Source organism: Panulirus ornatus, chromosome 23 (genome assembly GCF_036320965.1).
Source record: "Panulirus ornatus isolate Po-2019 chromosome 23, ASM3632096v1, whole genome shotgun sequence".
NCBI classification, from domain to species: Eukaryota; Metazoa; Arthropoda; class Malacostraca; order Decapoda; family Palinuridae; genus Panulirus; species Panulirus ornatus.
Genome location: NC_092246.1, coordinates 7,797,509 through 7,862,418, shown reverse-complemented (window position 1 = coordinate 7,862,418; position 64,910 = coordinate 7,797,509). Strand labels below are relative to the sequence as shown.

Sequence of the window (64,910 nt, the reverse complement as noted above, 5' to 3'; positions counted from 1 at the left end):
TGTTGGTGGCAGGCACTGAATATTTGATTGGAGAGTAACGTAACTTCAGAACAGGTAGATGATGAGTGGACCAGGTGTATAGTTGCTTTGAAGAATTTGGTGGAATACTTGAGATGTAGATAATGTAGTGAAGGTGGCATGTATGGATCTGATGAGAGCACATGGTGAGGAGGAGTTGGTAGGCAGCCACGAACAAGGGAGCTGTATATTACTGATACTGACCGTCTGGGTAGCAGGAGAGTTTGGTGACGGCTGCATAAAGAGCCAGCACTTCAGTGGTTGTCAAGCTGTACTCCTCCGATCCAGGTAGCAGTGTTTTCTTTCTGAATCATCCACAAATGGACTGTTGGTATTCTGTCCGCAAACACAATCTCCCCTTCTCGCACACAGCACTTGACAACTCGCACAACTCATTGTTCGCAACTCTGGGCTTCCTGCGATGAGCGTCATGCGGTTGCACGGCCTTTAGGCAAAATGGTAAAAGCAGTAGATAGAAGTTGTAGGTAGGAGCATTAAGCGAGAGTAATAGACAGATGCATTCGGTAGAAATGCCTAGTAGAAAGTAACATTAGGTAGGAGCCTCTGGAAACACTGCACTAGCATTGGCCTTTGCCAGTGGCCTGTTGAGGGTGAGGCACTAAAGGCTAATAGGTGGCACTGGAGTTCACTGGTTATGGAGACTTTTGCCATGACCACCCCCGAGGGAAAACGCATCAGAGATATAGATGAATAAACAGATAACAGAACATGTCAAGGTCGACAGAAAGGCCTTGGGGACGGTACAAAGAATCAATGGTTTACTGAGTGAGGAGTTCTTGTATGGAGAGGAAAGCAAGTACAAAGAGAGGAGGGTACATGAGCTTTCGATGATGGTGGGTTAGCGTCAAAGGTTGTGTTCTGTCTCCAATGGTGTATAGTTTGCTCAGGGTCAGGGTGACGAGGGAGGCGAGCCAAAGAATTTGAGGGCGAGGGGCATGTCTGCGGTGTGGTGTGTGGGTGGAGGGAGGGAAAAAGTGGGTACTGAGGAGTTCTAGGGGCTTGGACGTAAATCAGCTTCTATTTGCAGCTGGTGACAGAGTTTGGGTTGGTGTGTGAGAAGAAAATGTTAATAGTATGTGTGAAGAAAACTGAGGTAATGAGGTGCAGCAGGAGGATGATTAGAGAGCAGCCTGAGTAGGAAGGAAAAGGAGTGTTGTAGGTACTTGAGAGAAGACATTGCACTGAATGAGACCATAGGGGCCAAAATGAGTCATGGGGTGGGAGAGGGGCTATAGTTCTGGATACAATAAGGCATATGTGGAAGGTAACTTCACTGTCTACCTGGGCAAAGACAGGTGTTGCTTGGATATGAGTCTTGGGCGTTGAATGCATAAGAAAGGAAGACGGAGGATGTATTGGAAATTAAATGTCTGAGGATGTTATGTGGTGCAAAGTGGGTTGATTATGCACTGTGTAACACAGTTTGTTCTTGGGTAGTAAGTGTTATTTCCTAATTCCCTATGGGTAAAGAAAAAAAAAGAGAAAAAGGCTAATATTCCCTTCAAACTTTGATTTTGTCACCCGGACAGATATTCAGAAATTTACCTATTTCCAACTGGACAACAGATGAATTTGCACATTTTCATTCACATAAAGTCAGTGAATAAAAATCAACATGCATTTACAGTAATGTTAAACAAAAGTGATCACAAAACATTTAGAAGCAAGTAGTTTTTCACGTTTTATGATTATACTGTAAATCACTTTCCTGAATCAGACCCCAAATATAATCTGCCATCATGTTCTTGTTATATGTTCCTTGGTAACAGCGTTCAAAGTCCAGTATATCCTGGTAGAAGCATTCGCCTTGCTCCTCTGAATGCGCTTCCATGTTCTTGAATTTATCAAGATGATTGTTAAGGATATGGACTTTGATGGACATCCGGCCGCCCATTTTGCTGTAGTTCTTCACCACAGTCTCAACCAGCTCCACGTAGCTTTCAGCCTTGTAATTGCCCAGGAAGCCCTGTACCACTGCGACAAAGCTGTACCAAGCTGCTTTCTCCTTCTTAGTGAGCTTCTTAAGGAATTCTTTGCACTCCAGGGTCTTCTTTGTCTGTGGTCCTGCGAAGACATCAGCTTTGACCTTTGCCTCAGACAGCTTAAGGAAGAAGACTTGAAGGCACTTAAAGGCTGCAGACTCATTATCTAGAGCTATGACAAATTGTTTCATAAGGCCTAATTTTATGTGCAGTGGTGGCATCACCACTTTCTGGGTGTGGTAGTGCGGTGTCCCTGCTGTCCTAAAGGCAAAGATAGCAGGGAAACTAAGTAGAACCACCTTGGAAATCCATCTGAAATGCTACCATTTTGAAGTCTCCAATGACCTCCCAACTGTAGTCATCATACTGCAATGCGTCTAGCAAGGTTTTGACATTTGTATTCTTCTTTGAGGTGCACCGAGTGAGCCAGGGGAAGAGATGGGTACTTGTTCCCGTTATGGAGCAGTACGGCTATGAGGCTCCTGAATGAGCTGTCAGTAAAGAGGTGCCACTCGTTCGGATTACAGTCGATTCCAATTGCCTCAAACGCACTGGTTACAATGTGGCAGAAACAGAGCCCATCTTGACGGGTGAAGGAACTGGAAGAACCTAAGTGACACTTCCTCTGATCTGCCATTTGCTCACTTTCATCCATTGAGTTCCACAGCTTGAGGCTACATGTCAAAAGCTCAGCGTTGGACTTTGTGAGACCAAGATCTCTGATCAAGTCCTTGAAGTATTTTTAATTGTAGTAGCATGGGTTTCTCTCCTCAGCTGCAACTCTGGAATTGTAATCTGGATCTACAACGTCTTCCTCCCCCTCTGACTTGCTGGTCTTTTCTGACGATGGCTGCTCTCTCTCTGGAGGAGTGGGTACAGGGAGCTTAAGGCCGTGTGGCACCGGGGATATGGATGATGGATGGTTCAGATATGTGATAGCAGGTGCAGTCTTGCCAGTCCAACGTTTGGAAGGTCCACCATGCAGAAGTAGCAATTGCTTGAGTGGTCAGTGGGTTCCCGCCAAATTCTTGGGATAGTGAGCTTCATGGCTCTCTATCCCCTCTCTACCATCCTGCAAAAGAACAATATAAAATTGTGAGCATGAAAAAATCATATATTTGTTTATAAATCTATTTCACTCATGACTAATGTGTAAGAGATTCTCTCAACATATTCCATATGATATTTTTTTCAATAACATTGAAAATAAAAAAGATTAGAATTTTTCTAAATCTTAAAAATTCTAAATGTTGTAAAATACCGCCATCCAAATGAGCAACAATTGTCTATCTCACCCTCCAGAGTAGTTTTTTGCATTGATCGCAGGTGAAAAGAGGAGCCCAGGGGTACACAGGCATGTCGAACTATGCCTAGTAGGCCTGGCACATCTTAGCTGATGCTGCTTGGGTGTACGGTACTTTTTCGCTCTTGTTTTGATAAATTAGCCGCATACATACCAAAATGCGTCTGCCAGATGCTTGCAGCCTCTAGATGTCATCTCAGAAAAATGTATGTATATGTAACCACTTAGGCAACTAGATCCAAATTGAACTGGTTGGCTTAAGGCCCTTATATTTCTACTCTTATCTATGCTACTGGAAAATTTTAACTACTATTTATGTTACTGGAAACTTTTAACTATTTATGTTACTGGAAACTTTTACATCAGCTACTAGGCAATGAGTGTCTCAGGAATGTTCTGAAAAATAGGTTTCAAAATATCAGTCTTGATCACAAAAGCAAAGTTTCAAGGGAATAATTCTATACTTTCTAAACATAATCAATTAGAAAATAAGACTTATAAGTAAAAATTTGTTACAGTATTATGTAAAGAATAGCAGAGGAAGAAAGAGGTGCGATCTGATTGAGATAGCCTAGATGTGATCAAGTGAATCAAAAGGATGAGGAAAGGATGATTAAGATGATGTACATGTTAGAGGTGGATGGAAGAGAAGGGAAGAGGGACATCATGAAGATGGAAGGTTGGACTGAAAGAGATTTTAGGACACTGGAGCCTGTACACTGAGGAGTGAGAGACGCATGTGTGGAAAAGAACAAATTGGATTGATGTGGTATATGGTGGCCAATGTGTTGGCAGATGGATGAACCAGGGGATACGAAGCAGTCAAGGTAAACCTTGAACTGATCAGCATGGTTTGGCTATAGATGGCGGGCTCTTGTTTCAGTACATCATACAGCACAGAGGAACAGCTTGTGCAAATGAGGTCTCACTCACCTGCTCCAGACACGATCTTGCTATGGAAGTAGAAGCAGGACATCGTAAAGTTCAAGGGTTGGGGCCCTATGAGCACAGAACTATCTCCCATACTGTATAACTAGGTCATTAACCATACCATTTCAGAACCAACTCCCAAGCTGGAATAAAAAAATCTCCCATCTATCTCACAGTGTAGCAACCTATTCTCATATATCCCACTCCTTTAACAAACTAAACATTTGTAAACATATTCAAACTAAAAAAGAAACTAATTCACGAAGTTTTGTCTCTTTTTCTTAAATCTCATTAAGGAAGAAATAAATTTGTCTGCTCAATGGATATAGTTTTTCCAAAAGGTTTATTCATCTAAATATGACAAACAAATATCTTTTATTCATTTTCATTATTTTCACCTGGTGTGATACCAATCCTTTTACTAGCCATCAATGCAGGTTGCACCATAACAAACCTCACACTCCCCCCAAGACCATCTCATGATGATAACCCCCACAGAACCAGAACCCTGTGCTTGGTACATGACCAAAAATGTTCACATAACTTGTCATTACCTTCTTCCTGCAACATTTTGAAGATGATCCTCTTTTGAATATCTTGCACACAAGTATAAATACTCTCCAGAATATATGAACCCATTAAATCATGTTTCTACAAGTACTATATAATCAAAGGAAGGGTTTTGAAAAATTCCTTATGATATGTGCATCCGGCAATATTGTAGAAGTATGGTGAAATACAGTTAATTTATGTATTAACTTGAAAAAAAGTAATAGGAAGTATTCTCCAACCTCACACTAAAAGTAAACACTGGAGAAGCCACCAACATTGAGTGCAGCATGCAGAGCACTGCTTAAGCTCTGCCTACTAGGCTTGCTGATTGGCTTAGGTATTGCTTACTCCGCTTACTGACTAGCTTAGGCAATGCCTACTTGCCTCACTGATGAGCATTGCACCCATAGCAACCCTGACAATACAAGAGCCTAGTTAGGCCTTACAATACATAATCCAATTCACTATGAAAAACCTGCATAATCAGCTGGCGAAAAGGTGAAATTTTGTACAAAGCAATCTGCATCATCGGGGTGACATTTGCCCAACAATCCAGAACGTGAAAAATGAACATGTTCCATGAGTGCATATCACAATCACATTTTGGATACGATTTCTACATTATCACTGTCTGGAGAACTGGTGCCATTCTCAACTATTCGTTCTGTTATCTCAGAGTTGAATGCTGGATTGTCTTGCCCTGATTGTTTAACCTGACCATCAGGGGCTGCTGGAGGAGGGGCACCTCTACCACTATCTGGGAAGAAGAAAATACCTTTTGAGTTTTGTCAATGAACACAACAGGAATAGTATTAGAAAAAAATAACAAACAGAAAACTTAAAATTGAAATATAGTAAAACACCTATGAAACCAAAACATAAAATGAGCACCATGTGATAGCAATGCCTTCTGGAAAGATGGAAGGAGCAGTAGATGAAAGTAGTTAGTAGGGACATTAAGGCAGGGACGTTGGACAGAAGTTGGTAGGAACATCTGTCACGAGCATTGGGTAGTAGTCAGTAGGAACATTAGGTAGAAGCCTCTGCAAGCACTGTGCTAGACTTGTCTTATGCCGGAGGCCTGTTGAGGGTGAGGCACTAAAGGTTAAGAAGCGACACTGGAGTTCACTGGTTATGGAGACTATTGCCGTCCTCCCCAAGGGAGTTTGAAGGCATACACTGGAATCACTAAAACATTTCAATACCTTAATGAGGATCACTACCAGCATAAATGATGATAATAATGCAGACAGAAGACTTAACACGATCAACAAGCCACAAAACATCATTTCTAAGACTAGTCATCCGAAACATAGATGCAGTATAACAAATAGAGAACTCATCACAAAGATCAGACAGAAACATCTTGATAAGTCTACTAAAGAGGCAACATAACGAAAATATTACACAAGCATGAAGATTCATCACCATAATCACCAGAACTTGGCATAAATGTAAGTGGACTTGCCTCTCATACCACCATCTGCATGTTCAACTATCCTTATCAACAACAAAATGGTTTGGTTAAATAATTTACCATTACTATCATCAAGACACGACAACAGCAAACGAAAACTCACCACCAGAATTGCTAAGGCAACTTATATCAGCAGGATAAGCAAAACACAACACTACCCATACTTCTTACCAGGACGTCCAAGAAGTATCTTCTCGAGGCCGATGATGGGCGCCTCCACAGTGAGTGAGACCAGCACCGCGATGCCAAAAGATATGATCAGTCCAGCCACAGTCTCTATTATCTGATAATGGATAACTTCATTTGTCTATAATTTCCTTTAAACTGATCAAAATATTATATGCTTATATATAAGTACGTATTCTTTCTCCCCATCCCCAAGAATAAAATATATATGTATATATATATATATATATATATATATATATATATATATATATATATATATATATATATATATATATATATGTGTGGAAGAAGAAAGTTAAGAGTAAATGTGAATAAGAGCAAGGTTGTTAGGTACAGTAGGGTTGAGGGTCAAGTCAATTGGGAGGTGAGTTTGAATGGAGAAAAACTGGAGGAAGTGAAGTGTTTTAGATATCTGGGAGTGGATCTGTCAGCGGATGGAACCATGGAAGCGGAAGTGGATCATAGGGTGGGGGAGGGGGCGAAAATTTTGGGAGCCTTGAAAAATGTGTGGAAGTCGAGAACATTATCCCGGAAAGCAAAAATGGGTATGTTTGAAGGAATAGTGGTTCCAACAATGTTGTATGGTTGCGAGGCGTGGGCTATGGATAGAGTTGTGCACAGGAGGATGGATGTGCTGGAAATGAGATGTTTGAGGACAATGTGTGGTGTGAGGTGGTTTGATCGAGTAAGTAACGTAAGGGTAAGAGAGATGTGTGGAAATAAAAAGAGCGTGGTTGAGAGAGCAGAAGAGGGTGTTTTGAAATGGTTTGGGCACATGGAGAGAATGAGTGAGGAAAGATTGACCAAGAGGATATATGTGTCGGAGGTGGAGGGAACGAGGAGAAGAGGGAGACCAAATTGGAGGTGGAAAGATGGAGTGAAAAGGATTTTGTGTGATCGGGGCCTGAACATGCAGGAGGGTGAAAGGAGGGCAAGGAATAGAGTGAATTGGAGCGATGTGGTATACAGGGGTTGACGTGCTGTCAGTGGATTGAATCAAGGCATGTGAAGCGTCCGGGGTAAACCATGGAAAGCTGTGTAGGTATGTATATTTGCGTGTGTGGACGTGTGTATGTACATGTGTATGGGGGGGTTGGGCCATTTCTTTCGTCTGTTTCCTTGCGCTACCTCGCAAACGCGGGAGACAGCGACGAGGTATAAAAAAAAAAAAAAAAAATATATATATATATATATATCAGCTGGTGGCTGATTCATGTGAGAAACTGCAGAAGCTGGTGACTGAGTTTGGTAGTGTGTGAAAGAAGAAAATTAAGAGTAAATGTGAATAAGAGCAAGGTTATTAGGTACAGTAGGGTTGAGGGTCAAGTCAATTGGGAGGTAAGTTTGAATGGAGAAAAACTGGAGGAAGTAAAGTGTTTTAGATATCTGGGAGTGGATCTGGCAGCGGATGGAACCATGGAAGCGGAAGTGAATCATAGGGTGGGGGAGGGGGCGAAAATCCTGGGAGCCTTGAAGAATGTGTGGAAGTCGAGAACATTATCTCAGAAAGTAAAAATGGGTATGTTTGAAGGAATAGTGGTTCCAACAATGTTGTATGGTTGCGAGGCGTGGGCTATGGATAGAGTTGTGCGCAGGAGGGTGGATGTGCTGGAAATGAGATGTTTGAGGACAATGTGTGGTGTGAGGTGGTTTGATCGAGTAAGTTACGTAAGGGTAAGAGAGATGTGTGGAAATAAAAAGAGCGTGGTTGAGAGAGCAGATGAGGGTGTTTTGAAATGGTTTAGGCACATGGAGAGAATGAGTGAGGAAAGATTGACCAAGAGGATATATGTGTCAGAGGTGGAGGGAACGAGGAGAAGTGGGAGACCAAATTGGAGATAGGGGAGAAAGAATACTTCCCACGTATTCCCTGCATGTCGTAGAAGGCGACTAAAAGGGGAAGGAGCGGGGGGCTGGAAATCCTCCCCTCTCATTATTTTTTTTTAATTTTCCAAAAGAAGGAACAGAGAAGGGGGCCAGGTGAGGAAATTCCCTCAAAGGCCCAGTTCTCTGTTCTTAACGCTACCTCGCTAACGCGGGAAATGGCGAATAGTTTGAAAGAAAAAGAAAATAAGTACGTATCTGTAATATCCAAGCATGAAAGGCAAGCAAGTACGAAACATTCACAGTTTGTCAGTTTGTTACTTATGTAACCCCATAACTCCTTTTAATGACCCTCCCCACTGCACTTAGGAATGGGAGCTGGTGGACATATTGCACATTAAATGCCTGAGGACAATACCTGATGTGGTGTTATGAATGACAGGGAAAGTAACATGCACAATATGACATAGAATATAGCCCAGGGAACGCAGAAACAGTCTCATCAAGTGGAGAAAATAAGCAAATGGGATCTATGTATTAAAAGTGGAGGGAGAAGGTTGGAATACCTACACAAATGATCACTTACAAGACTATGCTAAAACAGCAAGGCTAGTGCATTGTGCTCACTGCACATCTAACATGATAAATAATTTAGCATTCCTCATTACTGCCACCTGCATGACATAGTTATTCATTCTGCTGGATTCATGGGCTGATGTCAACCACCTGCCATGTCTCTTACAAAATTTCTGTATGTGTTCTAGGCATGTTTCTTGTTCCTCCTTGGAATACATCTAACATTTGCCCCAGCTTTCTAGCTAGGCTTTCAATTTGTGTCATACATTTTCAGTATGCTTTCAGATTGAATATGTCTTACTTCATACCTTCAATTTGTCGTCATTCGTGGATTATTGTACATCTTTCTCTTCTCTTTAGATTATATACTTTCATTTTTTCAGCTTTTTATATGGTAGTTCATCTGTCCTGTCCCTCAATTTTGCTTGTGATCTGCTTCTGCATTCTCTCTCTAATGTGTTTCTTTCTGTTTGTCCAAGTGGTTACCATATGGCACAGCAGTATCCAATTTTGCTTATGTATACATCAAACATTTTCATGAGTAATTTTCTATCTTGTGTACTTAAACTTCTCTAAGCTACACCTCTCATTAAATGGCATAAAAGTGCTATCTTAATGTATCATCTGAATTCTACTTTCTCATATATGACACCCAAATCTTTTTCTGTTGTCTAACTTCCTATTGCTTTCTGTTGAGTTTTTCTAGTGTCAATGAAGTAATCTTACGAGTTTCATATCTACTTTGCTAAAAATAAAAAATAATCAGAATGTATGATTAGTTTGCATAATGAAGAACAGTTAGTTGTGTATTAATATAAATACTTAAATACTTGGGAAAGCTTAAGATGAAAGGAAAGTCATGCAAGGGTGCACGAAATCCCTTGTAAAAAAATGAAGTAGAGTTAGAAACATGCAAGTAGCAGTACACGTCCAAATACTTATGTACCGATAGGAATGAAGCCAAAATTAAGAATAGTAGATATGGATAACTTGTTTAGTATGGATGGAATTAAAATGAATGATATAATGAGGAATGAAGATATGAGCTTTAATCAGTTGTCTTACTACACTTATCCATCTTTGTTATAGTTATCTCTTCTCCTCATACCTTTTGCTGTACTGCTAAACATCTTGATATTTAGAAATACAGTCCATATGGCCATATCCTAAAAAACTTTCATCCATGCATTTTTCTAACGACTTCCTCACACCACATAACCAAGGGTGATGCTGCTTCATCTCATTAAACTGGTAGTGGAGTAATGACAACAAACAGAATATGAAACAAATTCAATTTCCATTTACTTTTTATCTAGGGATAATTATCAACTTCAGCGCACCTCTCCCCTCTGATTCAAAACCTAAAGGCTCTTAACAGTTCTGTAAACAATAATTGTATCAGTTTATCAAATGATTGTTAGGAAATGAATGTCTTAAAAGTGATGTGAACACCCTCTAATTCCTTTTTTTTCTTTAATAAATCTCATTCACAATCCTCAGATTTTATGGTCTTGAGCATTCTACATTAATGACATAATAAACCTGGATGGAATAACGTTATACTTTACCTTGTTAAGATGTGTGTAGTAAAAAGGGCTCCTGGCACAGTAAGCCAGAGCAAATTGCAATGGGAAGGCCACCAGGTATATGTCATACGTCAAACGACTGATAGGCTGCCACACAGGGTGGGAGAGGAACTCGTCCACCAGACCTGGCGTAAAGACCCAAGGACGACTTTATATAATGATATGGCAAGATGAAAATGTTCCTCAAGCATAATATACGCAATATGAGATGATCAATATTCTTCCATGATAAATGATTTACGCAATATGAGATGATGAATATTCTTCCACACTGTATACTGGGATGGTAAACCTTCTTCCATAATGCTCATTGGGATGATAAATATTCTTCTGTACTGTACACTGGGATGGTAAAAATTCTTCCACGCTGTACATTGGGATGATATTCCTCCATAATAGACGCAATCTAAGATGATAAATATTCTTCCATAATATACCCAATATGAAATGATAATTATTCTTCCACACTGTATATTGGGATGATAAATATTCTTCCATAATATACACAATATGAAATGGTAAATATTCTTCCATAATATATACAATATAAGATGATAAATATTCTTCCATACTATACATTGGAATGATAAATATTCTTCTACAATATATGCAATATGAGATGATTAATATTCTTCCATATTGTACACTGGGATGATAAATATTCTTCCATACTGTACACTGAGATGGTAAATATTCTTTCATACTGTACAGTGGGATGGTAAATATTCTTCAATTTTATACACAATATGAGATGATAGATATTCTTCCATAATATACACAATATGAGATGATAAATATCCTTCCATATTGTACATTGGAAGGATAAATATTCATCCATAATATATGCAATATGGGATGATAAATATTCTTCTATACTGTACACTGGGATGATAAATATTCTTCCATAATATACACAATATGAAATGGTAAATATTCTTCCATAATATACACAATATAAGATGATAAATATTCTTCTGTATATACTATACATTGGAATGATAAATATTCTAAAATATATGCAATATGAGATGATAAATATTCTTCCATACTGTACACTGGGATGATAAATATTCTCCCATACTGTACACTGAGATGATGAATATTCTTCCATAATATACGCAATGAGATGATAAATATTCTTCCACACTGTACATTGGGATGATTAACATTCGTCCATACTGTACATTGGGATGATAAACATTCTTCCACAATGTACACTGGGATGATAAATATTCTTCCATACCGTACAATGTGATGGTAAATATTCTTCCACACAGTACATTTTCTTCATGACAATAAATCCCGAACTGACTGAGCCGGGCCTCACCTCCATAGCCATTATGACAGGCGTAAACAACCCAAGCTACGGCAGCACCCCAAGCAGTCCGCTGCAGCCCTCCATACACCACTTGGGTAACCACGTCGTACTGGGCTTTTGGAGGCACGGTATTATAACTCCATATGCCATACACAACCAGGAACCCCGTAGTTACAGCCACAGTCCAGCCTGCCACCACTTGCCACTAAACAGAGCAGCAAACAAAGCCTGGTTGTATTAAGCTGATACATACATAAAATGTAAAATACAACAGCATTACATTGTGAGGTTGAAACCCAGGGACTAAGAAGTACATATTTTTTCCTTTGCTTTCAAACTAGTTCGCCATTTCCAGAGTTAGCAAAGTAGTGACAGTATCAAAGAAAGGCCTTATTGTTCACACCCACTCTCAAGCTGTCACGTACAATGCAATGAAACCACAGTCCCATATTCACAACCGGGCCCCACAGACCTTTCCCCTCAGCAGCTTCACATGCCCTGGTTCAGCTCATTGATAGCAAATCAACCCCTGTATACCACTTTATTCCATTTCACTCTATCCTTTGCATGCCTTTCACCTGCCTGTATTTTCAAGTTCTATCCACTCAAAATATTTTTCACTCCATCCTTCTATTTCCAGTTTGGTTTTTTCCTTATCCCTTTCACCTCTGCTGCTGAGACACATCCTCTTTGTCAACCTCTCCTCACTTTTTCTCCATACACTCAAACATTTCAGCAAATCCTCCTCAGCTCTCTCAACCACACTCTTCTTTACCGTGCCTCTCTCTTATCCTTTTATTACTTACTTCATTAAATCACTTCATACCACATGTTGTCCTCAATCATTTCATTTATAACATACCAACCCTCCTCCACAGATCCTCATTTCTGGCTCATGCCTCACATCCATACAACGTTGTTGGGAGTATAATCCCATCAAACATACCCATTTCTGTCCTCCCAGATAATGGCCTCTCTTTCAACACATTCCTCAGTGCCTCCAGAACCTTTGCCCCCTCACCCAACCTATGAATCTCTTCCAATTCCATGGTTCTGTTTGGGGCCATATCCATTCCCAGGTATGTGGCACGCTTCACTTCCAAATTTTCCCCATTCAAACTCACATCCAAACTAACCTATTCCTCTGTCTTGTTGAACCTAATAACCTTGCTTTTATTCTCATTAACTTCAGCTTCCTCCTTTCACACACTCTCCAAGCTCTTACCATACATAGCGTAGGATACAGTGTGTGTGTGTGTGTGTGTGTGTGTGTGTGTGTGTGTGTGTGTGTGTGTGTGTGTACATATGACCAAAGGACTTGGTACATATATAGAAGGTTAAGAGACAGGACAATGCAAGTGTAAGACTCTCTCGCTGCAACACACAAATAGTAATCACCAACTTCTACAGTTTCTCAATCAAATCTGCCACCAGCACCGTGTCATCAGCAAAATATTGACTCACTTTCCAGGCCCTCTCACATCCTACAGACTGCATACTCACCCGTCTGTCTAAGACCCTTGCATTTACCTCCCTCGCCACCTCATCCATAAACTTATCAAACAGCTATGGTGACATCACGCAATAGGCCAACCTTTACCCGGAACCACTCACTTTCCTCTCCTCCTACTTGCTTAACCTTGTTAAAAACTTCTCACTGCTTCTAGTATCTTCCCTCTCATACCATATATCATAAGGCTGTCCAGAACATATTTCTATGAACACAAACAAACAAACAAACAAACAAAACACACACACACACACACACACACACACACACATATATAGGGGTGTGTGATGTCTCCATGGTTGTTTAATTTGTTTATGGATGGGGTTGTTAGGGAGGTGAATGCAAGAGTTTTGGAAAGAGGGGCAAGTATGAAGTCTGTTGGGGATGAGAGAGCTTGGGAAGTGAGTCAGTTGTTGTTCGCTGATGATACAGCGCTGGTGGCTGATTCATGTGAGAAACTGCAGAAGCTGGTGACTGAGTTTGGTAAAGTGTGTGGAAGAAGAAAGTTAAGAGTAAATGTGAATAAGAGCAAGGTTATTAGGTACAGTAGGGTTGAGGGTCAAGTCAATTGGGAGGTGAGTTTGAATGGAGAAAAACTGGAGGAAGTGAAGTGTTTTAGATATCTGGGAGTGGATCTGGCAGCGGATGGAACCATGGAAGCGGAAGTGGATCATAGGGTGGGGGAGGGGGCGAAAATTTTGGGAGCCTTGAAGAATGTGTGGAAGTCGAGAACATTATCTCGGAAAGCAAAAATGGGTATGTTTGAAGGAATAGTGGTTCCAACAATGTTGTATGGTTGCGAGGCGTGGGCTATGGATAGAGTTGTGCGCAGGAGGATGGATGTGCTGGAAATGAGATGTTTGAGGACAATGTGTGGTGTGAGGTGGTTTGATCGAGTAAGTAACGTAAGGGTAAGAGAGATGTGTGGAAATAAAAAGAGCGTGGTTGAGAGAGCAGAAGAGGGTGTTTTGAAATGGTTTGGGCACATGGAGAGAATGAGATAGGAAATATTGACCAAGAGGATATATGTGTCGGAGGTGGAGGGAACGAGGAGAAGAGGGAGACCAAATTGGAGGTGGAAAGATGGAGTGAAAAAGATTTTGTGTGATCGGGGCCTGAACATGCAGGAGGGTGAAAGGAGGGCAAGGAATAGAGTGAATTGGAGCGATGTGGTATACCGGGGTTGACGTGCTGTCAGTGGATTGAATCAGGGCATGTGAAGCGTCTGGGGTAAACCATGGAAAGCTGTGTAGGTATGTATATTTGCGTGTGTGGACGTATGTATATACATGTGTATGGGGGTGGGTTGGGCCATTTCTTTCGTCTGTTTCCTTGCGCTACCTCGCAAACGCGGGAGACAGACAAAAAAAAAAAAAAAAAAAAAAAAAAAAAAAATATATATATATATATATATATATATATATATATATATATATATAAGAGTGAGTGCTCAAATTACAGAGGTATAAGTTTGTTGAGTATTCCTGGTAAATTATATGGGAGGGTATTGATTGGGAGGGTGAAGGCATGTACAGAGCATCAGATTGGGGAAGAGCAGTGTGGTTTCAGAAGTGGTAGAGGAATGTGTGGATCAGGTGTTTGCTTTAAAGAATGTATGTGAAATACTTAGAAAAGCAAATGGATTTGTATGTAGCATTCATGGATCTGGAGAGGGCATATGATAGAGTTGATGGAGATGCTCTGTGGAAGGTATTAAGAATATATGGTGTGGGAGGCAAGTTGTTAGAAGCAGTGAAAAGTTTTTATCGAGGATGTAAGGCATGTGTACGTGTAGGAAGAGAGGAAAGTGATTGGTTCTCAGTGAATGTAGGTTTGCGGCAGGGGTGTGTGATGTCTCCATGGTTGTTTAATTTGTTTATGGATGGGGTTGTTAGGGAGGTAAATGCAAGAGTTTTGGAAAGAGGGGCAAGTATGAAGTCTGTTGGGGATGAGAGAGCTTGGGAAGTGAGTCAGTTGTTGTTCGCTGATGATACAGCGCTGGTGGCTGATTCATGTGAGAAACTGCAGAAGCTGGTGACTGAGTTTGGTAAAGTGTGTGGAAGAAGAAAGTTAAGAGTAAATGTGAATAAGAGCAAGGTTATTAGGTACAGTAGGGTTGAGGGTCAAGTCAATTGGGAGGTGAGTTTGAATGGAGAAAAACTGGAGGAAGTGAAGTGTTTTAGATATCTGGGAGTGGATCTGGCAGCGGATGGAACCATGGAAGCGGAAGTGGATCATAGGGTGGGGGAGGGGGCGAAAATTCTGGGGGCCTTGAAGAATGTGTGGAAGTCGAGAACATTATCTCGGAAAGCAAAAATGGGTATGTTTGAAGGAATAGTGGTTCCAACAATGTTGTATGGTTGCGAGGCGTGGGCTATGGATAGAGTTGTGCGCAGGAGGATGGATGTGCTGGAAATGAGATGTTTGAGGACAATGTGTGGTGTGAGGTGGTTTGATCAAGTGAGTAATGTAAGGGTAAGAGAGATGTGTGGAAATAAAAAGAGCGTGGTTGAGAGAGCAGAAGAGGGTGTTTTGAAGTGGTTTGGGCACATGGAGAGAATGAGTGAGGAAAGACTGACCAAGAGGATATATGTGTCGGAGGTGGAGGGAACGAGGAGAAGAGGGAGACCAAATTGGAGGTGGAAAGATGGAGTGAAAAAGATTTTGTGTGATCGGGGCCTGAACATGCAGGAGGGTGTAAGGAGGGCAAGGAATAGAGTGAATTGGAGCGATGTGGTATACAGGGGTTGACGTGCTGTCAGTGGAGTGAATCAAGGCATGTGAAGCGTCTGGGGTAAACCATGGAAAGCTGTGTAGGTATGTATATTTGCGTGTGTGGACATGTGTATATGCGTGTGTATGGGGGGGGGGTTGGGCCATTTCTTTCGTCTGTTTCCTTGCGCTACCTCGCAAACGCGGGAGACAGCGACAAAGTATAAAAAAAAAAAAAAAAAAAAAAAAAAAATATATATATATATATATATATATATTCTTTTTTTTCTTTCTTTCAAACTATTCGCCATTTCCCGCATTAGCGAGGTAGCGTTAAGAACAGAGGACTGGGCCTTTGAGGGAATACCCTCACCTGGCCCAATTCTCTGTTCCTTCTTTTGGAAAATTAAAAAAAAACCGAGAGGGGAGGATATATATATATATATACACACACAAAACAGAGAGAGAGAGAGAGAGAGAGAGAGAGAGAGAGAGAGAGAGAGAGAGAGAGAGAGAGAGAGAGAGAGAGAGAGAGAGCTCATTATGCAATATTTTGACAGATGATTGGTTTACATCCAATCAATTCTTCATTAGACATCAGATACACAAGCACTAAATAGCTTTTTAGTACACTAAACTTTGTCACCTTGACTTTTAACGGTTAACTTAAGAAAAAAAGATATCACTCAGTTGTAATACTGTAAAAGTAAAATCTGTTACACAAATTTGGTTCACATTCATCATCCAGTCACAAGATGTTGTGTACACATGCGTTTTGTAGAATTATAGTACTACACAGCCTGAGACTCTCACCACTGAAGCAAAAGACCTCAAAAATGTAAAAGATGCAGAGGTCTCTCTATACTATAGGTGGCACTAGTTAGGTCCAAGTCTAGTTTCAGTCACTAGATATCATGTGCAACAGACAGTAACACACAGACAGAAATATGGACAGGAGTAAACAAAGATGCCCCTCAGCTCTGCAGTAAGGAGCATAATAATCACATCACTACACACGCTATGGTCATGACAGTTGGTGTCTTCATCCACACCTTATGAAGGATGACTTTCTGGTGCTCTTGTTTATAGAATACGTAGCCCAGGAAGATTCCCACCAGCCACGGCCCAGCACGACACCAGGGCGCTAGGTACACTTTGTCAAAGAACTCCACAGCCTTGCTGAAAGTTAAATTTCATACGTTAATGGCCAGGTTGAATATCACAAATACAGTACAGTGTACAAGCCCCTTAGCATTAATATGAATGACCTGTATTCTATCATCAATCATAAACGTTTAACTTTAAGACGGGGTGATAAAAAATAAACAGTACTTATCTCAATTGAAGATATGCATAATAACTAATGAAATCAATACGAACAACAAATATGGCTCTGAGCAGTTAGCTATCAAAAAGCACTAACGCAGCTGGGAATGATTCTGAAAAAAGAAGCAGAATGTACGAATATTTACTGAGTCAACTTACGGATCGACGAACACTGCTGAGGGAGCAAGGTCGTTGGCATATATGATGGCAGCAGGAATGATGATAGCTACTACATTCAGCAAGTAGAGCCATACTTTACCTGCAAGATTCATATGAAGGCAAAACATATCATCACCTACAGGAACTAAATGAAAAAAAAAAGCATCTTAAAAAGGATCTTTTTTCCTTTTTCTAAACTCTGTACACATATAAATATATTCAGATATTTTTTATTATACTTTGACACTGCCTCCTGTGTTAATGAGGAAGCGCAGGGAAACAGATGAAAGATGGCGGGTTCGGATGGTATTACAGTGGAATTTATTAAAAAGTGGGTGACTGTGTTGTTGACTGGTTGATGAGGATATTCAATGTATGTATGGTTCATGGTGAAGTACCTGAGGATTGACGGAATGCATGCATAGCGCCATTGTACAAAGGCAAAGGGGATAAAGGTGAGAGCTCAAATTACAGAGGTATAAGTTTGTTGAGTATTCCTGGGAAATTATATGGGAGGGTATTGATTGAGAGGGTAAAGGCATGTACAGAGCATTAGATTGGGGAAGAGCAGTGTGGCTTCAAAAGTGATAGACGATGTGTGGATCAGGTGTTTGCTTTGAAGAATGTATGCAAGAAATATTAGAAAATCAAAAGAATTTGTATGTAGCATTTATGGATCTGGAGAAGGCATATGATAGAGTTGATAGAGATGCTCTGTGGAAGGTATTAAGAGTATATGGTATAAGAGGTAAGTTGCTAAAAGCAGTGAAAAGTTTTTATCAAGGATGCAGGGCATGTGTACGAGTATGGAGAGGAAAGTGATTAGTTCACAGTGAATGTTGGTTTGCGGCAGGGGTGCATGATGTCTCCATGGTTGTTTAATTTGTTTATGGATGGGGTTGTTAGAGAGGTGAATGCAAGAATTTTAGAGAGAGGGGCAAGTATGCAGTCTGTTGTGGATGAGACGGCTTGGGAAGTGAGTCAGTTATTTGCTGATGATACAGCGCTGGTGGCTGAATCAGGTGAGAAACTGCAGAAGCTGGTGACTGAGTTTGGTAAAGTGTGTGAAAGAAAAAAGCCAAGAGTAAATGTGAATAATAGCAAGGTTATTAGGTTCAGTAAGGTTTAGGGACAAGTTAATTGGGAGGTAAGTTTGAATGGAAAAAACTGGAAGAAGTGATGTGTTTTAGATATCTGGGAGTGGATTTGGCAGAGGATGGAACCATTGAAACAGAAGTGAGTCACAGGGTTGGGGAGGGGGCAAAGGTTCTGGGAGTGTTGAAGAACATATGGAAAGCAAAAATGTTATCTCTGAGAGCAAAAATGGGTATGTTTGAAGGAATAGTGGTTCCAACAATATTATATGGTTGCAAGGCGTGGGCTATAGATAGGGTTGTACGGAGGAGGGTGGATGTGTTGGGAATGAAATGTTTGAAGATAATATATGGAGTGAGGTGGTTTGATCGAGTAAGTAATGAAAGGGTAAGAGAGATGTATTCCTAGCGCTATTTCACGCGCATGGGGGGAGGAGGGTGCTGTTTTTTATTTGTGGCGGGGTGGCGACGGGAAGGGATAAAGGCAGCAAGTATGAATATGTATGTCTGTGTATGTATATGTATGTATATGTGCGTGTGTGGGTGTGTATGTATACATATGTATATTTTCATGGGTTGGGCCATTCTTTCGTGTTTCCTTGCACTACCTCGCTAACGCGGGAGACAGCAACTAAATATAATATTTATGGATCTGGAGAAGGCATGTGATAGAGTTGATAAAGATGCTATTTGGAAGGTATTAAGAGTATATGGTGTGGGAGATAAGTTGATAGAAGCAGTGAAAAGTTTTTACCACGGATGTAAGGCATGTGTACGAGTAGGAAGGGAGGAAAGTGATTGGTTTACTAGCGAGTGTCGGTTTGCGGCAAGGATGCGTGATGTCTCCATGGTTGATTAATTTGTTTATGGTGGGGTTGCCCGGGGGGGTGAATGCAAGAGTTTTGGAGAGGGGGCAAGTATGCAGTCTGTTGTAGATGAGAGGGCTTGGGAAGTGATTTGTTATTCGCTGATCATACAGTGCTGGTGGCTGATTCGGGTGAGAAACTGCAGAAGCTGGTGACTGAGTTCGGTAAAGTGTGTGAAAGAAGAAAGTTGAGAGTAAATGTGAATAAGAGCAAGGTTATTAGGTTCAGTAGGGTTGAGGGGCAAGTCAATTAGGAGGTGTGTTTGAATGGAGAAAAACTGGAGGAAGTGAAGTGTTTTAGATATCTGGGAGTGGATGGAACCATGGAAGCGGAAGTCTAATTTCATCACTACCAGTTATCACTTCCCTTTTTGCCTCTTCACTGATGTTCACATTTGTTCTCTTGTCTTTCTCATAATATTACCTCCTTCCAAAACATATTTCTATTCTCTCTAAAGTCTAATTACACTCTCTCACCCTAACTCTCATTTGCCCTCTTTTTCAACCCCTGCACCTTCCTCTTGATCTCCTGCTTTCTCTTATACATCTCCTGATCATTTGCACTCCTTCCCTTGTAAGTAGCATCCAAATGCCCCTGTAAGTACCACCCTCATGCATTTCTTTTCTCTTTCACAGGCAACTCTACTTCATTTTATTACTCACTATCCTTTCTAATCTGCCAAACTTCCATCTTTCATGTGACACATGCATCTCTCATCCATAACATCCCTGCTTCCCTAAATACCTCCTCTTCCTCACCCACTTCCCTTGCTTCATTTACTCTCACCTTCCACCATTCTACAATTAATCTCTCCAGGTATTTCTTCACAGAAGTCTCCTTTCCAAGCTCTCTTACTCTCACCACTCTCTCCTCCCCAACATTGTGTCCTCTTTTCTGAAAGCCTCTTCAAATCTTCACCCTTGCTTCTTGGGGTAATTATGAATAAGAATATTTTACATGTCACACTTTAATGGCTACAGCAATATTCTCAGGTGATAAAAGCTACTGTAAATTAGAATATGGCAAAGATCAAAGACAAAAAAACAGCTTTATAGAGTCAGCATTTGACATGACTAAAGATATCTTAGGTTAAGAGAATACAACCTAACACTGGGCTGGAGTCAGTCTGATTAGATATGGAGCTCTTTAGCTTCTTGTGTCCCTTCTATCAGTTATGACTTACTTCTTGTTAAAGGTCAAGATTTCCATTCCTCTAACACTAAGTTTATTTTTCCTCTACTCTGTTTTTCATTCCTTTTTAGCCCTTTTTATACCACATTTCACATTTGGCCTTGAAGAGGACTGATGGCCATGGACAAACTAACATGGCTACAGAGTTACAGAAATAGAAGGGAATGTGAAAAATTTATAACTTTCCAAAAACTTACCAGCAGCATTGTAGAAGTAGAGGGGTAAAATGATGAGGGGAGCCACCAAGTAAAGCTGTGTGTCAACTGCTAAATACCAACACTGGCCTAAGCACTGAGGAAAAACAGGTCATTTTGATGAATGGATTGAACAATGACACTTGTGCATAGGCATACAGCACAGAAACAATTACAGAATTGCAGAAAAAAATTATCTTTCATTTATTTCATTATATGTAGTCGCTGTCCTCCGCATTAGCAAGGTAGCACAAGGAAACAGACAAAAGAATTGCCCAACCCACCCACATACACATGTATATACATAAATGCCCACATATGCACATATACATACCTATACATTTCAATGGATGCATACATATACATACACAGACATACACATATATACACATGTACATATCCATACTTGCTGCCTTCATCCATTCCTGTCACCACCCCACCACACATGAAAATGGCACCCCCCTCCCCCTGTGTGCGCGCGAGGTAGCGCTAGGAAAAGTCAACAAAGGTCACATTCATTCACACTCAGTCTCTAGCTGTCATGTGCAATGCACTGAAACCACAGCTCCCTTTCCACATCTAGGCCCCACAAAACTTTTCATGGTTTACCCCAGATGCTCCACATGCCCTGGTTCAATCCATTGACAGCATGTCGACCCCAGTACACGACATTGTTCCAATTCACTCTATTTATTGCACGCCTTTCACCCTCCTGTATGTTCAAGCCCCAATCACTCAATATCATTTTCACTCCATCCTTCCACCTCCAATTTGGTCTCCCACTTCTTGTTTCCTCCACCTCTGACACATATATTCTCTCTGTCAATCTTTCCACACTCATTCTCTCCATGTGACCAAACCATTTCAATACACTCTCTTCTGCTCTCTCAACCACACTCTTCTTATTACCATATATCTCTCTTACCCCTTCATTACTTACTTGATCAAAGCACCTCACACCACATGCTGTCCTCAAACGTCTCATTTCCAACACATCCACCCTCCTCTGCACAACCCTATCTATATAGCCCATGCCTCATAACCATATAACATTGTTGGAACCACTATTCCTTCAAACGTACTCATTTTTGCTCTCTGAGATAACGTTCTTGCCTTCCACACATTCTTAAACGCTCCCAGAACCTTCATCCCCCCCCACCCCCCCACCCTGTGACTCACTTCTGCTTCCATGGTTCTATCTGCTGCCAAATCCACTCTCATATCTAAAACACTTCACTTCCTCCAGTTTTTCTCCATTCAAATACCTTCCAACTGACTTGTCCCTCAACCTTAGTGAACCTAACACTGTTACCTTGCTCTCATTCACATTTACTCTCAACTTTCTTCTTTCACACACTCTACCAAACTCAGTCATCAACTTCTGCAGTTTCTCACCCAAATCAGCCACCAGTGCTGTATCATGAGCGAACAATTGACTCACTTCCCAAGCCTTCTCCTCAATAACAGACTGCATACTTGCCCCTCTCTCCAAAACTCTTGCATTCATCTCCCTAACAACCCCATAAAATAAACAAATCAAACAGCCACAGAGACATCATACACCCCTGCCGCAAACCGACATTCACCGAGAACCAATGACTTTCCTCTCTTCCTACTCGTACATATGCCTTACATCCTTGATAATAACTTTTCACTGCTTCTAGCAACTTACCTCCCACACCATATACCCTTAATACCTTCCACAAAGCATCTCTATCCACTCTATCATATGCTTTCTCCAGATCCATAAATGCTACATACAAATCCATCTGCTTTTCTAAATATTTCTCACATACATTTCTCAAAGCAAACAAGTGATCCACGCATCCTCTACCACTTCTGAAACCACACTGCTCTTCCCTAATCTGATACTTTGTACATGCTTTTACTCTCTCAATCAATACCCTCCCATATAATTTCCCAGAAATACTCAACAAACTTACACGTCTGTAATTTGAGCACTCACCCTTATCCCCTTTGCCTTTATACAATGGCACTATGCATGCAAATCCTCTTATTTATAGGCAGCTGTCACGTATGATAACCATTAAATTAGACAGAGATCACTACAGGCTTATATGTTTGTTTAAATAAATGGGGTGATATGAAAACAACAGAACTAGATTTCTGTGTGATGCCCTAGAAAAACTGAAAGAACACTATCCACTATAACTTACATCGCCTGCTATCTCAGGTGAAATTGGCTCATTAACAAAGTTATTAATGAACAGAATATCACGCCACCAGGTTTTCTCACAACCACCTTGCCAATAATGCCAGTAGTAAGCATAAGGACCAGAAATGAAGAAGCGGACAACTGTTGCATACATTCCAACAAGTAGCCCAATGGGTGGGATCAACCTGCAGGGATCAACATTGAAATATGCATACAAATACCATAAAAGGATGATAATGTACATAACTAATTCTAATCAAGTAGTTTGCAACCTCTTTATCAAACTTAGGTAAATAGTCAGAAAAGTTACATAAATTATGTGTAACAACAAAACATTATCATATAAAGTTCAAATACACTGTTTAGGTTTATTATGCAAAGCAACCTTCTGGTTATGAAATGGTTAGTATCGATCTTAGAAGTAGAAAGATCAATACCATGCACATCAATGCCACCTAAAAAAAGGAGAATCAAGCAGAACTGTTTCATAACAAAATGCATGTTCAACATCTCACACAAACTTGTTTCTCTGCTGTTTTTACAAATAGCTTTTCTACAAAAATGGCATTGTCATCCTTTCTACTTCCAGTACTCTAAGCAAGACAGGATATAAGTCATCTTTTCTACTTCTAATACCCTAAGCAAGATAGGACATACAATATTCTTTTCAGATATATTGGTTATTGCTCAATACAATGCTACATTTTAAGGACTACAGCAGTTTTCAATATTTTGCTGATAAAGATGCAACAATGGTGGTTTGGCAATCATATAACTATAGTTATGAAAGATATGCTAAATATTCAACTGCATTTACATGCTGAAATAAAAGTCTGAAAAGAATGAGGATATCCTCAATTTACATATACCGTGGAACATGGAGGGACAGAAACAGTCTGATTGAGAAAGGCAAATGGAATGGAGAATATCCATAGGTGGAGAGTAAGAGATAAGCAATACCTCAACAAACTAAATGTTTGTTTTGGTGTGTCAGAGTGAAGGTGAGGTATGGATGAACCTGGCACTAGAAAGTCCTTGGTTATTTTTCCTCACCTTGAGATAAGAAAGGTGGATATTGTGGTTTGTTTTGTTTGTTTTCTCTCACTTCACACATTTTTCTGTTATCTTACACAGGCACAGCACACTACACATTTATATAGTGTTCATACCTTCTGCTTTTATGTACATTGTAAATTTTTTGCAGTTATTCACACTACACTTTTATTTACATTTTGAGCTGTGTTGTTGATTCATTTACTTGTCCAGGGACTTAAAGTCTCTGAAGCACATACCAAAACAGACAAACTAACACCACACTTCCTACATTGTTTGCTTAATTTTCTTTTCCACCTTCTTCGGACAGTGTACATACACACATGGCATGGATTTTGTTCCACTGCACTTTGGCCTGCTTGTGGCACTAGTTCCAGAAAGTGTCATGACAAACCTTCCTTGTTTACCAGTGTGTTAGGGGTATGGTTACCAATACCAAGCTGGGTAATAGGTGTTATCTCCCATGCTATCATAGCCTCATGAAATTTCATTAAAATCACTAAGCCACTCATCTTTTTATATTTCTTACATTAATGTTCTTCACTTTCCTTACTAATGATACAAATCACATGTATTTCCTCTCAACTTAAAACATCTAACAGTCTATTCATTTTCCATGAGTGAAAGTATGCACATGAACTGCAAGTTGACAGCCATGCATGTATAACAGGTCATTCCGAGGGTACTGAGGAGAGCAGAAATTTTTCTTGTGCTAAGATCCTCATTGTTACCAGGTCACAAATCAGTAAGGAACATTTTCCTGGTATAATCATACAAATGGGCCTGACTGACACGTGGAAGTGCACAACTGAAGATTGTAATAATTATTCTTGAAACAGTTAACAGCAGCATCATATACACAATAGGACATGGCTGTAAGGATGAATTTAAGTTTCAAGAGTTTTTAAGACCCCTCTACATTTGTGTTGCAGTCACTTTACTGACTTTCAAGACTTGGTGCAAATGGCATCAAGTATACTTTAAAGTTGAGTTACACTTTGTACAATAACAGGAACTCATCCTTAGAGATATCATGATTGGTGTCATCATCCTGTAACAGATGATTGATACCTTCACGACATAATTAAAAGACACCCTATTCCTGATATACATGATATGATGGTTATGTCTACATGTGGCTTCTTTAGTAATTCTTGGCCACCATAAGGTCTTGTGGATGGCTTGTTTTGTATTTTGGTTACTAAAGAAATGTGAGAGGTAGAAAATAGCTCTTTTAATCTTATAACAGCCAATCTTGCCATATATTCTTACTATCTTTTTTGTATTTTATCCTCTTTATAGTCTCATCTGTTCTTTTATGCAGTTATATGCGTTATGATATTAGCATTGTTTGTGACAAAAAAGGCCTATAATATGAGTGAAAGAGTATGGCAAACAGGATACTGAGTCTTAGGTGTATCTGAACTATGGCTCATTTTCCTTATAAAGCAAACTGATAAACTACAAAAATGTATTGTGATGGAAGAGACAAGAAAAATTAAACTCTTATGTAGCAACAGAGCATTTCTCTACGGAATGTCTAAAAGGTGAAAGATGAGAGGAAACAGCAGTGTCACCTCAAGGTACCCATCCCCTATACTTTTTCTCCTTTTTATCAACAATTTCCTCTCTTCCACCACATTCCTGCATACTCTTTAGTTCTATTCCTTCTTCTCTCACTTGATCTGTATCTTGCCTCAACACAACTTCCTTAATAAACTCTGACTTGGACATGATATCTCAGTGAGGTCAGGCCTTTAAGGCCTAGTTTCTACCCATCTCTCTATCAAAAATTCCTCACAACTTTCCTCTCTCCTTTGACAGTTTTGTAATTCCACCTCTTGACTCAATGAACATACTTGGTATTACTGTAACATTAACTTTTTCTTGAAAACCCACTTTACGGAAATAGCCAGGTCTGCCTCAAAGAAACTGAAAGTTCTGTTTAGTTGTCGAGATTTCTTCAGAACAATTGCTTCGTGTGTACAAAGGATTGATCCATCCTTGTATGAAGCACTGCTTTAACATCAAGGGAGGTTCTAGCTCTACATCCCTAAAGTCGATTCAAAAGCGGTACGACTTTTAAACTCTCTAAGACAAACTTTACAACTTGACCTGCTTGCCCTACACTGCAAAGTTGGTTCAATTTCCCTCTTCTATAGGTATTACTTTGGTTTTTGCTCCAGGAAGCTGGCTCCTTGTATGCCCCTACCACTGGCTAGACCACATAATACTTGGCAAGCTACTGCATCACAAGATTACTGTGTGGCCACTGGCAACTCAAAGTTGGGCTGTTTTGATAACAGCTTCTTTCCCTACACCTTGAAGCTTTGGAACTCTAACCTCTCATGTCTTTCCCTATACCTATGACCTGGCACATTTTAAAAGACAAGTTTTTCACTTCCCAAAATTTGTAAATACTTTCCTTTGTCTCTTCTTTTTCTCTTTCATAATCCTCACTATTTTTCAATTAAGGCCCAGCCTCAATGTGGAATTTTGTCTGTGACTGAAGCCTAAAAAAAAAGAAAAGAAAAAATTAACAAAAGTAAAGCAGTGGGGTGCAACTGGGAAAAATTGACAGAGGATAGTTTATAAGTGTAAGTGTGTATGGAGAAGACCTTAAGAAAAAGAAGTACTTCAGATAAATGAATGCAGATGTGGCAGCAGATGGAATGAAGAATGCTGGGAAGCTTTGGTCCAGGGTGCATTAAAAGTGTGTGGAAGGAGAGTTCAGTGTCTGCAAGGAGAAAGATAGGTAAGTTTGAAGGTATAATAGTCTCAAGGGTATGAGTTTTGGGCCTTAAATGAAAAAGAAAGGGATGAGGTGGATGTGCTTCTGATGAAATGCCTGAGGGCAATATCTGGCATGAAGGAAACTGATCACACAGAAATGATAGTGTCAGCGAGAGCTGTGGTAGGATGTGCAACATGATTAAGAGGGCAAACCAGGGTGATGGTTATGGCATGTGGAAAGGATGACTGGAAAAAGACTGAAGATAATCTGTGCGTGCCAAAAGTGGAAGAAGCAAGGGTATCTGGTACCTATGATGAGATTTTGCTATGATGGGAGGCAGGGCTAACATATAGTGCTTGCCACACAACTTGTATGTTGGACATCAAATGCCACTCCTTCACTTAACAAATATCTTGCCATTTCTATAATGCTGTTTTTTGGTGGCTACTCTCCTAACATGATCATATTTTCTATGCTTCTGTAGTATTGTTGGTGGGTAGAAGATGGTAGGCACCAATGACTAGGGAAGTATACTACCAGTATTACAACCATAAGTATTGAGAGAGATAGTCATGGCTATGTAGTAAGCCAGCACTTTGGTGGTTGTCAAGCTGCACTCCTCTGACCCAGGTAGCTGTCTTTTCTTTCTACCTAACCCACAAGTGGACTACTAGCATTCTGTCCACAAACACACAATTGTTCCTCGTCATACATAACACTTGAAAACACTTAATTCACACAGCTCATTCTTCGTAACTCTAGATTTTCCTGCAGTAGGCACTATGTGCTAGCCCTGCCTTTTGGAATAATGGTATGAACAGTAGATAGAAGCAGTATGTGGGAACATTTAGGCTGGAGGATTAGGCAGAAACAATAGGTCGAAGTAGTTGGGAGGAACATTAGGCAGGAGCATTAAGTAATAGCCACTGCAAATACTGTGCTAGAGTTGCTCTTTGCCGGTGGTCTGTTATGGGTGAGGCACTAAAGACTAAGAAGTGGCACTTGAGCTCTACCTATAGAGACTCTATTGCTGTGGCCACCCTTCTAAAGGAGTTCCAGGTGGGAACACGTGTCAGAAATATTGATAGATAGACATAGATCTAGTACTGTTTTCATCCATGAGTTCTCCGTTTGAATATTTCTGTATGCACTTTAACAGATTTCTTAGTTGTCCTGATACTACATTAATAGTGTTACAGCTTCCTAATTGGGCATCTATATATCTTTGTTTTTTTTTTTTAATATATATCCAGGCATTACTTTTAATCACAAGATTCTACCTTGCTGAGTTATTTCCAAGCACTGGGTTTTACTATCTATACTTTCTATTTGTTACCAGGCATGTATTATCACATATCTTTATCTACATTGCTGAAGACTAGGGGTCTGCAAACCTCATTTTTTTTTGTCCGAATGCACCCAGGGATTCTGTATATGCAGATGGGAGACTGACATACATGTTAAGTCCTGCTTTATACTGACCTTTATTTATCATACCTTTTTTAATATTGGAAAAAAGACACTTTTAAGTTGTCTTTACTAAGCAGCCTCATAATGTGCTAGTTCAATTCTTTTCTGTATAGCTGCAGATACAACACAGTTCTGCATTTCTGACAGATCATTTCATGTTATAATCCTATGAAGGAGTTTTTGATGTGTGTTGCATAAACACTGCATGTGGTAGTTGTAGCTAAAAACAGATTACTTGCTAGTAAACTGAACAACTAGTTCATAAAGGTTGCAGACACCTGCTTTAGACTACAGGGTCTGAGCTCTTTCAGTCTTTCATGGCAGTTCATATGCTAAAGGCCACTTATTTTACATGTAAAGTTTTCAAATTCTGATATGATTACTTCACTTTACATCAATTTGCTTAATCAGCAACAATTCAACAAAGCACTATTCTATTTATCTGTTTGTAGACAGATTAAACATTCTTAACATGAATTTTCTTTCTCTTGATCCAGAGGTTCTTATCATCATACCACTCGCTGCTCATCTGGAGAGCGCTATCTTACCAATGTGTTCCTTTAATTCAAGTTCTTCAGATTTAATTGCTCCCAAATCTTTGACCAAGGAAGTGGAAGAATGAAGTGAAGGAGGCTTTGAGGTACTGGAACCTGATCATTCAAGATAATGATGGGCATACATTGCACAGAATGATCTGGATCAATGGTACTACGGTCTGATCATTTACGAAGGTGATAGTCATACACTGGATAGAATAAATTGGATCAGTGGTATCGGGACCTGACAACCAGGAGGGTAACAGGTATACACTGAATAGAATCAACAGGATCAATGAGGTATCTGGGAGTGACAAATTGTTGGTGAGATGAACGAGGGAATATGAAGCAATTAAAGTGAATCATAGTGAAGTCTGAAGGGCTTGTCTGTGGATGACAGGCAATGGCTTCAGTTCACTGTACACAACAGCTAGATATTGGATGTGAGCAAATAAGTCTATTGCTTATGTGTTCCTGATATCATCATGAAAAAGTGGGAAAGGAGGTGAGATTAGAAAAAAAATCACATAAAGTAAACTAATCCATGATGTTCAAGCATTCATGTGTAAACACTGACATTCTTACCTGATTAATCTGTGTATGTAAAACACCAAAGGGTTAAACCTTCTGGTCCTCTTGACCTGCTTCAAGAGATTGTAAGACAGCAAGACACCCCCAATAAAGAAGAAGGTATCCACGCTGGGGTAACCATTGGCAATCGCTTGGAACAGGAAGTCATTTATTTTCTTTGGGGAGGAAGGTATAGATCTTAGCAAAATTTTCAATTTTGAGCAATAGGCTCATATATAAAAATCTAGTAAAAAGTTCTATATTTCTTTGTGTAGTTTAAGAAGAAAGATCTAAAGGAAAAAAATGAGGTTTTCAGCATGAGAAAAAAAAAAGAGGCTGCAGATATTCTCTAAAATTCAAAAGAGCAGTTGCACTAAGCAAAATGCCCAAAAGAAATTTTAATGCTGGGTGAGAGGTGGATCTGAGAATATGAAAGACATTAGAACAGTCCAACTGAAAGATGGGAAAAAATGTATTCAATGCTTTTTTTTTAATTTTTCTGTAGGCCTATATGGGAGTTCTAAGGTTTGGGAAGGGGACGACTGACCTGCAACCTACAATATCAAAATGTGTTAGATCTGTATGAGGGTAGATTGAGGTAAACATAAGTAGGCAGTAAAACAATAATAACTAAGGTAATAGCAACTAGAAAACATAACAATCAAGGGATGGAAACAATATCATGTATGACTTGCCATAGCTTGTACTATGCTAAGTGTCAGGAGATTTCTAAATCTGATTTCATCCTACTAGTGATGTTGACTATCTTTAATCTTTTACTTTGAATACAGTGCTAATCAATCATGTGAGACCAAAGACTTCATTTAACCATTCATCTTCATGCATGAAGTGATTCTACTGTACCAGATTAAAATCATTCCTCTGGCATCTTCACCTTAAATATTTTCAGTTCTCATTGCATCTATCTGTTTCTTCCATGGTCTACCTTATTTGTATGTTCAGTTGCTGTCTTATATATCTTCCCATCCAACCTATCATCTGTAGTACACTGTATATGACTTCTTTCTTTCATACTATTCGCCATTTCCCGCCTCAGCGAGGTAGCGTTAAGAACAGAGGACTGGGCCTCTGAGGAAACATCCTCACCCAGCCCCCTTCTCTGTTCCTTTCTTTGGAAGGAAAAAAAAAAAAAAAAAAAAAGAGGGGAAGATTTCCAGCCCCCGCTCCCTTCCCTTTTAGTCGCCTTCTACGACACGCAGGAAATACATGGGAAGTATTCTTTCTCCCCTATCCCCAGGGATAACTGTATATGACTATACCATCTTAAACTTTCATCCATGAGCTTTTCTAAGGGCTTTTTCACACCATATATCCTTCTCACACCTTTCATCTTTATTCCAGTGAAGGGTGCTATATTATAACATCAAAAAAATTCAAAATAGCAATACTTTAAGAATACAAGAGTTTTGTTTCTGACATATCTAAAACCTGAAATAATTCATTTTATTTGGAAATAAGGGGTGAAAGGCATTCACCTCACCAGAGTAGGGGGTTTGAGAAGGTTTTAGAAGTCTCTCCAAGATTTGTAGGACACTGCCCTGAAGAGAGAGTTCATTATTATTATTAAAAACAGACATTTATTGTTCTTTGATCTTAAACTTGTATTTTGTTTCTTCTTCATTTCTACTGTGACTGTGCTCTATCCTGGTCTCAACATTATCCTTATTCTTTGTTGTCTTTCTTCATGTGCCTTATTTTCTGTGTCACTTTCACTCACTTGGATCTCTTCTTTTTGATTCATGACATCATCTGTTTCCTCTCTATTTTCTTTGCTGACTTTGCTTGGTCTAATTGTACTTTTATTTTGTCTGCATATAACACAGAACCAGTTATATAAAAGATTTTCATTGCACATTTACACTGTCAGTCACTCATCCATAATTTGTGTCCTTAACCTATCTTTAGTTATTTCTTTGTTTAGTTTACACTGCTTCATGCACATTTTATATGCATTTGGTTGCAAATTTCCTATCTTTGCTATAACCATCCTACATAATTTGCCTGTGGTTGTATAAGAGAGAGAGAGACTGCCTACCTACATATAAAAAGTGATAAATTAAATCAAAAAGTGTTTCAACATAAAATCATAAAATGACAACTTACCGACCACATTCCATACAAATTGGCCTGAAAGATAAGTGTGGGCATATTCTGATGACCATAAACAACCCATGTCATGGAGAGTACCCTGTGAAAAAGGAAACCTGATGAGAACATTGCCGGGTACAGACAAAGAAAAGGCCTCATTTACTCACATCCATTCTTTAGCTTTCGTGTAATATGTACCAAAGCCAGATGGCCAAATCCACAATAAGACCCAACAGACCTTTTAGTGATTTCTCCTGACCACTTCATATGCTTTGGCTCAGACCACTGACATCCACACTTAATTCATTATTTCCTGTTTTGGCAAGGCAGCAGCACCAGAAGCAGATGAAGGAACAGTCCCATTTGACTCATATCCATTCTCTAGCTTACATGTAAAATGCATCTAAATCAAAGAACTTAAGGTGGGCAAGACCGAGTTCCAAAAGGACCAAATTTCTAGAATTTATTCCATTATAAGGACTGTGATGATATTTGCAGGGAAGTAGTGTAAATGACAGGGAAATGTATAAAAGAAAGCAGCAAGAGGTCAAGAGAAAGGTGAAAGAGTTGAAAAAGAGGGCAAATAAAAGTTGGGGTGAGAGAGAATCATTCAATTTTAAGGAGAATAAAAAGATGTTTCAGAAGTGGTAGAGGATGAGTGGATCAGGTGTTTGCTTTGAAGAATGTATGTGAGAAATACTTAGAAATGCAGATGGATTTGTATGTAGCATTTATGGATCTGGAGAAGGCATGTGATAGAGTTGATAGGGATGCTCTGTGGAAGGTATTAAGAGTATATGGTATGGGAGGTAAGTTACTAGAAGCAGTGAATAGTTTTTATCGAGGATGTAAGGCATGTGTACAAGTAGGAAGAGAGGAAAGTGAGTGGTTCTCAGTGAATGTCAGTTTTGCGGTAGGGGTGTGTGATGTCTCCATGGCTGTTTAATTTGTTTATGAATGGGGTTGATACAGAGGTGAATGCAATAGTTTTGGAGACAGGGACAAGTATGCAGTCTGTTAGGGATGAGAGGGCTTGGGAAGTGAGTCAGTTGTTGTTCGCTGATGATACAGCGCTGGTGGCTGATTCGAGTGAGAAACTGCAGAAGTTGGTGACTGAGTTTGGTAAAGTGTGTGAAAGAAGAAAGCTGAGAGTAAATGTGAATAAGAGCAAGGTTATTAGGTTCAGTAGGGTTGAGGGACAAGTCAGTTTGGAGGCATGTTTGAATGGAGAAAAACTGGAGGAAGTGAAGTGTTTTAGATAACTGGGAGTGGATATAACAGCGGATGGAACCATGGAAGTGGAAGTGAGTCACAGGGTGGGGGAGGGGGCGAAGGTTCTGGGAACGTTGAAGAATGTGTGAAAGGCATGAACATTATCTCGGAGAGCAAAAATGGGTATGTTTGAAGGAATAGTGGTTCCAACAATGTTATATGGTTGTCAGGCATGGGCTGTAGATAGGGTTGTGCAGAGGAGGGTGGATGTGTTGAAATGAGATGTTTGAGGACAATATGTGGTGTGAGGTGGTTTGATCGAATGATTGCATACTTGCCCCTCTCTCTAAAACTCTTGCATTTACCTCCCCAACAACCCCATCCATAAACAAATTAAACAACCATGGAGACATCACATACCCCTGCTGCAAACCGACATTCACTGGGAACCAATCACTTTCCTCTCTTCCTACTTGTACACACGTCTTACATCCTCAATAAAAACTTTTCACTGCTTCTAGTACTTGTCTTCCACACCATATACTCTTAATACCTTCCACAGAGCATCTCTATCATACCTTCCACAGAGCATCTCTATCAACCCTATCATATGCCTTCTACAGATCCATAAATGCTACATACAAATCCATTTGTTTTTCCAAGTATTTCTTGCATACATTCTTCAAAGCAAAGATCTGATCCACACATCCTCTACCACTTCTGAAATCACACTGCTCTTCCCCAATCTGATGCTCTGTACATGCCTTGACCCTCTCAATCACTACCCTCCCATATAATTTCCCAGGAATACTCAACAAACTTATACCTTTGTAATTTGAACACTCACCTTTATCCCTTTTACCTTTGTACAATGGCACTGTGCATGCATTCCCCCAATCTTCAGTCACTTCACCATGAGCCATACATACACTGAATTTCCTTACCAACCAGTCAACAACACAGTAATCCCCTTCTTTAATAAATTCCAATACAATACCATCCAAACCCGCTGCCTTGCTGGCTTTCATCTTCCGCAAAGCCCCCACTACCTCTTCTCTGTTTACCAAACCATTTTCCGTGACCATCTCACTTCGCAAACCACCTCAACCAAAACACCCTATATCTGCCACTCTAACATCTAACACATTCAACAAACCTTCAAAATACTCACTCCTTCAAAATACTCACTCCATCTCCTTCTCACTTCACCACTACTTGTTTTTACCTGCCCATTAGCCCCCTTCAAAGATGTTCCCATTTGTTCTCTTGGCTTATGCACTTTATTTACCTCCTTCCAAAACATCTTTTTATTCCCCCTAAAATTTATTGATACTCTCACTCCAACTCTCATTTGCCCACTTTTTCACCTCTTGCACCTTTCTCTTGCCTCTTTCTTTTATACATCTCCCACTCACTTGCACTATTTCCCTGCAAAAATTGTCCAAATGCCTCTCTCTTCTCTTTCACTAATAATTTTACTTCTTCATCCCACCACTCACTACCCTTTCTAATCTGCCCACCTCCCACGCTTCTCATGCCACAAGCATCTTTTGCGCAAGCCATCACTGCTTCCCTAAATACATCCCATTCCAACCCCACTCCCCTTCATCCTTTGCTCTCACCTTTCTCCATTCTGCACTTAATCTCTTCTGGTAATTCCTCACACAAGTCTCCTTCCCAAGCTCATTTACTCTCACCACTCTCTTCACCCCAACATTCTCTCTTCTTTTCTGAAAACCTCTACAAATCTTCACCTTTGCCTCTACAAGATGATGATCAGACATCCCTCCAGTTGCACCTCTCAGCACATTAACATCCAAAAGTCTCTCTTTCATGCGCCTATCAATTAATACATAGTCCAATAACGATCTCTGGCCATCTCTCCTATTTACATACGTACACTTATGTATATCTCTTTTTAAACCAGGTATTCCCAATCACCAGTCCTTTTTCAGTACACAAATCTACAAGCTCTTCATCATTTCGATTTACAATGCTGAACACCCCATGTACACCCATTATCCCTTAACTGCCACATTACTCTTTGCATTCAAATCATCCATCACTATAAGCCAGTCTTGTGCATCAAAACTGCCAACACACTCACTCAGCTGCTCCCAAAACAAATTCCTCATGATCTTTCTTCTCATGCCCAGGTGCATAGGCACCAGTAATCACCCATATCTCTCCATCCACTTTCAGTTTTACCCATATCAATCTAGAGTTTACTTTCTTACACTCTATCACATACTCCCACAACTCCTGTTTCAGGAGTGGTGCTACTCCTTCCCTTGCTCTTGTCCTCTCACCAACCCCTAACTTTACTTCCAAAACATTCCCAAACCACTCTTCCCCTTTACACTTGAGCTTCATTTCCAGGTTCCTTTCCTCAAACATACTACCTATCTATAAAACTACTTCAAATATATAATACCCTAACATATGTCATTAAGTTCATAAAAATTGCTTTCAAAGCCAGTCAAGATTTACTTAAGAAGTAAGACCATGCCATAAAGAATATCAAGCTTTGAAATATTGATACACACCTTATACCGTGTAAACAGGATATTGTGCCGCGAGACTTGGTTGTGGAAAGGTGAAACAGCTTTCTGGTGTTGGTGTAAACTGAGAATGGCAGTAGATACTTGAGAGCACCTGTCGGTTTGGAAGTGATTATTAGTTACAAATAGTTAAATTTTTTCCAGTGATGAAGCATAAAATATATCACATCTTATTACATAAATAAAGAATGACTAAGCAAAAAAGTTTTGCTGTGACAATCATGAGGCAAGCGAATTTGAAATGTGATGCGTGTAAATGATACCTTTTTACTTAATCCAAACAACTTGTTTTTTCACTTTTTTCTTTATGCTCATCTTTAATAACCTAAAGGAATTGAGCCTTCAAGGAAAAATTCTCATTTTATTTCTTCTATTCCTACCTTTGAAAAGTGGTAATAGAAGAGGGAAGAACATTCAGCCTCTTATTCTCATCTCTCTCAGATACCTCCTCCAACATGAAGAAAATACACAGATAGTATTCTTTGTACTCTGCTCCCAGGGAAATCTAAGATAATTTACTACTTCCTAATTCAGAACAAACTACTTGTCAATTTTGTCTTTTCATTTTGCAAAACAAAAATCAAGATTATGTTGTACTATCCAAAGTACCAGCTTTGCCCAGGTTGAGATCAAAACTTTAATATTTCTTACACATATTTTCTATCTTTTTTAAAATTGTTTAAAAAAAATCACAATTATGTGCACCCCTGAGTGTTCTCTTACTATGTATACAAATTTATAGTTCCTGGCTGTCATCATCATGGAGCTATGGCCCTGACAATTACACACACACACACACACACACACACACACACACACACACACACAGACTTAGACACACACATACACCAAATTACAATATACATATACACACTTTGGAAGAGAGAAGACTGAGGGGTGGCCTGATCACAACCTTTGATTTCTTAAAACAGATTAATGACATGCACAGTGATCAGTTTTTTGAGAGATGAAAGGATAGAACAACCCAAGGAAATAACATGAAATTAAGCAAGAAACTTGTTAAACAAAGATGCAACGCAATTATTTGATGGTATACAAGTGGTTAATGAATGGAATGAGATGAAAAAGGACATGATTAATGCAAAAAATTTATATAAATCTAAGAAGTTGTATGATAACAGAGAATGTAAAAGAAATGAGGCCTCACAAATGTAAAACTCCCTCCCTGTAAAATACAATAAGGTAACTATAAATAGGTAATGACACACAAATACACCTCCTTAAAATCTCATACCAAGAGGAAAGATGAATAGAAAAAAAACCGTCTGCCATCATCATCAAATCTCCAAGAACAGAAACATTATGCTAACTGACCTTTTGCCAATGTTTTGTTGTTGGTTTTCTCTATATATACATCAACAATGCCAGCTAGTAGTATCAAGAGGAACAAGAAGCTGACCAAGGTGCTGTTGGAGGATAAAAGGACATTCTATCAGTAGTAATCTAATAAAATACCTGCTTGCAGGAAAGGAAGATCAATACTATTTATTTCATATCCAAAGAAAAGTTAAAGCAAACTGAATTTGAGAAAATACAATTCTTGTTGGTCTTCTTATAATGGCATAATGATAATTAAAATCGACGTGTTAGTTTGCCATTTCACTGTGGTTCATTAGGGTGAATTCATAAAATCATTATGATCTTACTTTCCTGCCACCAAATCAATACAAAGGAAAAACCTATTCAGTTCCCAGCACCCCCTAGAATTAAATATCTTTGTTAGATCAAATGATTTTCTAATATTTTTATGTCATCCCTAATCACTAAAAGTTAAAATTTTCTGGGTGAAATTTCAAGTGAGCTTAAATTTATATTCTTAACAACTATGTATACACAAATGCTATTTCACAACATTAAAAATATGTAGGTTTTGAAGGATTGAAAAATCTTTTCTCTTCAAGATGGTGCCCCACAAGCAATGAGATACATTTCTTACAAATTTATCAGCTAAGGAACTGTTCAGCCTCATATTCAGAAAGCAAGCAGCAGCCTGCACTGATCCTTGACAAATTACTTAAAAATAATAAACTGACGATTTTTATCTGAATGGGGTCTGCTCTTAGCCATTCAGCAACTGCCACCAGGCTAACATCACTTGACCCACCTCTCACTAGTTACTCCAAGCTTACACACTTCATGGACTGCAGGCACTAGTCCACAGCAGTCAGAAAAGGTAACTGGATTTTATTTTTCAAAAAAGAAAGGGAAAGTCAGGGAGAGGGAAACACAAGATATTCTGCTCAAAGGCCTCTGCTTTGAAAAGTTTTTTCAACCCATATTTGCTTCGTTCACACTTACCTGTGAGCATTGAGAGGATACCCACATGAGATAATCTAAATAATATAATAATTCAGGAAACTTAAGCTTATTGAAAGTGAATGAAGAGTTTCATAATAAATTACATTCAATGAAGCTAAGTATATGCTTCCTTCAGTGAGTCATTTAACTCTTGCAACTTATTTGTCTCTCTTTAATGGGCCATCACTACCATTACACATAATAGTTAAATTCAACAGTTTCATGTAAAACCTACTGTCTGATCATTTGGCTTATGGCTGAAAAGGATATATTTCAAATGAAACAATAATCAAGGAAAACATAAGAGTTCATTGTAATGAAAGGTAATCAAAGTCATTGTGCAACAAGGAAACAACAGCAAGCATAACCATTTACTTACATAAATGCAATATCTCCAGCTGAGAACACATTGACCGAGTCATCTGGATGACAATACACGAAACTAAGCCCATACTTGGTACCATTCAGTTCTTCTATGAGACTCTCCTAAAGTGAAAGTGATGGGTTAGTTATACCTCAGAATATGGTTAAGCCTGGGTATAGAAAAAAGTTCAAAATATGTGCAATGAGTGGCAAGAGGAAGTGTCTGCAACTTATGCAGATAGTGAAGCCATTTTGGCAGCACCTAAGAATGAGAATGAGTCTGAAAACATGGATGATTATGATGCCTCAGAAGTACAAGTGATTAATGAGGAGGTGGAAGCACCTGAGTCAACCAGCTTGACTACACCAGTTTCTAAGCACAAATGGTATAAGACTGAGAATGCCCAAGGCCAGAACCTCCTGGATTTAGATTGCATCTGACTGATGTGAGAACTTTGATATGTAGCTATGGCTATCAGATTTTAAAATTTGGACATAAGCCAAATTTTTCATCAGATTTTCATGTAAATAATTCAAATGTACATGATTCTGTATTATTAAAATTTACAAAATAAAAAATAAAGCAGTGGTAAACACCTGGCCGAAGGTGTGTACAGATGGTACCTACTGTACAAAGCTCAACACCACAGCCCATAAAGTGGGAAGGTACCTGAAGTTTAAAGGTTGACTGCTGCTGTAAAGATATGGAGGTACCTGGTATACTAAGGTCAACAGATGACCTGCAAGGTATGGAAATACCTAATGTGCAAGTTATCAATAAATTAACTTGGTAGGTAGACACATGGGGTAAAAGAGTCAAAACCTTGCTAGGATATATCTACTGACGGACAAAATCAAGCTTGAAAAGTAGGTTGATACCTGTAGGTCTTCCTGGTCGCAAGCATCAGGTATACAAGTACTATACATCGAGACATTCGTAACTGCTGACAGAGGTGAGTTGATGCTGATTGGTGGCAAATGCAGGTCAATATTAGGTAATATCCCTCTAATGAAGTTCTCTGCCTTTGTCTCTGCACCATTAGGATCTATCTTCCTGAAGGTGGAGATTAAAAACAAAGTGCATTAAATAAACATGTATTCTTTATGACTAGATCAGCAGATAATCCAACAGCATATGGTGACAGGATCACATCATCCTTGTTTAGTGATTAATCATACCTTAAGAAGAAAGGAACTGTTTTATGTATATGTCCCTTAAAAGTAAAACTTCATACAGGTGAGAGGGATCGTCCAGTACATCCACCCTCCTCCATTCTTTTGCATTTAAACCCAAGCTGGCACCCACACAATATAAAGACTACTAAACCTTCACACATATCCATCTTTGCCCTCATGGACAGTGACCTCTCTTTCAAAAACTCTTCAATACACCCAAAATCTTTCCCTCTTAATTATTCAATGATTTCATTCAGATCCCCTAGTTCCTTCCACAGCCATGCTACTACCAATTATCTGAAACACTCCCCTTCTTCCAGATTCTTTGTATTCATACTCACACTCAAACCAACAACTGCTAAACTTTATTGCTTTACTTTTATTTACATTTACTTTCAACTCCTTCATTCAAACACTCTCCCAAACTTGGACACCAGTCTTTGCAGTTTCTCACCTGAATCTGCCACCAGAATCATGGTATCTACAAATACCAACTAATTTCCCTCCCATGCAAATCACCCTGAGCATATTCTGGATCTGCTCCTCTCTCTAAGACCCTTGCATTTATCTCCCTCACAACCCCATTCATTAACAAATTAAACAACTACGGTAATGTCATATACTCTTGACACAAACCCATCCTCACTTGGAAACATTCTCCCTCCCCCTTCCTACTTACACACATGGCCTACTCTCCTGGTAAAAGCTCCTTACAGCAGCTTTCCTCCCAAGCATATATTCATAATAACATCCACAAGGCATCTCTATCAGCCCTATCATACACTAATTCTTCAATGCAAGTTCCTTTTCCAAACATCCTTTACCACTCCTGGTGCCACAATCCTCCTCCCCAGTATGATGCTTTGTGCAAGCTACTACCCTGTTACCTCTCTCCCATACTACTAGCCAGGTATCCTCAAGAGACTTGTACTTCTGAAATCTGGGCATTCACTTATTATCCTCTTTGCTGTTATGTAATGGCAACTTACCTTCCTGCGTCAATAAATACAATAAAAATCCTGGCTAACTAATGAACAAGGTGACTTCCTTTCTTAAGAAATTCAAGTGCAATCCCATCTACTCCAACCGATTTGCAACTCATCTTATGCAATTTATTCACTACCACATAACTTTTCAACGAACCATTCACCAAGACTCTCTCACTCTGTATAATTTCTCATCCAAAATACCCCACATCTGTCACCATCTTGTCTAACACATTCAACAGGGTTTCAAACTACTCATTCTACTACTACATCTTTATTTCACCTTTTCTTTGGCTATTACCACTTCATAGTATTATCTTATTATTACATTATCATTATCATTAGTATTAGTATTACATTACTATTATCATCATTATCATTATCATCAGAATTACTATTCTATATCTTATTTATCATACTTTGCCGCTGTCTCCTACGTGAGCGAGGTAGCGCAAGGAAACAGACGAAGAATGGCCCAACCCACTCACATACACATGCATATACATAAATGCCCACACATGCACATAAAAAAAAAAAAAAAAAAAAAAAAAAAAAAAAAAAAATATATATATATATATATATATATATATATATATATATATATATATATATATATTTTTTTTTGCTTTGTCGCTGTCTCCCGCATTTGTGAGGTAGTGCAAGGAAACAGACGAAAGAAATGGCCCAACCCACCCCCATACACATGTATATACATATGTCCACACACGCAAATATACATACCTACACAGCTTTCCATGGTTTACCCCAGACGCTTCACATGCCCTGATTCAATCCACTGACAGCACGTCAACCCCAGTATACCACATCGATCCAATTCACTCTATTCCTTGCCCTCCTTTCACCCTCCTGCATGTTCAGGCCCCGATCACACAAAATCTTTTTCACTCCATCTTTCCACCTCCAATTTGGTCTCCCACTTCTCCTCGTTCCCTCCACCTCCGACACATATATCCTCTTGGTCAATCTTTCCTCACTCATTCTCTCCATGTGCCCAAACCATTTCAAAACACCCTCTTCTGCTCTCTCAACCACGCTCTTTTTATTTCCACACATCTCTCTTACCCTTGCGTTACTTACTCGATCAAACCACCTCACACCACACATTGTCCTCAAACATCTCATTTCCAGCACATCCATCCTCCTGCGCACAACTCTATCCATAGCCCACGCCTTGCAACCATACAACATTGTTGGAACCACTATTCCTTCAAACATACCCATTTTTGCTTTCCGAGATAATGTTCTCGACTTCCACACATTTTTCAAGGCTCCCAGGATTTTCGCCCCCTCCCCCACCCTATGATCCACTTCTGCTTCCATGGTTCCATCCGCTGCCAGATCCACTCCCAGATATCTAAAACACTTTACTTCCTCCAGTTTTTCTCCATTCAAACTCACCTCCCAATTGACTTGACCCTCAACCCTACTGTACCTAATAACCTTGCTCTTATTCACATATATATATATATATATATATATATATATATATATATATATATATATATATATATATATATATATATATTTCTTTTCTCTTCTTTTAAACTATTCGCCATTTCCCGCATTAGTGAGGTAGCGTTAAGAACAGAGGACTGGGCCTTTTTTGGAATATCCTCACCTGGCCCCCTCTGTTCCTTCTTTTGGAAAATTAAAAAAAAAAAAACGAGAGGGGAGGATTTCCAGCCCCCCGCTCCCTCCCCTTTTAGTCGCCTTCTACGACACGCAGGGAATACGTGGGAAGTATTCTTAATCCCCTATCCCCAGGGATAATATATATATATATATATATATATATATATATATATATATATATATATATATATATATATATATATTTCGCCATATACATACATATACACACACACACACACACATCCATATATACACATGTACATATTCATACTTGCTGCCTTCATCCATTCCTGTCGCCACCCTACCACACACGAAATAGCATTCCATCCCACCCCCTCCAGCAAGGTAGTGCCAGGAACAGACAAAAAAAAGCCACATTCGTTCACACTCAGTCTCTAGCTGTCATGTGTAATGCACTGAAACCCCAGATGCTTCACATGCTCTGGTTCAATCCACTGACAGCACATCGACCCCGGTATACCACATCGTTCCAATTCACTCTATTCCTTGCACGCCTTTCACCCTCCTATATGTTTAGGCCTAAATCACTCAAAATCGTTTTCACTCCATCCTTCCACCTCCAATTTGGTCTCCCACTTCTTGTTCCCTACACTTCTGACACATATATCCTCTTTGTCAATTTTTCCACACTCATTCTCTCCATGTGTCCAAACCATTTCAACACACCCTCTTTTGCTCTCTCAACCACACTCTCTTTATCATCACACATCTCTCTTACCCATCCATTACTTATTCGATCAAACCACCTCACACCACATGTTGTCCTCAAACATCTCAATTTCCAAAACATCCACCCTTCTCCGCACAACCCTATCAAGAGGCCATGCCTTGCAAGCATATAACATTGTTGGAACCACCATTCCTTCGAACATACCCATTCTTGCTCTCTGAGATAACGTTCTCACCTTTCACACATTCTTCAATGCTCCCAAAACCTTCGCCCCAGTTTTTCTCCATTCAAATTTACCTACCAGTTAACTTGTCCCTCAACCCTACTGAACCTAATAACCTTGCTCTTATTCACATTTACTCACAACTTTCTTCTTTCACACACTTTACCACACTCAGTCACCAACTTCTGTAGTTTCTCCCCTGAATCAGCCACCAGTGCTGTATCATCAGCGAACAACTGCCTCACTTCCCATGCCCTCTCATCCACAACAGACTGCATACTTGCCCCTCTCTCCAAAACTCTTGCATGCACCTCCCTAACAACCATAAAGACATCACAAACCCCTGCAGCAAACCAACATTCACTGGGAGCCAATCACTTTCCTCTCTTCCTACTCATACACTTGCATTATATCCTGGGTAAAAACTTTTCACTGCTTTTAGCAACTTACCTCCCACACCATATACTCTCAATACCTTCCATAAAGCATCTCTATCCACCCTATCATATAACTTCTCCAGATTCATACATGCTACAAACAAATCCTTCTGTTTTTCTAAATATTTCTCACATATACTTTCAAAGCAAACACCTGATCCACACATCCTCTACCAATCTGACACCACACTGCTCTTCCCCAGTCTTATGCTCTGTACATGCCTTTACCCTCTCAATCAATACCCTCCCATACTCAACAAACTTATGCCTCTGTAATTTGAATACTAACCTTTATCCCCTCTGCCTTTGTACAATGGCACTATGTATACATTCTGCCAATCCTCAGGCACTTCACCATGATCCATACATACAATGAATATCCTTACCAACCAATCGAAAACACAGTCACCCCCTTTTTAAATAAACTCCAATGCAATACCATCCAAACCTGCCGCCTTGCTGGCTTTCATCTTCTGCAAAGCTTTCACTACCCTTTCTCTGTTCACCGATCCATTCTCCCAGCCCCTCTCACTTTGCACACCACCCGAACAAAAACACCCTATATCTACTACTCTATCATCAAACAAATTCAACAAACCTTCAAAATATTCAATCCATCTCCTTCTCTCTTCATCACTACTTGTTATTACCTCCCCATTTGCTCTCCCCACATGTAAGCTAGGTAGTGCTAGGAAAAGACAACAAAGGCCACATTCGTCACACTCAGTCTCTAGCTGTTATATATAATGCACCGAAACCACAGCTCCCTTTCCACATCCAGGCCCCACAAAACTTTCCATGGTTTACCACAGACATTTCAAACGCCCTGTTTCAGGCCAATGATGGCACATCGACCATAGTATAACATCGTTCCAATTCACTCTTTTCCGTGCATGCCTTTCACTCCCCTTTCACTCCATCCTTCCACCTCCAATTTGGTCTCCCGTTTCTCCTTGTTCCCTCCACCTCTGACATATATACCTCTTTGTCAACCTTTCGTCATTCATTCTCTCCATATGTCCAGACCATTTCAACACACCCTCTTCTGCTCTCTCGACCACACTTTTTTCATTACCACACATCTCTCTTACCCTTTCATTACTTACTTGATCAAACCATCTCACACCACATAGTGTCCGCAACTATTTCATTTCCAACAAATCCACCCTCCCCACAATATAATACTGTTGGAATTACAATTCCTTCAAACGTACCTATTTTTGTTCTCCACGATAACGTTCTCTCCTTCTACACATTCTTCATCGCGCCCAGAACCTGCACCCCTACCCCACCCTGTGACTCACTTCTGCTTCCATGGTTCCATTCGCTGCCAAATCCACTCCCAGATATCAAAAACACTTTACTTCCTCTAATTTTCCTCCATTCAAACTTACATCCCAACTAACTTGTTCCTCAACCCTGATGAACCTAAAAACCTTGCTTTTAATCATATTTACTCTTAACTTTCTCCTTTCACACTTTTCCAAGCTAAGTCGCCATCTTCTGTAGCTTCTCACTCAAATCAACCACCAGTGATGTATCATCGACTATTTATAACTGACTCATTTCCCAAGCCTTTTCATCCCCAGCAGACTGCATACTCACCCCTCTCTCCTAGACTCATACATTTACCTCCCTAACCATCCCATCCATAAACAAATTAAACAACATGGTGACATCACACACCCCTGTCACAGACTGACATTCACTGGGAACCAATCACTTTCCTCTCTTCCTACTCATTCACATACCTTACACCTTTGATAAAATCTTCTCTCCTTCTAGCAGTCTACCTCTCACACCATATATTCTTAAGGCCTTTCCCAAAGCATCTCTATCAACCCTATCATATGCCTTCTACAGATCCATAAATGCTACATACAAATCAATGCTTTTCTATGTATCTCTCACACACATTCTCAAAGCAAACAACTGAAGTCACCTTTATCCCCTTTGTCATTATACAGTGGCATTATAAATGCATTCAACCAATCCTCAGACACTTCACCATGATCTATACATACACTGAACATCCTTACCAACCAGTCAACAACACAGTCACCCCCTCTCTTAATAAATTCAACTGCAATACCATCCAATCCTGCTGCCTTGCCAGATTTCATCTTCTGCAAGGCTTTCAACATCTCTTCTCTCTTCACCAAACTACTCTCACTGAATCTGTTTCTTTGCACACCACATCACAACCAAACCAGCCTTCTTCTGCCACTCTATCATCAAACACATTCAACAATTATTCAAAATACTCACTCCATCTCCTCCTTACTCAATCACTATCTGTTATCACCCCCCTTGCCTCCTTCACCGACGTTCCCATTTGTTTACTTGTCTTTCACTTGTTATTTACCTTCTTCCACATCTTTTTATTCTCCCAACAGTTTAATGATACTGACTTACCATAACTCTCATTTACCCTCTTTTTCAACCCTACCACCTTACTCTTGACCTGCCATTTTCACTGATACATCTCCCAGTCATTTGCACTCCTTCCTTGAAAGTACCGTCTAAATGCCTCTCTTTTCTCTATCACTAGCAACTTTACTTCTTCATCCCACCACTCAGTACCCTTTCTAATCTGCCTGCTTCCCACCTTTCTCATGATACATGCATCTCTTGCACATGCCATCACTGCTTCCTTAAATACATCCCATTCCTCACCCACTCCCCTCACTTCATTTGCTCTCAACTTTTGCCATTCTACACTCAATCTCTCCTGACACTTCCTCACACAAGTCTTCTTTCCATGCTCACTTACCCTCACCACTCTCCTCTCCTTGACATTCTCTTTTATTTTTTGAAAACCTTTACAAATCTTCACCTTTGCCTCCACAAGATAATAATCTAACATCCCACCAGTTGCCTCTCTCAGCACATTTACATCCACAAGTGTCTCTTTTACATGCCTATCAATTAACAATAATCTAATAATGCCTGTTGACCATCTTTCCCACTCATGTATGTATAGTTGCGTAAATCTCTTTTTAAACCGGTATTCCCAATCATCAATCCATTTTTCAGTACACACATCCACATGCTCTTCACTATTTCCATTAAGAACACCAAATACCTTATATACACCAATTTTACCCTCAACTGCCACATTACTCACCTTTGCATTTAAATCATCCATTAATAATACCCAGTCTCATGCAACAAAACTGCTGACACTCACTCAGCTGCTCCTAAAACACTTGCCTCTCATACTGTTTTCTTATGCCCAAGTGCATAAGCACCAATAATCATCCATCTCTCACCACATCAATCTAGAATTTACTTTCTTATACCTTATCACACACTCCCACAACTCCTGCTTCAGGAGTAGTGCTACTCCTTCCTTAGCTCTTCTCCTCTCACCAACCTCTGCCGTTACTTCCAAGACATGTCCAAACCATTCTTTCCCTTTACCCTTGAGCTTCGTTTCACTCTCCAGGCCCTCTCATTGCCCACAAACTTCATGGTCACCACCTTTCACCAAGACTCATATTTACCTGCCTTACCAGCCCATTCATAAACAAATTAAACAACCATGGTGACATCACAGACCCTTGCCATAGAACAACCTTCACTTTGAACAATTCACTCACCTCTCTTCCAACTTCTTTGATAAAAAATCTTGCTTCTAGCATCTTTCCTCTGATACCATATAGTCTGAAGACCTTCCACAAAGCATCTCTATCAACCTTATCATATGCCTTCTCCAGATCCATATATGCCATACATAAATCAATGATTTTCTAAGTATTCCTCACAAACAGTCTTCAAAGTAAGCAACTGATCCACACATCTTTTATTACTTCTAAAACACACTGCTCCTCCCCAATCTCATGCTTTGTACATGCCTTCACCCTCTCAATCAATACCCTCCAAACAACTTACCAGGTATGCACAACAAATTTATACCTCTGTAGTTTGAAGACTCACTCTATCCAAATGCCTATATACAATGGCAATATAAATGACTTCTGTCAACCCCCAGGCACCTCACCATGATCCATACATACACTGAAATTTCCTTACCAACCAATGATAATTATACTAATTTACCATATAAAATATTCTTTTCATTCAATAATGAAATATTCTAAAATATTGTTAGATTTTTTGGTCAGAATAAATCTTTTCATGCATTCTAAGTAAATAATCTTATATTCCTATTTCACAAGCACTGGAAAAATATATATTTAGATTTGTAATGTACATGATGATGTGGGCTAATAAACAAAAACCTTTGTGATCCAATGTATCCTTCCATATCTATCTCTTTTCACCAATTTTTCATGTGTATTAAAACAAAATTATTAAGGAAGGAAGTTACACATCTAAACATGTGAAAGAGGGAGGACACTGGTTTATTTTGGAAGAGAAAGGCAGACAGGACATTCACTTACAAGGAAGGATAAGTGCTCTAGAGCTTAATGCTGCCAAAGGTTGCTTGATGTGTTTCATTTGAGGGAATGCTGAGGGAGATTTTAAGCTTGAACAAGCTCTTGCCAGGTTTCAGTCAATAAATCCTAGGGCTGTGATGAGTTATGTAAAGTCTTTTACCTTTTACTTGGCTATAATTGCTGAAACAAACAAATCAGGGATGACAAAGTCAGGAAGTCACTCAAACTCATCCCACTCCAGGAGCACCTAGACCTCTATTTTTGTTCAAAGTAAATCAAATTTTCTCTGCCTTATCTGCAACACTCATAAGACTCTCATCACCAATTTTTCAATACCTATTTCAATAAGTTTTCATAAAAAAAACCACCTAATTTAAGCCATGAAAAAGAAATTTGTATATTGATGATAAGCTGTTTCATGCACAGTCCGTTTAAAAGAGATCAGGAAAACGTTTGGTCTGGAATATGACTCGCACCTTATAACACAGGTTTCATTGCTCACATAATGACAGATTGCTAGAGTTAGCTTCTGGAATATAATCATGTTACTCAGTGGGACCCACAAATAACTGCATTAAGGAACGGATGGACTAACTACTTACTGAATCAAGTCCCCTGATGTATCCTTCAATTGTGTAATAGGATGGAGGAGGGGGAAAGTGTGAACCAATCATTTATCTAAAGATGAAAGAGATCTATATAGCACTATAATTTCATAATGATTGGCATTACTTTCTTTTCCATATTCTAAGTAATACATCACCAATGAAGAAGCATAATTTTTCATAAATTCTACATTAAATTATATTCTTAACCCTGTTATGAAACAATAAAGAACAATATTTATAGGGCAAATGTATCATAAATATATATATATCATGCTCATGATAAACTTTGGTATTACGACTCACTTATCTTACATAATATTAATGTTGCAGTATCTTCCACGGATACTGTTATCAGGGTTCCTGGCTCTGACGCATTCATCATACATCCCGGCATACATAAAGTTTCCAAGCAAGATGCCATCAGATGACTTGCCCCAGGAGTCGACCACTGCAACCAGAAAGGTGAGGTTTGAAGAACAATAAACTGTTTCTCTCTAGGGAGCTTTGAGACAGTCTATAGTATCCCTGGAATTAGAAACTTCTAACCACTGTTGTCTGGTGAGGTTAAAGCTTTTATCTTGTATGTTAGCTGAGACGGCACAGGCAACTGAAGACCTAGATGAAGCCATCTTATTAGTACTCTCTCTCTCTGCATGTTTTGGTCGAGGTGGTGTGCGAAGTGAGGGACGGGGAGAATGGTTTGGGTTGAGTTTGAAACGCCCCAAAGTGGAGGTCAACTGGGAGGGAGCAGTGTCTGGAGGGAAGACAACAGTCAGGTGTTCATTCAGAGATAAGTTGGACTGTATGTCTTTGCAAATCAACTTTGTTGGAAAGAGGTGATTTTGTATCTATATCTGTATTTAAAGAATAAGTATTTTGAGCACTTGTATGAAGATTCATTTTTCTGAACATTTTGTAATATGTATCTGAGGCCTTGTATGAAGATTTATTTCTTTTAATATGCTGCAGTAAGTAACTGAATAGAGATAATATCTTATATCACAGCACAGCCAAGTGCATTAATGTTGCCTTGTATCAATACTTGGAAATTGGAATGGGAGCTCTGTCCCAAATGGCAGAAATCAATTTGGTTCCAAAGTTCCAATCCACAATCTCAGCATCCATTGCAACAGTCCTTTGCTGACCATCAGAAAGACATAAGCAGGTAACAGGGCATTTGCTTTAATGGTGAAGAGATCCACCTGAGGAACTAACCCCCCCAAAAATATCCAGTTATATGTATCTTTCCCTGAGGACATTTCTGCATCATGGAAACCAACTTATTGGTCATCAGCCCATACATTACAGATTCCTTTAAAATGAAAAGCCTTGAGAAACAGGCTTGGACAATGCTAGGAAAAGAAGTTTTCTGGTAGCTTTAATATGGGAACAAATCTGCAAAAGTCTTGTTCAAGAAGCAATGGACTGCTCCCATACTATCAGTATGGAACAGAGAATCCTGTACCCTGGATTTTTAGACATTCTGGGAGAAGAATAACCTTGGAATCAACAGTTCCTTTAGATTAATATGCAAAGATTGGTTATAATCTTCCTTAAAGCCAGCACTTACAGGACCCTGTGAAGAATGGAAGCATCCATCCAAACCATCTACCAAGTTAGAGGAGTTGCCCAAGGTATAGGCCTTTGGAAGTTCCTTGTATCTGTCCATCACCACCAGACTAGGGAGTCAAAAAGTTCATGGAGTGAAGATCTCTGTAGATCTCTGTTTAAATGAGGGAAAAGCATTGTTACCTAGGTCACCTTTTTGCCTGTAACCTCAACCAAGTCAGTGCAATGAGCTGCATAATTGTATTTCTCCAACAGATGCTCTTATCAACAGTGGGGTATCATTGCCTAGGCCTAGACCGTTAAGGAAACTTGCATTACCCAAAATCTTATCCCTTGGAAGACAGAAGAATCCATCCAAGTGCACCAATCTATCCCAAGCCATGCAAATTCAGTCTCGGAATCAACAGACATTTCTTGGTTGACAATTAAACCTGCTTGTTGAAGATTATTCCGGGTTTGTAATCACTTTTTGACACATTCTTCTTTTGAATTTGTAATTTTCAGAAAATACCTTCAGTAGCTGAGAACTAAGACCTCAGAAGAGGAGTCTTGAAACTAGAGATGCTATCAGTTTAGGAAAAATCTTTGGGGCTGTGCAAAATCAAAAGGGAATCACTATGAACTCCGATGTTTTGCTATCTATCTACAAAGGCAAAATGTTTCTCACTCTAGGGTGAACTGGAATGTGCTAGAAAGCACAGTCTATACCCAAACTGAATGTCCAATTGTTTAGCCACAAGGACTGTGTAGCACACATTCTCAGGTTGAGCCTTTTGATTCAGGTCTCTAGAAGGATTGCTGCAGAATCATTCTTTTCTGATTAACGACAAGGAAAATGGTGTTTTGAAAACCAGTACCCTTGCAGGTTCTCGTATATCTTTGTAAATCTTTTCCTGCATATATTTCCTTGAACACTGAGTCTGAGGCTGTCCAAAATCTTTCCTTAAATGTGGGTGTTCAAGAATTCTATCTCAAATCCATGACCTTCCAGACCATGAGATAAACCCACAAATGAACTTTCCTATGTCTTTAAATGTCTGAATGCCGACCCCTAACTTGAGAGAAGTTGTTTTGATAAATCTACGAGGTCTACTTTATTTCATATAAAGTAATGGGAGCTACAAGATTTGCATAGAAAGTTATACGAATGGACTCCTGTACATACATGGTCTGTGGGGAGATAGAAGGCGATGATGAATCAATATTAAGGGAATGGTTACAGAAAGATGGACAACATGGAGAGGTGGAGCACAGAGAAAGGTACCTTCAGCGAGATGGGAAGCATACATTCAGGAGGTGCAATCAAAGACAGACAATCCTCTACCATAATGGAAAAAAAAAGCAGATAGCCATTATATATTCAATATTTATGTTAGTTTAGTTAGAATGACTGAAATGAACGCCCATGAATGCACTCTCATTTTTCAACATTATGCTTACTATAAAAAAAATCAGTTCACACTTTTTTAATTTACACTTAAGTTGGCAGGAATGCTCCTCAAGTGCAGAGGAAGGACATGCTATAAATATATACATTACAACCAGAGTGACTCAGACAAGGAAACAACCATAGTGAGGTGAGAGAAGGCAGATAATGGAATGCTAGAGCACGACCACCGCGACAGCCTTTGGGGATGCTAACCTAATCACCAACTGACAGAAGGGTGGACCCAGACCAAACACGGCAGGCCATAAGGACTAGACAGATGGTTAGTAAGAGGCTTTAACTAATAGGATTACGATTTCTAACCCCTAGGGATTTTGGTAGATTCTCTCTAAGTTCATAGAACAAACCAATCCCATGAATAAATTCATGTTACTGAACAAATAGCTCAGACAATAACATATACTTTGTCATGACTTAGGAAAATGCCAACTGCTGAATGATGAATAGTAAAAGAGCATCCTTACTTTTCTGAATATAACAACAGAATGATAATCTTATTTCTCTGAATATAACAACGAAATGATAATGTTTTCATCATAATGAATTGAATTTCATCTGATTTTGTTAGAAAAAGACTTATAATTAGAGCAATTAGTATCAGGACAGCATTAGCTATCAAATAATCTGCATGTCACAATGCATCTAACATGAAATGTTACTTGTAATATGAGAGCCTGTAATCAGATGGAGCTATGACTTAGTTAAATAGATTAAGTTTGGACAACATGGCAGTGTATGTCCAGACTGGGATACACAATGACAGAATTCTTAAAATAAATCTTCATAATGCTGGAAGTCGGTATTCTCACTCCTACGTTTAACAATAATGTTCATACAGGCCGAAAAAGCAATCCGCAACTTCTTAATATTTGAAGCAAAAATCCACTTAGCCCAACATAAGACTTACTTTTTAGGGCCCATGTCTGATTTACACTGACTGAGTTATGCATGGCCTCCAGCGCCTCTCCACATTTGCTGTTTTGCTGAACATGACTTGGTAAATACAAATTCATCAGATTAGCTGCTTTACGAGGCAGCAATCTTCTTCCTGCATGAAAAAAAATAAAAAACAATGAACATCTCATTCTATAAAATACACCACATTCTATATGAAAAAACAAATCTTTGGCATGTTACTCCTCATAACCCTTTAAATATTTTTTGTGAGCACAAAACATGAAATCAGATTTTTGTAAAAAATGAGAAAAAATATAGAAAATTATGTTTTAGTAAACTGATAAAAAATGTTTATGGAAATGCTTCTTTTACAATCTGAAATATATCTACTGAGCTCTGAGAAAGATGAGAAAAAGGATGAGGTGAAGATTGCCTTACTGCTAAACTGCGGTGGAAGAGAGCTGCTGTCTCTCTCTCTCTCTCTCTTTCTCTCTTTCTATGTTTCCTTGCAATACCTCGCTAACGCAGGAGACAGTGACAAAGTATAATAAAAGCATAATAAAAGATATTATTATTATTAAACTTAATTGCCTTCTCCCGTGTTAACGAGGTAGTGCAAGGAAGACTAAAGAATGGCCCAACCCACCCACACACACACACACACACACATATATATATATATATATATATATATATATATATATATATATATATATATATATATATATATATATATTATCCCTGGGGATAGGGGATTAAGAATACTTCCCACGTATTCCCTGCGTGTCATAGAAGGTGACTAAAAGGGGAGGGAGCGGAGGGCTGGAAATCCTCCCCTCTCGTTTTTTTTTTTTTAATTTTCCAAAAGAAGGAACAGAGAATTGGGCCAGGTGAAGGTATTCCCTCAAAGGCCCAGTCCTCTGTTCTTAATGCTACCTCGCTAACGCGGGAAATGGCGAATAGTTTAAAAGAGAAAAAATATATATATATATATATATATATATATATATATATATATATATATCTTTTTTTTTTCAAACTATTTGCCATTTCCCGCGTTAGCGAGGTAGCGCTAAGAACAGAGGACTGGGCCTTTGATGGAATATCCTCACCTGGCCCCCTACTCTGTTCCTTCTTTTGGAAAATTAAAAAAAAACGAGAGGGGAGGATTTCCAGCCACCCGCTCCCTGCCCTTTTAGTCGCCTTCTACGACACGCAGGGAATACATGGGAAGTATTCTTTCTCCCCTATCCCCAGGGATATATATATATATATATATGTATATATATATATATATATATATATATATATATATATATATATATATATATATATATATATATATATATATTATCCCTGGGGATAGGGGATTAAGAATATTTACCACGTATTCCCAGCGTGTCGTAGAAGGCCACTAAAAGGGGAGGGAGCAGGGGGCTGGAAATCCTCCCCTCTCATTTTTTTTTTTTTTTTCAAAAGAAGGAACAGAGGGGGCCAGGTGAGGATATTCCAAAAAAGGCCCAGTCCTCTGTTCTTAACGCTACCTCGCTAACGCGGTAAATGGCGAATAGTTTAAAGGAAAGAAAAAGAAATATATATATATATATTTTTTTTTTCTTTCTTTTTTATACTTTGTCGCTGTCTTCTGCGTTTGCGAGGTAGCGCAAGGAAACAGACGAAAGAAATGGCCCAACCCCCCCCCCATACACATGTATATACATACGTCCACACACGCAAATATACATACCTACACAGCCTTCCATGGTTTTCCCCAGACGCTTCACATGCCCTGATTCAATCCACTGCCAGCACGTTAACCCCGGTATACCACATCGCTCCAATTCACTCTATTCCTTGCCCTCCTTTCACCCTCCTGCATGTTCAGGCCCCGATCACACAAAATCTTTTTCACTCCATCTTTCCACCTCCAATTTGGTCTCCCTCTTCTCCTCGTTCCCTCCACCTCCGACACATATATCCTCTTGGTCAATCTTTCCTCACTCATTCTCTCCATGTGCCCAAACCACTTCAAAACACCCTCCTCTGCTCTCTCAACCACGCTCTTTTTATTTCCACACATTTCTCTTACCCTTACGTTACTCACTCGATCAAACCACCTCACACCACACATTGTCCTCAAACATCTCATTTCCAGCACATCCATCCTCCTGCGCACAACTCTATCCATAGCCCACGCCTCGCAACCATACAACATTGTTGGAACCACTATTCCTTCAAACATACCCATTTTTGCTTTCCGAGATAATGTTCTCGACTTCCACACATTCTTCAAGGCCCCCAGAATTTTCGCCCCCTCCCCCACCCTATGATCCACTTCCGCTTCCATGGTTCCATCCGCTGCCAGATCCACTCCCAGATATCTAAAACACTTCACTTCCTCCAGTTTTTCTCCATTCAAACTCACCTCCCAATTGACTTGACCCTCAACCCTACTGTACCTAATAACCTTGCTCTTATTCACATTTACTCTTAACTTTCTTCTTCCACACACTTTACCAAACTCAGTCACCAGCTTCTGCAGTTTCTCACATGAATCAGCCACCAGCGCTGTATCATCAGCGAACAACAACTGACTCACTTCCCAAGCTCTCTCATCCCCAACAGACTTCATACTTATATATATATATATATATATATATACTTCATATATATATATATATATATATATATATATATATATATATATATATATATATATATATATCCCTGGGGATAGGGGATTAAGAATACATCCCACGTATTCCCTGCGTGTCGTAGAAGGCGACTAAAAGGGGAGGGAGCGGGGGGCTGGAAATCCTCCCCTCTCTCTTTTTTTTTTTTTTTAATTTTCCAAAAGAAGGAACAGAGGGGGCCAGGTAAGGATATTCCAAAAATGGCCCAGTCCTCTGTTCTTAACGCTACCTCGCTATCGCGGGAAATGGCGAATAGTATGAAAAAAAAATATATATATATATATATATATATATATATATATATATATATATATATATATATATATATACATATATATATATACATGTGATGTCTCCATGGTTGTTTAATTTGTTTATGGATGGGGTTGTTAGGGAGGTGAATGCAAGAGTTTTGGAAAGAGGGGCAAGTATGAAATCTGTTGGGGATGAGAGAGCTTGGGTAGTGAGTCAGTTGTTGTTCGCTGATGATACAGCGCTGGTGGCTGATTCATGTGAGAAACTGCAGAAGCTGGTGACTGAGTTTGGTAAAGTGTGTGAAAGAAGAAAGTTAAGAGTAAATGTGAATAAGAGCAAGGTTATTAGGTACAGTAGGGTTGAGGGTCAAGTCAATTGGGAGGTAAGTTTGAATGGAGAAAAACTGGAGGAAGTAAAGTGTTTTAGATATCTGGGAGTGGATCTGGCAGCGGATGGAACCATGGAAGCGGAAGTGGATCATAGGGTGGGGGAGGGGGCGAAAATTCTGGGAGCCTTGAAGAATGTGTGGAAGTTGAGAACATTATCTCGGAAAGCAAAAATGGGTATGTTTGAAGGAATAGTGGTTCCAACAATGTTGTATGGTTGCGAGGCGTGGCCTATGGATAGAGTTGTGCGCAGGAGGATGGATGTGCTGGAAATGAGATGTTTGAGGACAATGTGTGGTGTGAGGTGGTTTGATCGACTAAGTAACGTAAGGGTAAGAGAGATGTGTGGAAATAAAAAGAGCGTGGTTGAGAGAGCAGAAGAGGGTGTTTTGAAATGGTTTGGGCACATGGAGAGAATGAGTGAGGAAAGGTTGACCAAGAGGATATATATGTCGCAGGTGGAGGGAACGAGGAGAAGTGGGAGACCAAATTGGAGGTGGAAAGATGGAGTGAAAAAGATTTTGTGTGATCGGGGCCTGAACATGCAGGAGGGTGAAAGGAGGGCAAGGAATAGAGTGAATTGGAGCGATGTGGTATACCAGGGTTGACGGGCTGTCAGTGGATTGAATCAGGGCATGTGAAGCGTCTGGGGTAAACCATGGAAAGCTGTGTAGGTATGTATATTTTGCGTGTGTGGACGTATGTATATACATGTGTATGGGGGTGGGTTGGGCCATTTCTTCGTCTGTTTCCTTGCGCTACCTCGCAAACGCGGGAGACAGCGACAAAGCAAAAAAAGAAAAAAAAACATATACATATATATATATATATATATATATATATATATATATATATATATATATATATATATATATATATATATATTTTTTTTTTTTTTTTTCATGCTATTCGCCATTTCCCACATTAGCAAGGTAGCGCTAAGAACAGAGGACTGAGCCTCTGAGGAATATCCTCACTTGGCCCCCTCCTCTGTTCCCTCATCAGGAAAACCAAAAACGAGAGGGGAGGATTTCCAGCCCCCCACTCCCTTCCCTTTTAGTCGCCTTCTACGACACGCAGGGAATACGTGGGAAGTATTCTTTCTCCCCTATCCCCAGGGATAAATATATATATATATATATATATATATATATATATATATATATTCTATCCCTGGGGATAGGGGAGAAAGAATACTTCCCACGTATTCCCTGCGTGTCGTAGAAGGCGACTAAAAGGGGAGGGAGCGGGGGGCTGGAAATCCTCCCCTCTCGTTTTTTTTAATTTTCCAAAAGAAGGAACAGAGAACGAGGCCAGGTGAGGATATTCCCTCAGAGGCCCAGTCCTCTGTTCTTAATGCTACCTTGCTAATGCGGGAAATGGCGAATAGTATGAAAGAAAAAGAAATATATATATTTATCTATTTTGCTTTGTCGCTGTCTCCTGCGTTTGTGAGGTAGCGCAAGGAAACAAATGAAAGAAATGGCCCAACCCACCCCCTACACATGTATATACATACATGTCCACACACGCAAATATACATATCCATACATCTCAATGTACACATATATATACACACAGACACATACATATATACACATGCACACAATTCACACTGTCTGCCTTTATTCATTCCCATCGTCACCTTGCCATACATGGAATAACATCCCCCTCCCCCTCATGTGTACGAGGTAGTGCTAGGAAAAGACAACAAAGGCCCCATTCGTTCACACTCAGTCTCTAGCTGCCATGCAATAATGCCCGAAACCACAGCTCCCTTTCCATATATGAAGGGGGCTAATGGGGAGGTGATAACAAGTAGAGGTGATGTGAGAAGGAGATGGAGTGAGTATTTTGAGGGTTTGTTGAACGTGTTTGATGATAGAATGGCAGATATAGGGTGTTTTGGTCGAGGTGGTGTGCAAAGTGAGAGGGTTAGAGAAAATGATTTGGTAAACAGAGAAGAGGTAGTAAAAGCTTTGCGGAAGATGAAAGCCGGCAAGGCAGCAGGTTTGGATGGTATTGCAGTGGAATTTATCAAAAAAGGGGGTGACTGTATTGTTGACTGGTTGGTAAGGTTATTTAATGTATGTATGATTCATGGTGAGGTGCCTGAGGATTGGTGGAATGCGTGCATAGTGCCATTGTACAAAGGCACAGGGGATAAGAGTGAGTGCTCAAATTACAGAGGTATAAGTTTGTTGAGTATTCCTGGTATATTATATGGGAGGGTATTGGTTGAGAGGGTGAAGGCATGTAAAGAGCCTCAGATTGGGGATAGCAGTGTGGTTTCAGAAGTGGTAGAGGACGTGTGGATCAGGTGTTTCCTTTGAAGAATGTATGTGAGAAATACTTAGAAAAGCAGATGGATTTGTATGTGGCATTCATGGATTTCGAGATGGCATATGATAGAGTTGATAGAGATGCTCTGTGGAAGGTATTTAGAGTATATGGTGTGGGAGGTAAGTTGCTAGAAGCAGTGAAAAGTTTTTATCGAGGATGTAAGGTATATGTACGAGTAGGAAGGGAGGAAAGTAATTGGTTCCCAGTGAAATCGGTTTGCAGCAAGGACGCATGATGTCTCCATGGTTGTTTAATTTGTTTATGGATGGGGTTGTTAGGGAGGTGAATGCAAGAGTTTTGAAGAGAGGGGCAAGTATGCAGGCTGTTGTGGATGAGGGGGGCTTAGGAAGTGAGTCAGTTATTGTTCGCTGATGATACATCGCTGGTGGCTGATTCAGGTAAGAAACTACAGAAACTGGTGACTGAGTCTGGTAAAGTGTGTGAAAGAAGAAAGCTGAGAGTAAATGTGAATTAGGCACAGTGGAGTTGAGAAACAAGTTGATTGGGAGGTAAGTTTGAATGGAGAAAAACTGGAGGAAGTGAAGTGTTTTAGATGTCTCGGAGTGGATTTGGCAGCGGATGGAACCATGGAAGCAGAGGTGAGTCACAGGGTGGGGAGGGGGCGTAAGTTCTGGGAGCATTGAAAAATGTGTGGAAGTCGAGAACATTATCTCAGAAAGCAAAAATGGGTATGTTTGAAGGAATAGGGGTTCCTACAATGTTATATGGTTGCGAGGCGTGGGCTATAGATAGGGTTGTGTGGAGGAGGATGGGTGTGTTGGAAATGAGATGTTTGAAGACAATATGTGGTTTGAGGTGGTTTGATCGAGTAAGTAATGAAAGGGTAAGAGAGATGTGTGGTAATGAAAAGAGTGTGGTTGATGCCTCAGGGTATGCTGTGGGGGCTTGTAGAAGATCACCCTGTAGCCTATGCTGCCAAGTCCCTAACTAAAACTCACAGAAATTATGCTCAAACTTAAATGAGTTGTTGGCCATTGTTTCTGGAGCAATTTCATACTTATCTGTATGGGAGAAGTAAAGTAATTGTAGAAATGTATCATAAACCCTTAGAGAGTATCTTTAAGAAGTCCTTATCATCTGCTCCCCCTAGGCTACAGAAAATGCCTCTCAGATTCCAGAAATATTCCTTAAAATTACACTGTAAGAGAGGGAAGGATGCGCAATATAGCTGATGCCTCTGAGTAGAGTCAGCTGGGCTGAAGAGGTGCAAAATGATGATCTAGAGGTTCAAGTAAATCTAGTATTTCCTGAAAAGCCAAACACTGCAGGCATTAGCTTGAAGGTTCTTAAAAATAGGACTAAGGAAGACAGAGTATTGCAGACACTTAAAGAATTCACATTAGAGGAATGGCCTGATTGTAAGAGAGACACTCCAGTAGAAATCCATTCCTTTTGGAATTACAGAGATGAGATAAGGTATGTAGTTATGTTGTAAAAATGAACAGAATTATTGTGCCTAAGGATGATGGTCCTGAAACACATTCGTAAATCTTATCAAGGTATAGAAAAGTCTCTAAGGATAGCGAGAGATCTTGTGTGCTGGCTTGGAATGGGGGCTGAGCTTAAGGACCTGACTGGTGCTTGTGACACCTGTAATGCTTATAGTAACCACCAAGCAAAGGAACCAATGATGCCTCATGAAGTCCCTAAACTCCCTTGGCAAAAACTTGGAGATGATTTGAGATGAAAGGGAAGAGGTACATGTTGCTTGTTGATTATTACAGCAAATATCTTGAGTTTGACTTGTTAGAAAATACTCATTCTAGTACTACTGCGAAATACTGTATCATTTTGCTAGGCATGGAATACCAGACAATTCACAGTGACAATGGCCCACAGTTCACAGCTGTAGAATTTAAAGAACTCTGTAAGTCATATGGAATACACCACACAACTTCAACCCCGTATTATCTAAAAAGTAATGGACTGGCAGAAAAAAGTATACAGACAGTAAAGAAGCTGATGAAGAAGTTAGCTAAAGAGAGAAAGGATCCTTATCTACAGTAAAGAAGCTGATGAAAAAGGCAGCCAAAGAGGGCAAGGATCCTTATCTAAGTGTGCTGGATTATAGAAATACTCCTGTTGAGGGGACAGTAGGCCCTATCAGTTACTGTTTAGCAGGAGAACACTCCCCACTTCTGAAGCCTTGTTACAACCAGAGACGCATGACGCACTATCAGACTCCTACAAGACTAACAAGATAGGCAGAAACTCTACTATGACAGAAGCTCCCAAGCTATTGCCTGAACTGGGAGAGGGAAATGTGGTTAGAATCAATGGCGGAACAAGTAAAGATTAAAAAAAAGGATATGGTGGTTGCTACTTGATCATATCTGGCTAAGAATAGTGATGGTCAGATTTTACAGAAGTAGGCAGCAGCTGCATCAGGCAGCAGAAAGCCCAAATTTTCTAATACATGCCAGTGGTTATGATGATGAACTAATTGATGTATGTCCAGAAGGAGAAGGTTCTGTGACACCGGGAATCAACAGTAGACAAACTGAACCGGAAGAAGTGACAAGTGCAGTGGACACAATGGGAAAAGGTACACCAAAGAGGAGTAAGCATGATTCCAGAGGTTAGAACGTCTAGAGGTAGACTAGTACAACACCGTAGGTGTTTAGATCTATAAATGCATGACGTAAAAGTGATCTTTGTACTTTGCATATCTATAAGTTATGTTGTGCAGTTTATCTGGTGTTATCTGTTCTTTTTTTTTCTTTGAGGGGAGATTTATTGATTTCAATTTCACTTTATACGGAAATTATATTTTCATTATATGACATTATGATTGTATTATCTTTTGCTTTTGTAGTAGGTAATTATATCATACTGCTTCTCTCAATCCCTTCTTCGCTGTAAAGCCACCTTGACATGGTGCATATTACACCCTCCCTTCCTTTGCTAGATCTTTGAATCCATACATATATGCATAAAAACTATATTTTTCTAAATAGAATAGTACAACTTAACGCATTTACAAACTTATAGTACTCTCAACATCGAAAAATCATGAAAGCAAATGAAAAGTCAAATCTCATTTTCAGGGCTCCTAAATAATTTTGCCCAGGAATATTTCGTAATGGCAAGGATATCATCCGTATACTTTTATCATGATGCGTTTATTAACACCTGTAATCTAACAATTTCGGAGCACTGCATAATCAGTTGCCATCTTGGTTCATATATTGTGAATTTCACATTTGCCTACAAGAAGGCAAAGAACAACGCATGTCCGATGACAAGAAAGTGAAGTGCCCATAAATCAAAGAATTTCTCCTTTTATGTTGCCTTAATAATCAGCAAAATAATCAGTCATGATTAACCAGTGATTTCAACAAAACAGCAGGAGGCAGGGCAACGACTATCGTGGGGAATTGTGGGGTAAAGTGATACTTAATCAATCATTCACGAAATTTGTGGCTTGCCGTCATTATTTATGATAATATATATATACCTGACTAATTAACTCCATTCAATATGACAACTTAATGCCTTGCGGGCTACATAGCCTCATAACTACTTTATTATCGTACACAGGTGGATGAGTCATCATACTTGAGATGTAGTAAAGTCATCATGAAGGAGTCCTCGTACCTAGGCATTAAGTCATTGTACTTAGGGATTAAGTCGTGAAACTCCGTAAGTCATTGTAGTGAAAGGGTTTACCAGTCATATCTACGTTACATCACTTGCGTATGACCAGTAATATGTCCACACTATGATAAGCATTCTGTTTATGAGAAGACTATACGTACTTGTCCTGTTCTTTGAACCTTGGTCACTTAGAATTGTGTCACACAATGCTCAGGTGCAACGCTCATAACTGTCTCATAATTACCTATTAATGATGTTAACACTTCTATTACTATCTGAAGATAATTTGTTACTTCTTTTTATCTTTCTCCTTCCTGCGTGAGAGCTCAAAATTACTAATATATATGTGTAGGTGAAAACACATATCAGAGGATAATGATAAGGTGTGTAAATCACCCAACACAAAACAATATGAAATATAAAAATCGAAATCATTATAAGATATATACTTTATGTAACATTATAAATCTATTTTTTTCATAAATCATCCTAACGAACGAATCCCTTAAAAAGTTAATCTACTCAACATTAAAATGTTTTCTGCAATGACAAATGTACAGGCATTTGCTGGCACACTTACACTGATGAATAAGACATAGTTATTCCTCTTCTCCAATTTCCCTTGATAGTACCCAACCACCATTGTGAATAACAAATCTCTTCCAATATCTTAGGTCACTGATTACGCAATTCCTGTTAGTGACTTTATAGCTCTAGTGCCTGTATTTGTACCGCTTCTGCTCTTACACCAGAGGCAGTGACCTAAGGAAGTCCACATGGATTTTTGTAGGTAGGGTTAGAAGCTACAATCAATGGGACGAGCTTTAAAAGTAATGCTGACAAAGCCAGTTCATGGATTTTACATTTCAAGCCTCACTGTTGGCTTACTGTAAAGAAACGTATGCCATTATGTCATTTTACATTCAACAGGGCCCTCAGAGGAAAATTGTCCACCTTGGCCAGCACTGTATAGTGATGGCGTCCACTATCCATCATTATTGTACAGACGGGTGAATACTACTAACTATGATGTCTTCCTGTCATCTTACCTTGCTCCTGGAACCAGTCTTGTGCCTCATGGCAGCCACCGCCGCCGCTGAGGCACATAAAGAACAACACACTCACTAGCCAGGTACTATCCCGACCCACCATCATAGTACGACTGATGCATAGCTAAGGTTAATCAGTTTACCCACCATCATCCCTCCCAACCAAGGTAGACTGATAATCTGATATGAGAACGGTGCTGCCACTCCAAGAGGAAAGTCTCACGTTCTTCCTCGGGTCAAATGAAAAGAGACAGTAGCTCATGATCTTAGGGTAAACCTTATGTAGGTGTTACAGTATTTTTTTTGAGTGTACAAGTAAAGAATTTGTGTTTGGAGGAAACTGATTTCCTCGATAGGATTCAACATGAGATCTCTAAAGAATAATGATATACGATACTACCATTTTAGTGCAAATTCCTCATAACATAAAAAGGAAACTCACAAATTATATTAAGGCATCTTAGACCACGAAGGTCGTGTTATGTATGTCTACTTCGGTCAAGTTGGAAAAATTGTTCTTGTGCTCTTTGCTAGTTTCCCACTGAATCCGCTGCTAATCTGTCATTATCATCACTTGACTAAGAACCACGCCTAGTCATTACTTCTATGTCCTCTTTGTAAAAGGGAATTAAAATCAACATTAAGGTTTTGTTTTAGTCTGCCATTTTGTTTTAATCAAAATCTATTTTTGCGGGTCACAATTACGATTCCCGTGTTCCAACTTTCATCATGTTCTGTCTATATACCAAGTATTAAAAAAAGAATTACAGATCACTTTACCAACAGTATAAACTCAAACAACACAAGAATTTCCTTTGTTAAAGCACGACCATTGACCGAAAGCCTACCCCTCTCCTACAGCAACCTACATACAAAAGAACACAAGAGTAACAGACCATCCATCCTACTGCTCCAATGTCATCACAAAACACGCCAGAAAACAACTAGAATGAGCGGGGCAAGAACACTCATGACAACTAGGAACGAATTATCCAATTATCCTTACAACTTAACCAAATCTTTCTACCTATGCTGGTAAATCTCTATAAATTCTATTACACTCAGCAGTTGTGTTTGATCGGAGTACATGCTAACATGAATCCCTCAAGTAAGTCATATTGAGTAAACATAAGATAGTAGAGGACATAGAAGTGATTCCTGCGGTTCCCACTTTCTACCCACATCCTTTCTGGTTACGTTTCTCTTTTGTATAGCTTTATTCTCTTCAAGTTTGGTTGTCAGACCAGTTTAAGGAATTTCTTTTTATGCCTGCTAGTTATATTGGTCTGTACGTTAAAGTAACACTCTCTGGCATCTTTCTTGAAAATGTGAATGATTTATTGTTTCCCTATCCATGGCACATAAACTTCTAACGACTACAGGATCCCTGTAAAAATGAAAGCTCGGCCAGAGGACTGAAGGGAAGCATAATTCATGCTATCAAAAGGTGGTCCTGTCTGTCTGTAGACACCAAAGACCCTAGTAAGCTTATTAGGGTCTTTGGTAGCTACACACCAAGAGGAAGGTTGCCAAACGCACGGCCACTAAACCCCATACACTGTTGCCTATAATATATATATTTTCTTAACAGAATAGAAACTGCTGGCTGCTGGGGTGATATATTTCTTGGGAAATATTATACATTTTGTCTATACATGAAAAGCTGGTCTGCATGAGCTGGTAGATGAGGGCCGAGTGTGGCTGAATCTAACACTGTGAAAGACGATGACGAGTGAGAAGTGGGAATTGATATCAACATACCTCTTGCAATTACCTATTTGTAATATAGTGGGAGGGGAGTTTTGCAATCGCGGGACCCGACGAAAATTTCCTACTATCGTACAGCCATTTAATCTTTTGTATCCTGTAGACATCTACCACTTTATTCATCCATCACTTTTACTATAAAAGTACTTCTTTACTATTCTTAACAAGATTCTTCCTTAATTCTGGGAATGCAAAACTTATAGGATGTAATCAGGTCACCCCTTGCTCTTCTTTCCATTTTGGACAAATCTAGGGCCTCTAAGCTTTCCCAGTAACGTAGCACTCTTAATTCTGGTACCATATCTGTTGTCTTCCTCTGGACCATCTCTATCAGTTCTATTCTTCCTTACGTGCGGTGACCAAACGTGAGAAGCATATGCTAGTTTTATCCTTATGTTGCCTATGAAAGGTTGCTATATTCTTCTTAATCCGCGTACTGAAAGCAATTCTGTCTGACAGCAGAAATTTGTCTCCTTTTTTATTCTAAGTGTGAGAGTCACCTTGGTAAAACTGTAATCGGTAGAATACGTAAAATCTTATCTAAAACAGATAGTTTGTCTCTTATCTTATACTCCTAATATGGGAGTCACTGAAGTATAATCAGTACAACGGGTAAGATATTATCTATTCCTTAGCTTATCATGTATCGTTTCGAGATTCTTTCATCCGCTAAGACCGATGTCTTTTTTACGTCTCGATCGACTTTAATCTCTTCTTGCCTTCCTTATTTGCCACAGATCATAGATCAAGACAAATTGTCGTAAATCTTTTCTTGCTA

The 64,910-nt window shown here is 39.5% G+C and overlaps 1 protein-coding gene across 1 annotated transcript; it reads right to left on the bottom strand.

Moving 5' to 3' along the window:
- Nucleotides 1-4,570: 4,570 nt before the first annotated feature.
- LOC139756773 (O-acyltransferase like protein-like) lies at nucleotides 4,571-62,523 on the bottom strand. Its single transcript, XM_071676546.1, has 17 exons — nucleotides 62,366-62,523; nucleotides 52,032-52,172; nucleotides 48,421-48,556; nucleotides 38,811-38,985; nucleotides 37,948-38,054; nucleotides 36,585-36,676; nucleotides 35,235-35,343; nucleotides 31,492-31,576; nucleotides 29,383-29,543; nucleotides 23,006-23,189; nucleotides 20,832-20,925; nucleotides 17,484-17,583; nucleotides 17,051-17,177; nucleotides 11,786-11,981; nucleotides 10,441-10,583; nucleotides 6,455-6,566; nucleotides 4,571-5,563 (listed from the first exon to the last, which is right to left on the bottom strand). The coding sequence occupies exons 1-17, from the start codon at nucleotides 62,469-62,471 to the stop codon at nucleotides 5,403-5,405; spliced, it is 2,229 nt and encodes a 742-aa protein (XP_071532647.1). The 5' UTR covers nucleotides 62,472-62,523; the 3' UTR covers nucleotides 4,571-5,402.
- Nucleotides 62,524-64,910: the final 2,387 nt, after the last annotated feature.

Excerpts from the sequence above, each read along its gene's own strand:
- LOC139756773 (XM_071676546.1), bottom strand. The coding sequence starts at position 62,471 with ATGATGGTGGGTCGGGATAGTACCTGGCTAGTGAGTGTGTTGTTCTTT. Across the intron at positions 38,055-38,810 it reads GCGACCAGGAAGACCTACAG|GAGAGTCTCATAGAAGAACT; the intron begins GTATCAACCTAC and ends CTTTCACTTTAG. Across the intron at positions 10,584-11,785 it reads CTGTCATAATGGCTATGGAG|GTCTGGTGGACGAGTTCCTC; the intron begins GTGAGGCCCGGC and ends TCTTTACGCCAG.